At 41.9% G+C, this 72,089-nt stretch overlaps 2 protein-coding genes across 4 annotated transcripts in view; both read right to left on the bottom strand.

Annotated features, from left to right (window-relative positions):
• Positions 1-7,454, bottom strand: part of IRF4 (interferon regulatory factor 4) — a 14,585-nt gene extending 7,131 nt beyond the window's left edge. Inside the window, exons 1-6 of the mRNA XM_062568081.1 lie at positions 7,387-7,454; positions 5,507-5,802; positions 4,851-5,037; positions 3,909-3,997; positions 3,165-3,306; positions 1,136-1,243 (exon numbers count right to left, since the gene is read on the bottom strand). Coding sequence (XP_062424065.1) covers positions 1,136-1,243; positions 3,165-3,306; positions 3,909-3,997; positions 4,851-5,037; positions 5,507-5,710 — 730 coding nt within the window. The 5' untranslated portion in view covers positions 5,711-5,802; positions 7,387-7,454. The remainder of the gene's footprint in view (positions 1-1,135; positions 1,244-3,164; positions 3,307-3,908; positions 3,998-4,850; positions 5,038-5,506; positions 5,803-7,386) is intronic.
• Positions 7,455-28,571: 21,117 nt separating this feature from the next.
• On the bottom strand, positions 28,572-71,635 carry DUSP22 (dual specificity phosphatase 22). Of its 3 annotated transcripts, none has more exons than XM_062570038.1 (7): positions 71,300-71,635; positions 67,972-68,061; positions 64,895-64,928; positions 57,326-57,408; positions 36,690-36,764; positions 35,316-35,487; positions 28,572-32,504 (listed from the first exon to the last, which is right to left on the bottom strand). In XM_062570038.1, exons 4-7 carry the CDS (start codon positions 57,349-57,351, stop codon positions 32,319-32,321), a joined length of 459 nt encoding a protein of 152 aa, XP_062426022.1. In that variant the 5' UTR covers positions 57,352-57,408; positions 64,895-64,928; positions 67,972-68,061; positions 71,300-71,635; the 3' UTR covers positions 28,572-32,318. The 3 variants fall into 3 exon arrangements, with proteins under 3 accessions (XP_062426022.1, XP_062426020.1, XP_062426021.1); XM_062570036.1 differs by lacking the exon at positions 67,972-68,061 and adding an exon at positions 42,708-42,757; XM_062570037.1 differs by lacking the exon at positions 67,972-68,061 and adding an exon at positions 42,708-42,757 and having other exon boundaries at positions 28,572-32,499.
• Between the last annotated feature and the right edge of the window lie 454 nt (positions 71,636-72,089).

Raw genomic sequence — 72,089 nt, 5'->3', positions numbered from 1 at the left:
TACAGTACAAATACATATTAAAACCAAGAGACAAATTTGTGTGAGATTTTTGAGCCTCTATAACTATTAGCAGTCACCACCACTCAAGAGACAGGCTCACATTAGTAAAAATCATATAATGAATCTAAATACTAAAATATTTGGAGCACAGTAATGTGAACTATGATATGAGCTCTTAAACATTCACTCAAATTTTTTTATGAGGGCTCATAAAAAAGTCAGTCTGACAAAATTCAGATTTATATTTAATAAGAAAAATAAATTCAAGGAAAGTCATTTGTCACATTTTCTGAGCTTACATCACAATTAAACCCACTGGCTAAGTACACTTCCTCAGATTTAATCAGGAAGTAGCTGTGTCTCTCCCCAGTTTTTGCATAAAAGAGGCTTCTGCACAGGCCGTTTGCAAACTTGCACTTGGTTGCCCTTAGAGGAGCTACTGCTGGTTCCAGCTCAAGCATCACTGTAACCCAAATCCCAAGATTTACTTTCAAATGACCATTCAGTCAACACAGCTTGCTGCCAAGAGCTCACACAGCGCTATGTGTATGGACCCTGATTAAGGAGAATAACCCCGCTCAAGAAACCTGCCTAGTGCCATGTTGCAGACTTATCCATTAGTAGTTTAAAAAACACATTCCCACACCATTTCCTGGAATTATTCACAAAATCTCCCAGTATCTGGATTTCTGCAAACCTGGCTGAGATTATTTAGTTTTTTTTTCCTAAATGTCTTTTTATTTTTTTAAACCCAGATAAGACCAGTCTTTGTGGGGGCTCCTCCCAATTAAAAATCTGAGCTAAAATTTTCTGACCCCTAAAACTTCCAAGTTCTCCCAGGGAGGCCTTCTCTGATGACTCACTGAAGCAACTCAGTACTAATGCCTTGATCCAGCAAAGCATTTTCATTAACTTTAAGCACAGAACAAATCCCTTGGAGCTCAGGCTACAAGTGCTTGAACATCCTGATGAACAGAGGCTCAAGTCCATACACCAAATTGATTCATTAGAGAGGTTTCTTTCTTTCTTTCTTTCTTTTCCCCCCCATAAGAAAGGAGAAAGAGTGACAGGGTAAGTCAGAAATGGGAGTCTCTTTGAAAGCTCCTTGGGAATACCAGAGGGTTATAGTCCTTACCTGACAGTGCAAGGGCTTCACCAGACCTTATACTTGGCTCAATCGGGATGCCAGGAGTCTGGGACTCAGGAGGGGCACAAGCATAAAAAGTTCCTGTCACCTGACAACCTGTTTTCACAAACAAAAGGCAGTGACAACTGCAAAGATCACAGCTATGCAAAAGTGAGGCTTTTTTGACCCCACCAGAAACCCTCCCTCTTCCCCCTCTTCCTCCTAAAAAGGTCTTACTTCCCATTTTTTCAAATGTGCCAATACTACAAATCTCTCTAGATGTTATCTGGATTTTTTATTTGGGTCTGCACGAAATGCTCGCTTAGCATTTCAGTACTCCCTCTAGTACTGTTTCCTTGACTAACAAGAATGTGCTTTTCTATTACAGAAATAACCTACATTTTAACTAGACTGTAGTGCTCTTAAATTTGCTGGCATAAAATGAGCCATTTAGTCAAAGGAAATCTATTAAAGACAGGTAAAACAGTAAAGCTGGAATTAATATTGGTAAAAACAAAAAAAAAGAAAAAAAAGATAAAGAAAATCGTCTAACAAGGGATTATTAGGCTTTTAATACCAGGACTAGTATTAGACAGATCACGGTGATGCCTACCAGTGAATGGATTATAATATGGGCAATTTAAATTTTTCTCTGCTTCTTAATGTCAACACAAGTCTCTAGAGGAAGGTGCAAGTGACTTGCAGACAAGCGCGCACAGCCTTTCCCGGTGACAGAACACAAGGGTTGGACCTATGCGGATCCAAAGCCTCAGCAACTCTTGACAAGCCTGAGAGCCCCACGAGAAACCCAATACTAGCCACTAACAACTGCCTCCAAACTCAGCAAAGCACCCAAACCTGTGTTTAACTGCTGCTGCAGAGGATGTACTTCAGGGCAGAGTTCATTCAGCTTAACAGCTCAATTATTGGCAATGACTCAGCCCAATAGTTTCAATAGACTACCAGCAAATGTTGCAGAGTATTTGCTTTTTAGCAGATCCAAAGAAACAGAAGTTTATTTCTCTGCACAAAAAAACACTAGAGAATTGTCCTCTGCAGACTTAGTATCTCCAGTGCTCTAGGAAGTCCCTCCTCACTTCACACCCTCTTCTGTCCTCCCGAACTAGCTTCTTCTGCTCCTCATGAAGCAAATACCTGCCTACTGAGGTGAGTTATCCTGCAAGTAAGTGTCTAAGACATACAGGAGATATATGCCTACGGCACTCAGCCTCACCTCAGAAGATCTGGATTCATCTTCTAGTTTTTCTTACAACTTGCCCTGTGTGAGACACTTAATCTTTGTGGCTCTATTCCCCATTAAGGCGCTGATCATGCTCCCCTTTCTTTCACCTTTTATCCCCTGCAGATTTTAGCATTGCCAGTTTTCACATGATTCAGGATTTTTCCTAAGGATGCAGAACTTGGAAAGCTATAATTACATTAGACTCTTACAGTGTAAGATCTGTAGGGAAGGGAGCGTCCCTTTATTCTGTTTGTTCTGTACCAGCACCAACAGAGACTCATTCCACAGCAAGTTGTCCTATCACCACAGTACTAAAAAAAAATGTAATAATCGCTGCTTTCCTCTGAGGAGAAGGCTACCATTCCAACCTACAAGGTGGAGTGAAAATCTTTACAAATGTGCACCTCAAAGCTCCTCAAAGGAATTGGAAAGCAAAGCTAAAGACCACATGTTTTCATGTTATTTTTTTAGGAGGTGGGTCCTTTCTTCTTGCTCAGGACATTTAAGATAGCTGAAGTTTTGGGGGAGCTGACTTGAGGTTTTAACTTGAGGGACTGTGTAACCCACACACTGCACCTATGGCAGCACTGTCAGTAAGATGACAGTAAGATGGGGTCCATGAGGGTAGCTGGACCCCACAGCTCTCTGTGAAGGAAGCCCAGCACTCCACCAAGCCACCTTTGTTAACCCCAATTAAAGCCATGAACAGAAACATGCCATCTGTGGTCCTTTCAGGGTGACCAAACATCTCTTTTAACCAAGGTCTGCAATTGACCCTAAAGAGGATCGTCTTACCATTTTCACAACCAGGTCCTTGCCAATGATGACTGCGAGCTGCAAAAGGGATGCTGGCACACTGGTAGGGAATATCGGGATGGGGCTGTTCCGGGGCAAATTCTCTCCAGTTCCGTTCATGGGGCCCCATGTAGTTTTGTACCTATTCAATTTAACAAGATGATCTTTTATTTGGCAGTCATCGAAACTGATGCCATGTGTTGCATCAGCTTTCACATTTCAGCTCTTTGGTATTACTTGCTCTGCCAAAGCTCACAGAGTCTAAGCATTGCACAGGCTACATGAATGGCACTTTGCCACCACCACCAATGAGACTTTCAAATGAACTTCTCACCACTGGTGTAAATAATAAGCAGGGTAGAATAACAAAAGGCAGTCAAAGCATTGCTGGTAAATGTCTGTTTGGAACAGCAATGCTTCACTGGATGCTTACATTCTGGCATCAACATGGTGGCAGTACACTAATTTCTACCACTGAACGGAAAGAGCTGTTACTCTTAAAGAGCTGTTACTCTTAAAGAGCTGTTACTTTGATTAAACAAAACCAAGGGAAATTAGCTGCCCTATGGTCTCATATGACATTAGAAAAATTGTTGCTCAGTTTCTCAGTTTTTGTAATAAAGTGCCTTCCCAGGCAGAACTAAAGAGGGCCAGACCAGCAAAGAAAGACATATCACAAAAGAATATAAAAATGCTGCTGCTCAATGTATAAGCATCAAGTAAAACACATAAGTAATGACATACCTGAGACGGTAGTGAAGTGTAAGGAGAAGTTATTGGAAAAGGGTGATTCATCATTAATGGCTGCTCCTCCATGCTGATTTGTTTTGCACCTATGGTCACCAGACAGATGAAAATAAATGATGTCAACTACATCTTAAAGAAATCTGAAACTGGCACACTGAATACAAATCCATACAGCCCATCCTTATCAAATACAGGACTCAAACACCTTCCACCAGCCCCTAAGGGGAAGGATATTCAGCCCTCCCATCCCAGGCAGCTCAGGGAAGCAGTCTGTCCCTCCAAGCCTCTAGCATGTGAAATGCCCTTCAGTCACAATCCAGAGTGACTCTGATGCCCTCCCCAAATCCTGTGAAGTCTTTGCCTCCTGCCAGCCCTTTCTGGTGCCAGAGCTTCCTTGGAGAGCAGGCAGTGAGCTTGTAGCAAAGCTACGCTACCACCATCCCCAGTCTTTGTGCAGGAGACCACAGGCGAAGTGTCTCTCGGCCTCAGCTCTTCCCCACAGCAGTTAAGTACTGCCTGGCTCAGAACACTTCTGCTCTTCCCCTTATTCAAAATCTGGATCCAGAAGGCATTTTTTTTTCTTTTCTTTTTTGCCTGTCCCTTGAGCTGCTTAATACGGGCCTCTCTCTACAGAGACCTGGAAGGGAGGTGCCAGGTAACAGAGCAATTCCTGCAGCAACATACATGAAGCATCTTTTACAAAGGGCTCCCCTTCAGTGCTCTGACTCCAATGCCAACAGTCCTCCTACAGATGGATTCGCTTATTTTAGTCATCAGAATAAGATGTACTTGAGCCCTACAATTTGGCTCCTTCACTGCAATACTACCTCACTTAAAAAGACAGCATGGTCATTCCAGAAAAGCACACTTCAGTCCTCATATGCTTAGAGTGAGACAGATACTCACATTCCATTACACTAGGAATTTGAGACATTTTACCTTTTTTAGCTCCTTCTGGCACTATTCTGTACACTTTATACGGATCTGAGATGTCCAGCTGGCTTCTCTCCACTAGTTCTTCAAAGTCATTGCTCTTGTTCAAAGCACACCTTAATCTTGTCTTCCAGGTAGGAGGATCTGGTTTATCAATGCCCTCTCTGAACTTTCCTTTAAAAAGAGCCCAAGCCTGGAAACATTTCAGATAATCAAAAGGGGAAAAAAGAAAGAATTAAACTACAAGGTACAAGATCACAACACTTGAAACAGCATATATATGTGTGCTTATATGCACATGAATTTACTCCCTGCAGGTTTAAGCTAAGAAAAAAGCAACATTAGGAACATAGTAAAGAAAAACCGTTTTGGAGGCATCAGAAAACGGAGAAAATGATCCAGAGTCAATACAGAAATAGATGTGCTGCAGTCCTATGAGCATGTGGCTCCACATGAGGGAATGGGGAAAGGAAGGGCAGTTTCACCCTGCACACCCAGGCTTTGGTGGGGCACAGGGACGCAGCCAGGGCCACCAGGCAGGCAGCTGGGGGCAGCGGGACACTGAGCAGAGCAAGTCTGATGGCGTGGAAGGGATGGCGAGGAGTCACCATGGTGGACAGCTGGCTGCGCCCCTGCAGCCCCGACACTGGGCTGAGCCCTACCTTGAAGAGGGCAGCATCCTCCTCGCGGTTGTAGTCCTGCTTGCCAGCGTGCTTCCAGGGGATGCGGAAGATGCTCTTCTCATCGTTTTCCCACACCAGCCCCGGGTACTTGCCGCTGTCAATTTGGTCGATCAGCCACTGGCGGAGTTTCCCGTTGCCACAGCTCACCGAGTTCATCCCGCACTCACCCGGCTCCAAGTTCATGCCACTCACGTTGAGGGGTGGGATGGGGGGTTTTGGAGTGCTTCACCGAGCCCGCCTCTTTGCACACACCCCCGAGCACCGGCTCTCTGGTGCTGCGGAGGAGCGGGGAGAGGGGTAGGACAGGGAGAGAGGAAAACCCACAGGTCAGGGGCCAGCCAGAGTCCCCGTGCGGAGCCCTGCCGGTGGTGCCAGTGCTCGGTGCCGCACACATGGCACCAGGAAGGGCTGCGGCGTGCAGGGGGTCCGGGAAGCACAGCAGCGCTGCAGTGCAGAGCCCCGAGAGGCTGCGCACGGCCCCTCACACCCTCCCCAGGCACCGCTCAGGCTGCAGACTTTGACAGACTTTCCTCCCCCTCTCAACGCTGTTTTGCATGCATACACGCCAGTTGTTGAAATTTTCAGCACACAGTGACTTAACACATAACCCCCCTGACCTGCTCTAAGTTCAGCTGGGATTTTATTCTTCTAACCAAAAAGAAAAAAAAATGCATAAAAATGAAGTTGCATATGACAGTGCACTTATATACTAGCAGACACATGCAGTTTGGAGAGCCTCACACACATTTACAATTTATATGGTATCTAACTATAATGTTGAAGTAGCTTTTTCAAGCTCATTTAAGCAAGACACATTTGAACACATGATGTCCTATACATATCTACCTCTCCAACTGTTCCCAAGACGCATGTATAATAACATTCAAATCTATACATTGCAAATACCTAAAAATGGAAATACACCAACCTATGGAGTCTGGCATAAGAACACTTTCCCTAGAGGCGGGCGAGTTTGCACCTAGCTACATGCAGAGCCCTTGCTACATGCACAGGTGTATGTACTCGCCCAGAGCAACAAGGCTTCACAGAGCGATGGACACCCACTGAAAAGGTCCTAAGGTGAGTGATGGGGAACCTGGAGTAAAGTCTGTCCCCCTCGACCTGAAAAAGTGCTTGTAGCCCCAAAAGCTGGCAGCGTGGGCGGTGAAGAGACCAAATATATCTAATAAAAAAGTGAGTCCTCACCTACAGTCCTTGCCTCTACACACAGCGAGACCTTCTGAGCCCTGGTTAGCCAGGAGAGCACCAGTGTGAGCACCTCTGCACCCCTCACTCCCCTGCTCAGGTGGCAGCTCCGGTCATCGCAGCAGACCTGCTTCGCTGAGTTTCCCCCCACAGGGCAAGACGTGCTGGGGAGGGCAGCTCGGGCTGCCCACAGCCCCACAAAGCCCATGCCAGGCCTCCACCAAATCCTCACCCACGGCAAGCACGGCCTGAAATGGAGCCCCATCCCCATCCCCTGAGCTGGGTCAAGCTTTCCGCGACCCTCTACAGGGCAGGGGCGGCGTGGCCCCTCGGGCACCGCTTCACCCCACCTCTGTCTGGCAATGGGCAAAGAAGGTGAAGATTTTTTTTTTATATATATATATGTATATATGTATGAAGATTTTATATATATATATATATATGTATATGTATATGTATATGTATATATAGAAAATTAGAAAAAAAAATCGATTGCCAGCTCCAGGAAAAGACCAGACCGACGGGAAGCGAGGCGACCCCCCCCCCCCTTGACCCCCCTAGCCCAAACCCCCGTTCGCCCCGGCCCCAGCCTGCCGGGCCCCGCCGCGGGGCTGCCCTCGGGGGAGCGGAGCGGTGCGGAGCGCCCGGCTTACCTCTGTGGCGGCGCTCGGAGCGGGCTGGGGCCGGCGGCTCCCGGGCGGGCAGCGGACACGGGCGCAGCGCGACTGGGCCGCCGGGCCCGGGGAAGTTTCTTTATATGACGGCGGGCTGCGAGCCCGGGCGAGGGGAGGCGGGCTCCCGCCCGGAGGTGGAGCCGGCGAAAGGGAGCGAGGTGGAAAACATCTGAGGCAGTGACACATGCCCATTACTGGTAAACACACGCCGTGGGGAGGGAGAGCTCGGAGCCCGCCGCCCTCTCTGTGTCCGCGGGTTTTTTTTAACTTTATACAGACACACACGTATATAAATAGCACGGGGAAACTCCTACCTATGATAGCCAGACGGCTTTTACTGTAAGAGACCCAGCTAGCTACACCCACCAGAAACGCTCCAGACGGCGGCGGCAGGGCCCGCGGGCAGCACCCACCCGCCCGGCGAGCGCGGCCCCGGCGCCCCGACGCCCCCTCGCCGGGGCGGCCCGGGCCGCCGGGCAGCCCGCCCCGTCGGGGCCCCCGCCGGGCAGCCCGCAGCCCCTCCGGCGAGCCCGCCCCGTCGTCTGTAGCCCCCGAAATGTCAGAGCGGGGAGCGGAAACCCTGCGGGAGGCGCGGACGGGCACCGCGGGGCCCCCTCCCGCGGCGAGCCCGGCCCGGCCCGCGGGCAGAGGCGCCTCTGCCCGGAGAAAGCCCGTGTTAAAAAGCAGCGCAGCAGCTGGACGTGGGGCAGGGAGCGCAAGGGAGCGCGGGGGGCGTCAGTAACTTGCTCCCTTGCTCGGCGGCAGAGCCTCCTGCTTTCACGAAGCGGGAGCTGGGGAAGGAAGGGCAAGGTGCGGACTTGCACGAAAATCTTTCTTACCGCCTTTCAGGTTTCAAACACGTGTTTCATGCCACGGCACTTTCTTGTTGTTGTTCTGTTCTAACGTTTCCAACACACATCCACATCCTTTCTGCTGTAACGTATCAGATCAAAACCCAGTCATTATGCGCTGCTCTGGCAAGCCGCCGGAGCAGAGGGTACATGCAGAGTTTAGACTATTAATTGCAAATCTTCAACGCCATCTTCTGAAATTTAAATGTAATTATCACCACATTTTGAGGGGGAAGTGAGAGGGAGAGGCATTTTTAGATATTTAGCTTATAACAGACACTGTCCTCCAGAAAAAGAATTGGCAGTGCCTGTCAGAATTTTTTTTCAGTCACAAGTTAAGGCACCTTTAAGACTAAAACACGTCATGGAGATTGGAGGTGACTGCCGTTGTAAATCAAGACAAGAGCAACCATAGCTTTAGCCATAGGCGTCTGAAATGTTTTCCAAAAATTCAAGGTATGACTCTTAGAAGCAAGACTGGGTGGTACTCAGCACTCCAACTGCAATCTCTTTAAATATAGAAATGTATCAAAATGTATTACTGTAAAATGAACACTTCTAATGCCTCCGTCTTTTGCAAATTTTAAGACAGGGAATTCTGCGCCGGTGTGAAACAAGCAGATTTGATCTGCATTAGATCAGGTCCTTCAGGAGAAAATTAACAGCTTTCTCAAATTCTGGAGAATATTTTGAAGAAAATAATTCTGCTTGTCCAACAAATTCTAGTTAGAGAGGTAGATGGGTTATAAATTCAGAAATCTTTAAGGGAAGACAAAGCCAGTCAGAACACTTAAAAAAAAAAAAAAAAAAAAAAAAAAAAAAAAAGTACATGTATTGGAATTTATTTAGTTGACTGATTTGTCACTGTCTCGGTGCCAAAAGAACTCAATAAAAAACAGTCTCCAATTGCCTAAATTTTTAGAGTGGATGCTTAAAGCTATGCTCCTAGATACATAATTAGTTTTTACAAATAAGTCTTTTCATGAGTAAGATGGGCTAAGTCTCGTTAGCTTTACTGGCTTCATTACTCAGGGTTTCAGGCACCAGTCATTTCCATTTAGATAGCAAAAAAATTTAGGACCACCATTTTCAGTGTGCAAAGTAGAAAGCTCTGATCAATAACGCAACTGTGTTATCTACATTAAATGTTGCAGTGTTGCACTGGTAAACTTTCATTGCATGCTTTTTGCATATGGTAAGAACCTGTTACTCGCTAAATGGTCCAGTTCATGATCTGAACACTTAGAGGACCTCCCAAACTGTTCTTTTCTAGTGATTTCCACGGTGTTTTAAGTGTCTAACTCAACCTGTAAAACCTTACCCAAAAGCCCCATTTGTCTTCATGCTCATGTTTTCTATGTCAATACTAGACTTAAGTCCTTTTGTGAAAATACTTGCTGCTGCTTAACCACTGTGTTCACCACTAGGCCCCTTGCTTTTCACACTCTTAAGGTCACACTGACTAAGGGCATGCCGGGAAAAATGACTGTTTCTTCTCAACAGTGGCTCACAAATGTTTAAGGCATAGAAAGTTGGGTTCTGCTTTTACCAAAAACCTCTGAAGTTCCAGCTGACTCGCATGGGAACTGCACCCAAGGCAGAAAAATAACAAAGATGAAAGCTCAGACTAGCTACCAGAAGATATGTGGAGTGAGTCCCTTAGGAAGAGAGCAATGATGATTCAAAAGGCACATGTGTTAGCGAGTCTTGCACTCAGGAGTTTATTCCTTGTGGTTAATAAATAATCCTTCTGAAAGGATTATTTCAGAAGCGTCCTATGCTTTCGCTGGGTGCAGGAGCAAAGCTACCCGCTGTAGTGGCAAGGCTTGCCTGCCTCCCAGGAGAGGCGCAGGGCAAATCCAGTCTCAAATTCAGAAGCTAGTGGAAACATGTGAGAAGTGAGATGCAGCATAACAGAGGCCCTTCAAGGGCTGCCGTGTGCCCAGGGCTTCACCTCACGCTGGAGACCGTGAAATCCCCACAGCACCGCTGCAGGGGGAGTTCCTCACGCAGAAGAGGAACCTGCCCGGGATGACTGCAGGGTGTGGGCTGAGCTCACCTGCTCGCTGCTCCCATCTTCATTGACAGCTTTACTGGTTGCGTGGGATGTCCACCTGCAGCTCTGGTGGGAAGATGCATGGTACAGCAGGTCCTGGAGGTTGGTAGAGGGCGAGCCTCCCTTGGACTAGACGCAGTCTAAGCAGCAAGCGAAGCACTGCACACCTGCAGAGCTTGCGGCCAGAGCAAACTCTCAGGTAACAAGGTGTGCAGCAGTGAGCAAGCATCTGCATCGGCGGCCATGTTCTAGTCTTGGATGAAGACAGCAGGGGCCTGACCATGGCTTTCAGCCTGAAAGGTCAAACTTCTGTTTTCCTTACCTGGATGCTCAAGTCCCTGAACATACTCTGACCAACCTGGTACATTTTTCCCTTCACCCCTGAAAGCAGAAGGGGGCACAAAGCTCTCCCCTGCTTTAATGTCCAGTAGCCAGTTCACCCAACTGGGAATGCAGCACAGCTGTACAGAGACTGGGTTTCAGGGGTCTGCAGGAGTGCAGTGGAGGCTGTATTGAAGCTAGAAAAAAAAACAGTTTGGGCAAATGCATTTTCAGAATTGAGTTAAGCTCCTAATGAAGGTTTTGAAAAACCGGCAGCTGCCTGTCTGCATCTTCGGGGGCCCCAAACCTCCTTCCTGAGATGGAGATTTTTGAAAGGCTTAGTAACTTGTTACTGGCACCAGTTTCCATAAGGTTCCTTCTTCCCTTAGAAATCCTCAAAAATCCTTATTTGTGCATCTGTGAGAGGATGCTTTCAGCTACCCAAAGCAGCCACAAACTTTAGGCCAAAAGTAACAGCACTATTAAAATTTCACAACCCCACATTTGAAGCAGTAAAGTTGGGACACAGAGCTGAGGAAACAAATCAGTAGGCAGCCATCCTTACACTGCAGGAAGACCTCCAGGGTTTGTATCAACAGAATTCAAAGGCACACTGGAAATTTGAAAATAGATTACTGATTACTTTGGTTTACGCTAGAAAAGCACCTGCTTTTTAACCAGATCTAGCACTAGTCTTAACAGCCAGATTTTAATCATCCTGTGTTGTGGTGACTGCTTGTGTCATAGGCACTCCCCTCGCATTTTGGAAGGATACTTGCAGTTCCTCCATCTGAAATAATGACTCATGAAACAGTATTATTCCACCATAGAGCTTCCATGTTACTAATTACACAATCGTTTTAAACCACTAGAAACAAGGTAAATCAGTGAAAAGCCTCATGGTTCACTTGTAATTATTTTTGGTGGATTCGGTGTATGTTTTGTTTCCTTTTCACACACCCTTCATCCATTTTATAACCAAAAATAGTTCAATCTGTCCTTCATAAGATATTTAACTCCATACATCAGTTCATGTCTAGGACTCAAATAGCCTTTCACTGTATGTAGTAATACCTGAGACACTCTGCAACTTTCTTCTGAAGAAAAAAGTGGACCTCCTGTCAGTGCCTGAACACCTGGTATCCAGACTTTCTCCTTCCCAACAGACTGATGCGCTCATCTACTGAAATGAGCTAGAAGTTGCAAGGTGAATTTCCCAGCTCTGTGCTGCTTCCTAGTGCTGCATGACCAGGCCAAGAGCGCACCTTAGAAAAATCTTGGGTTGAAACCTTCCCCTCCAAAGCCAACAGCAAAATTCTCATGGATTTTCTGCTCTTTGGAGCATCATGGTTGAGTCTCAGGCAGTTTGGGTAGTTGGTCTTGTTCTGATAATGTGTTTTTCATAAAACAGGCACTTACGTGCTAGTCTTGCTGTTGGCACTGGGAGATGAAAGGCTTCATCTCCATAAAGCATCGCTGTCCCTTCTCTGTGTGCCAGCCATGCCCAGGTTGCTCAGATCCTGTAAGGCACCTAAAAGAAAAGATCATATGATAAATATTATTCTTCAGTCATGAGAGCTCCACTGAGAGCAGCACTATTTGCCGGATGCTGAAGATGATAGTTTTGATAATAATAAAATCATTACATTCACATCTAATGACACTTCTTAGTATTAATTTGCTTCCATGTATTTCCGTGTTCTCTTTACTTTTTTTTCCTGCATACTTATCTTATTCTTTTCTGTGTTTTCAAGAATCCTCAGGTATTGGATCACTATTAAACCTCTTCCCACATCATTATTAAACCTCTTCCCACCAGTACCACAATAACATTCACATTTTCTCAAGTGCTACACTGAATTCCTGAACTAGGATACAAAGGGGTATGACTAAGCCTTTTGTTGGCTTAACAGCTCATTCATGAACTAGTTCTGATGCTTTCTGACACTTCCCACTTTAGCTGGGAAAGAAGATACAAGCACAGTTTGGCAGAGTATATCTTACAAATAGATTTTTGAAAAGAGGAATAGCTTAATGTTCAAATCTATGGAGTATTTTCACCAATATGCAGAAATATGTGAAAAGAAGTATGACCTTAAAACAACAATTTTTAGGTTGCATACTCTTGACAGCAAAAGTTGCTGGAGAGTTGCAAGTATGTATTATTTCTACTGTGGTGACAACAAATGATTAATAAATACTACTGTCATCTGAGGAAAATGACAAGTGCCCTGAGAAAATGCAAAGAAACAGAATGGTAAAAAAACAAAAGCAAAAACAGATGTTTCATTTTGGAAACCAAAAGAGTAAACAGAAGTACGAAGGATAGAATTTAGGCACCGCCCATCGTCTAACCTGCCTATCATAGCACTGCCATCTGGAACCGTAACACATTAACGTTTCCGGTATAAAACTAATGGGAGGAGTAGGCTTTATTCTTGATGTGCTCTAGATTTTACTAATTCCATAAGAGAGCAAAAAGCTTGGATTTTGTGCACACGCACGCGTGTGTGTGCATGCACGTGTGTGTGTGTGCACACGTGTGTGTACATGCATTTTGTGGGATATTAGTTACAATGTCATATTTGCTAAATGGCCTTTTTAAGGCTCACCCTGCACTTCTTGAAAAGTCACAAAGCATCTCTGAATCACTACCCATGTGTCAACAGCATGAACAAGAAACAGCAAAGCTTTCTGAAACTCCAAAAAATTTCAGTTGCATTTGTGCTGGATACCTGAATCTAACAATTTCACCAAATTAAGGAAATGAAAATATATGAATGAGTGGTGTAGCTAGTCAGATCATCCAACATTATAAGTAAAGACAATATTGAGGGAGATGATTGGTGAATGAGGAAGAAATTGAACTTACTTACTATAGGTCAGAGTAGAGTTTAAAATGCAGTGGTTTACTCTAGAATGACATCCTTTTCCCATTCTCTTTTTCTGCTTTAGCTTTATTTCCAAATACGATGCTGTTCTCGCTTCTCATCTCCCCAAAGCAGTTCAAGCTATGACAGTCCAGTCAGCAAACAGCACTTATTCATCTGATTATTTAGCTACTGGAAAATAGTAGGCTTTAGGATGTGCTTGAGCAAATAAAATAATGAGGAAAGTGTTGTTGTGTTCACTTAACAGTGTTTGTCCAGCTTTGTAAAATGCACACTAAGATAATTATAGAGGTCTTGTATGCTTTTAGCAGCAGTGGATTTTGAGATCATCAGACCTGCTAGAAATGAGGTGGTGACTACACAATAAAACCTTGACTTTGATTATCCAGATTTTTTTTATTATTTTATCTGGCTGAGGCAGCCAACTTAACTCTTGCCATTACCCTCCCAGCCATCAGAAACCCGTAATACACCTGTGTATGGCACCATCCCTGTGATCCAAGGGCCCTGGCTGGAAGTTTCCAAGCCACCAGCAGGGCACACCACAGCAGCCACAGGGAGACATTTCCGTAGTCTAACAGGGCCTTTTTTTTGGATTCAGGAGATGTGACAAAAAAACAGCCCCCTCTAGCTGCATTCAGTTGTCGGCATAACACACTGGTGATTCTTGTGTCTATCAACTCACACCATAATCCATCAAAATTATATGTTCAAGTCAACAATTTCTGAAAATTTCTAAGCAGAAATAGGGGCCTCTGAGACTCCCAAATAGCTGAGATTGGGTGGAACTGGCTTCTCAAATGTTTTTTTGTTAGCAATACCATCTGCAACTTTGATTTTACCAAGAGATATTCTGGGGGTTGGCTTTTTGCTTTCATTTTGCTTGTTGAAGAATAAACCCATTTTGTCTTGAAAGAATGCATTCAGTTCACTGGCAGTCATTGCATATGATACGATATTTACTATGAGCAGCTCATTTGCTGACGACCTTCACGGCTCCTCCAGCTTCCCGTGCTCAATTCCAGCGAATCTCAGAGCATCTCTTCAAGATGAGCATCGTATCGCCCGTTCAGTGGACAAGCCCACTCACCTATTACTGAAAGGAAATCTCTTTCCTGTCTGCTTTCTCTCTTTCTTGTTTCTTTGCTTGCCGGTATTGAGTTGAAGAAACCAACAGCTTCCAGTTTTGTGTAAAGTGGAAATGCTCAACTTTTTGAAACTTTCAAATTGTTACTAATCGCTGTTTCCATTCTAAAAACTGTATTCTATTAAATAATACTGAGTACCAGTATCAGTCCCTTGCTTCTGAGGGCTCACTCCCAAAACAAAGGCTTTGGCAGGGGGGTAACCTGTCCTGACGAAGCCTGGGAAGGCCTGATGGCCCTGAAATAAAATCAGAAAGCTGAATATAATGAATTTCCGCAAGATTTAAAGTTTACAACAAATAAAAAATACTGTAACAAGGAGAGCAGGTGGAGAAATAAGTCAAAGTTTTTCATAGCTAGTTTTTTTTAAAAAAAAAGAAATTTAGATTTTTTTAGAAAAAGACATTTTAAAAATTATTCACATTTCATATGAAAAATCAGAACCTTAAGTGTTTGATGAAACATACAAAAAGAAAAATCTGTTAAAATTCTCCTTTGAGGGGCTTTTTAAAATTATGCTTTTATATGTTTACCACAGACAGAAATATTTTATTAAATTTTATTTGGCGTTTTGTTTTTTTAAGTACCAAAAGGATTTATGTTCTAATGACTTGCAGGAAACAAATCAGCCAGCTCTACCTCATGTTATGGTGCTGACCACGAGGTGCTGAGAACAACTTCTCCGTAACTCAATTAATTTGTATTGAGTCTTTACAATCTGGCTATCAAGGACAGTGTGGGACTGCCTCCTTCAAGCTAAGGAAGTGCTATCCTTTGGCCAGTGCCCAGTGGGCACAACGCAGCCGTGTGTCCCCTGCTCCTGGAAGTAAATGTGTCCATCCTGCCCTTGCTGGCTTAGGGATTCAAGCTACACTTTACTGCAGCGGGTGGTTCTTCTCTAGATCCAAAACACAATAACGCTATTTTTTTTTCTCCAGAGTCAACATCCTTTGTTTGGAGGTAAAAGACAGGGTGGAGACAGTCACCGCTGTCCCCAGAGGACTGTCATCCTGCGCTGCCACTGCTGTCCGCACAGGCAGCCCCACCACCCTGCCGCTGCTGTCCCCAACAGGCTCCTCCGCGCAAGCGGGGGTGATACCCGTGCAGACCTGCAAGCCCTGCTCTCCCACAGGGTCGGAGAGAGAGCCAGGCTGGACAAACCTCACACTTGGGCCCAAAATGTGGCTGCCCCCAACTGCCGCCGCAGCACTGGCACCGGCTCCTGGGGAGCCCCAAGGGCCTGGCACTGTGGCCAGCCGCCCTGGGGCTGAGCTGAGAGCGGAGCCGGCTCCCATGCCTGGCTGAGGATTGCTGTCTCCAGCCCCTTCCTCCAGCGGCAGGCAGGCAAGGAGGCAGGAGCAAACGGCCGGGGATTTCTAGAGTACACGTGAAGCTTGTCTAGGGTCCAAGGTTGAAAAACACCCCAGCTAGTGGGCTTCAGGGCACATTGTGAGCACTCTGTGCTCTGGAAAAAAAAGGTTGCCTGTATGAACACTTCAAGTATTCTTGCTTTAACCAATCTTCACCTGCTTTCATACTAGCACAAGGTAAGAACTGTTCCTCTGTTCATTTGTATCTAACTTCAAACCCACATCATTTCCTGGGTTCGTTCAAAAGATCAACTTGGTTTTGTGCATTTCTGGGCTGAGGTTCCACTTCAAAGAGACTGAGTTGAAAGGAGTTAAATTAAATCAGAAAATGACTTGGAGAGGTAAAGGGTAAGGGTGGTGCAAGAAGAAAAAAGACATTAGGAGAAAGATAAAAGCTCAACATTTAAAAACAGTCCACGAGATCTGTACTGTGTGTATATTGCCCATTCTATTCCCACTGCTTACTACAATTTCTCATTAGTGAGGAAAAACGCCTGTCTGGGTTTTCCATCCTTTTGAATTAAAGCACCTTTGCAAAGAAGAATTTAAATGATAGGAAAAGCCTGAAACTTTAGGAAGGAAGTTTCACCAAAAAAAGAAAAAAAAAAAAAAGAAAGAAAAAAAAGTTCCTGCTGTCCTGCTGCCACTGAGGTTTCCTTGCTTTAAAGAAACTGGGAGGCTTTCCTCTTGTCCGTGACCATTCTGTGGTGGAGATCATTTATGGCACACTCTTCCCTTTGGCAGGACCTGTTTCAGAAATGATAGGTATAGCATGTCCTGTACAACTTAAAACATGATTTGATTTCATCCTGTCTTGATTAATGAGGGGTAAATCCTCAACCTGAACTTACTGAGCAGATGGTGATGAGAGGAGGATGTCTGTGAGAAGGTGATGGTGCTGATAGTCTAGTAGCTTGTGTTACCTTCTTCTTTTTGATAGGCAAAAGAGGAACTTGCAGCCCCAAAGAAAGAATATTCAGCCTGCAAGGAGGGATATAATCTAAATTATTTAAAGAAAAAAATCCAGTTATTATTAACTGCATTTCCTTAGGCAGCAGAATAAATATACTGCTTGTGTTTTTCTGTTGAGTAGAGATCTGACTCTCTTCATTAATACCAGCACAATGCAAGGGTTTATCTATATTCTAGAGGGAGTGCACGTGAGACCTAAATGAATGTACAGTGGTATTTCACTTTGAAAAGAAGTGATGCAACTGTTATATACACAGAAGAATGATTTAAAAAGAAACAAGTCTTTGTAAACAAGGATTTCAGTGGAGGACAAGAATGGGAGGTGGTAGGTACGTCCAGTCAGAATTTCTCCTACTCTCAAAGATCAGTCTGGCGAACACACAAATCAGTGAATGCTTTCTGAAAGTTCTCAATAACATGTAACACCTTCACTAGTTGCAACACACGATGCAATCAAACTTCAGTTTACAGCCTGATGAACCACCAAGATCCTCAGTGGTTTCACCTCCAGTGATCAGATCACAGGGCAGCGCAGACTGCTCTGGCAGGCCAGCTGCCCTGGTGGGGCTGAGGCACGAGCCCTGGCAGGAGGGAAACTGTCCTTCCTGAGCCAACAGTGACAGTTGTGCTCACAGCCACCCTTGCTGAGTGGCTTTCTAAACAACGGGGAGTAAGAGTATGGAGAGAATCAGACCATAAGGTTTTGCTAAGTTGCTTGAAATCCCCTTTCCCTCTGAGGACATCACTGACTTTGTCTCACGCAGTTTTAGCGCGGGTTGTCCCTATCACGGAGCAGGGTGGAAGAGGCAGTGTAACTGTAAGCTCCCTCAAGGCACTGGCCTTCTCCGCTCCCCCAAATGATATCCCCAGCACTATCTCACACCTGGGCATGGTGCTGGATGAAACAGTTAGGGGCTTCACCTTGCACGAGCGAGGCGAGAGCTAGAGGCACAAATGTGCTCCAAACAGCAGGCTACTGCCTGCAGGGGCCATTTCTCTCCCAAGTACAGTAAAGCCTGATGGAGGGAGCTTGGCTGCCTTTGGCAAGTCTAATGGCACAATGCTCACAGCGTCTTTTTTCTGAAGGTGCTTGGTCCCTTTGGAAATCAGGGTCAGAGCTCCCGAGCTGAACTCTTCAACAAGGCTGGTGCACAGGAGACGCTTTGATAAGGGAACGCACCAAAATAAATCTCATTGCCATCTATAAAGACCAAACACAAATGCCTAGCCAGTCTGGGATAAAACTGTGAAAAAGTGGTGAAAAGACCACCAACTAAAAGGAGTTAAGATGTCATCAGAAGTCAGTGGGAAACTTCACGATGTTGTGACCACTTTGATAAAGGAGACTTGGCTGCTTTTGGAAAAGAACCTGTAAACAGTAGACATGCTAGATGATAATAGCTGTATGCTGTTATTTCTTGTCCCGACTTTCGCCACTCCAGATTGCAGCAGCTTTCGATGTCTCTATGTAACATTGGGCCATGGCAGTTCTACAGCTGTGAGTCATGACAGCATTTCCACTAGACTAACACTCGGGACTTGGTGAAGAAACTAGACTAGAGCTAGAAGAAAATCTTAAATAGACAGCAGGTGTTAATCTGTATAACTGCTGCCAAAGAGAGCTGGAAAAGACTGTACAAGTGAGAGTGTGGTGCATGCATGCATATGGAAGATTTCACATGGCTACTATTTGTTTTTAAGTTTACTTACTTTGCAGTGGCTGAAATGTAGCACTCTGAATGCCAAGGGGAGATTTGCAAAGGTACGAGGGGAAATTTTCGGTGACAATGGAGCATTTCATTCCTTCTAGTGACATGGAAAAACTCCCTTTTTTAAATACATTGTCCACCTCACTTTGTTTCACTTTACCTCAGGAAAATTCTGAATATTCTCTAAATTTCGTCTGACAGTTGACGCTGGCCCACGATATTTTTTGATGAGCCAACAGCTGCAACGACTGTTGACAGCTGATAGTCTGGATGGCCTATTTCATTAACTTTAGTACCAAGTTGCTCTTTTCTAATGATGAAAAAAAAGAGATGTCTGCATGCATGACTACTCTTGGTTAACATGAACAGGAAGGGTACTCTGAAGGATGACTTACTAGCATGGGTGAATGCTTCTCTTTTAAAGCAAAATAAAGTTTTTGCATTGCCAGTGATGCAAACTTAGCTGTGCACACATCTACCAAAGGCAATGCATGCTAGAAAACACCAAGAATTTCCCTCGCCCACTTGGCATTACTCATTTCATTACATATTTTTTTTTCCTATGGATTGGGCTAAAAAATACAGTGCCTGCTAAAATAAAAATCCTGACTATTGTGTTTGTTTATAGTAAGTGCAATTCTGACAGAGACTGGGCAGGAAGGCCCCCACGGGCTAATCCTTAGAGCGAGAGGCTGGGCAGAAAAGCTGGTGACAAGTTGTCTGTGCCCGTCACAGGACCATGCATCCCTCCTCCTCATTATCATCTCTGGATATTCAGACCTAGCACATTTACAAAGGCCTCCGAACGCCTCTGGTAGTGCTCCATGGCTCTTACTGCTCGAGAAGCATAGAAATGGCTGTCAGTGTTTGCTCTAAAGAGCCTTACGTTGTCAAAACATTTTTTTTAAGAGCCACTCTAACCATTTGCTTTCATAGACCTTTTTTTTCTGTGCAGAGAGGAGAATTTCTTTGCGATTGGACAATTAGAAGTGATGTGATTTCATCTTATGCAAGGCAAAATCACATTAACTCGCTTTAATACTGAATATTAGCCCTTCCTGACATAGTGCTGCACTCTGCAGCATGGCTGTTGGACTGCCTTGAGAAAACACAAAAGAAATGGCCACTTGGTGGCCTTAACAAGCTGTTACTCAAATAACTAAAGATAGATCTTTCTTTCAGTGAACTCATGAGAAATTTTCCCACTAACTTCACTAAGAGCAAGGTATCTGGATTTTTGGTCTATAGGGACAGGGCAAACTGATGCACAGAAGCAAATGGTCCCAGTGCTTTCAAAATAACGTGCTGCCTACTGACATACTGCCCAAGACGCTATGCGTCAGTGTGGCTTCTCTCCCCAATTGCATGGCAATGATTTTTTAAAAAAACCTTTTGAAAAGGACAGACAGCAGTATTTAAAGAACAGAGAACAGAATTTTTCATTGGTGCAGCGGTTCTTAACGGTAAATGCTCTATGTAAATTTGCACATGTATTAGCACTTCCAAGGCATCTTTCAGGTAGGGACATTACTGGTATAGTTACTTCCTAGATCTAAAGACATCATATTGCTATAAATGCTATGTGGCTGACAGCAGTTACAGGATACAATTTCAGTGATGTTCTCTATCCCCCTAAACTTTAGCCTAAAGCCACAGGTAGTACCTGTTCAATGTGTAATATATCGGAGTATGTTATCATTAGGAGAGAGTTTGGAAACTCTAGTAATCTTACATTTGGGGAGGATCAGAAGTGCCCATTTCACACAGGAGAGTCAGACACAGTCCTTGCTACTAAGGATTGGGAGAGCTTCAAGGATAGGTGCTTACTTTTCACAGCAAGAACGAGTCAGTTTTTGGAGAAGCGGCAGTACTAGCTGTCTGCATTAGAAAAAAAAAGAAAAAAGAAAAAGAAACCTCCAAAACAGACAAGGAACCGAAATGGTTTGGTTAGTCATTGTATTTTCATCATCATCTTTCTTTGGCACATTAAGATACAACAGTCAATATAGTTCTTGAAGAAGAGCCCTTTTCCTTTCATCTTTCTGTTTACACGTAGCCTTAGCCACCTTTTCTGCTCTCAGAAAATCCAAAACAAAACCTGACTCTGCCTAGCCGCATCCTTCGCAAGAAGTTTATGTAGTTCCCTAAAGCTCCTCCAGACTTTCCTTGCGATTCCCACAGGGGCCGCTCTTCGGTTGCTGTGCTTTCCCCTAAAGCGAGGGCGGCAGGAAGCCAGCAGACCAAGCGCAAAGCCCTGGCTGCCTTCCCGCTGAAAGCCTCACCGTGTCCCCTTGCCTTCGGCGATCCTTCGCCGAGCCAGCCCCCCGCAAACCTCATTCACATCTCCACAGCTGTTGTGGCTGTTAATCTTCAAGGTCTTAACAGCCTGCGCCGCGACTGTCCAGTACTCCAGCAGTGGCAGAAACTGAGAGTCGTCGGTGTAAAGCTTTAGAACGACATAGGAAAAAAGAGAAATTTAATGGCAACCGTAAGTTAGATAATTACTGTGTGATCTCTTCTTTTCTATTACATTTTATATCTTATTTTCAAAGACAACCACAGTGGACATCTGCCTAGCTCAAGCAACTGCCTTGTTTACTGCTCAGGCCATCAGATGCGAGGAGGATTTTAAACATACCATCTTATGAGAAATTCTTTTGAAACCTTAGGATCTTCTCTTGTATAAATCACACCTCTCTAGGATGCAATCTTATGCAATCTTCTCACACCTAACTATTGCTGACATGTGGAAGGGAAGGCATACCGTAGTAGAGGTCTTCCTTCTGATTGCTACATCCTTCCCTCCAGGCATGACTTTCCATCTGCAGAGGCTGATAAAAATCATCCTTGAAATATGAAGCTCCTGTTTCCTAATGCTGGCCAGCATGGGACAGCATAAGAATATTGATCATCCTCCTTTAACGGGTAGCTAAAAACAAAACTGCCCAACGCATTAGTGACTTCAGAAAATATGCACTACACACTTATCTTAGGATTGCACCCAATGTCTAAAGCTTTCCCTTAAGGTCTTCAAGCTAATCATCTCCTCGACAGTGCACATTTAACACTACCAGTACACAGTCAGCTCCCATTTACCTAGGTATGGCTTATCCTGTTTGTCAGTGAACCATGCTGTTGGGCCATGCTCAAGTTCCTCTGAGCTAGGAAGGGTCATTAGCTTGGACCTGACCTGGTTCTGCGTGCATGTCCTTTGCTGCAGCAGAGCTAATGGGCCCTCTGGGAAGCTGGAGTGTGTCACGTGCACAGGGTCAGCTGGGACATACAAGCAGGGAATATTGGCTCTGCAGGTTTTATCCCAGATGATGGAGACATCACCATATTTATTGTGGTTTCCTAGAAGACAATGGCCATTACAGGCAAATTTATTGCCAAATATTTCCTTAAAGCATAATTTTCACAGCTTCAGTTGAAATGGCATTGCTACTGTGTCATCCAGTCCCTTCTCTAACACATGCACTCCTTAATGCAATGTGTAGCACTTATTATTGGAGCTCCTGCTTTTTTTTCAATTGCAACCCCTGGCTTAAAATATCAATTACCCATTCGTTCCCTCCTCTTACTCCTCCCCCAACACATTCGTGGAAATTCTGCGGCTCATGGGACTTCATAAAATGTGAAATTAGAATATAGCTTGTTTAACACAACTATTAATGCCTTTTTTCTCTTACCCACAAAGTGTTCTTGTAACCAAAGCCTCAAAAAAGGGGGTATTTTTAAATGAGCCCTGTGGATTGATTCACTGGTTACTGTCTCTTCTTCCCCATTATAGATTCCCATCAGAGCTAACAAATCACTATCAGAACGCTCACCAAACCTCGCTCTCCCCATGTTTGTCTCGACTATTTACAACCCAGACCTCACATGGGTTGCTTTTAGCTAGGTAAATCATCAGTTAGTTTCCAGTCATCCTCATATACAGACATCAAACAAATTAAAAATGGATAAAACCATGTTTGACCTAATTGAATGAATGAGCAGAACAGAGTTCAGCTACCATCTTCATTCAGGCCTGGAGGAAAAGAGGCTAGGGGGACTAAGTCCTAATCACCTAGCTTAGTGCTGAAGGTAACCGGAAAGAGACTGAGGAGACCTTGACCATGAATAGAAAGAGATAGGCTTCTCTGGAGTACAGGTTGGATCTGCTCTGATTCAAAGCTGGGGAGACTCCTTGTTAATTGAGGTGCCCACAGCAGGCACTGTAAGTGCCCCTGTCCCTCTCAAAGTTTATTGTGCTCCCAAATCACTTGAACTGAAGAACAGAGGGTCAGTCCCCATGCACTGACCTTCCCCCAGTAATGAACTGAGATGCAGTGCTGACTGCATTTCACACAAGTGCAATACATACAGAGAAAAATAGCTAAGTCCAGGGGGAGTCCCTTTTTTTTTTGCTGCCTGGAGTTTCCAAGTTGCCTTTGGAAATGAATCAAATTCATGCCTTCCATGAAACCATTCAAAAGCAGCAGCTGCACCTGGGCCAAGGAGGCACTATTTTTGTTCCTCTTCCAGTTCTCATCTGCCAGAATAGCTTTTATTAGATATATTCCCCATATGTACTTTCTTTCCAGAATAAGCCTAAGGGAAAATCTGCAGTCATACATCCAATGTATGGGAAATAGTGTAGATTTTTTCCGCTGCCAGCTTGCTCCTGGAGTATGCAGAACATAGCAAACACATCACAGGGTCCTCACCCTATTACCTTCAGCTCTACCAATGTTTTCACATTTTCCATATGCCATTTCAGCTCCACCTGCCCCATTATCATTCTTGACATCAGACACACAGTGTTATACATTCTTATCATTTTATGTTTACCTGCAATTTTATACTCAACAAAATCAGTTGTAGGATGAATTTTGCCCAGGGTAGTCACAATCATTACTGCTCTGGAACTCTTTCACTTTGGTCCCTCTTGTCCCACGCGGTAATTATGACATCTGCAGTTTTCATAATTCATGTTGAAATACAGAAACTGGTATTTGGGGAATCAGACCTTGATTTTTCCCGATTACAATCAATACTCAACAACCTGTCTGGGTAATGCATGTCCATGCGCATAGGAAGTGCTGATGTGCATACTCTGAGGTGCTGAGAATTGGCAAGAAACCATGATAGCTCCATGTCCTCCTTCAGAATCTCTTTCTTACCAAGATATGTGAGTACTCCTCAGATCTAGAGCAGATATTTGATTTAACAATAAACAGCCAACACTGTCACAGCACTTTTCAGCAGCGGGTTTCACAGAACTGTACCAGGGAAAGTCATAACACTTCTTTCTTCCCCACTCAATTGGGGAAATGAAGCAAAATAAAAATGAAGCTACTTGCCTAATCACACAACAGATCATGGGAGATGCAGAATCAGAATCTCAAATGCTTCTCAGTCCAATATCTGACAGTCTGAGCAAAGGTGATGGTCTCCCAGTGTGCCTTCTTGATGAGACAAAACCACAAGACTTCTGAGCCAAAGAGGACTACTGACCTTTTCAATCTATCTTATTGCTTTGCAGCCACTTATATAACCCTGTTCATGTCATTTTGGAAATTCTACATGCATTTTAGGGACACCTAATTTTAAGGGACAAAAGCCTAACTAGGGATACATGAGAGTTTATAAGATGAATGCTTGATCCAGTGCAATCAGCTTTTACGTAAGATGACCAACCCAGGAAAATTAAGGTCAGCTCCAAATTTGTAACAACCCCTCTTCTGACCGCGAAAGAAAAAAAACAATTAAAGGAGATAAGGTGTATTTAACAACCTTTCACAGACAGCAAAGTCCAGAGTACACTTGCAATGAACTAGCACATTACTAAAACATACCTTGATGTGTATTGTGACACACCTCTTCCCACGCCAAGGGTTACTTTTAGAGCCATAAAGCCTTATATAGCTGATGAAAGATTGGGAACTACTTGTGTAGCCCCCAAGATTTGCAAATTCAAAAGGTTTTCAGTAGTCTTGAACAGAAGAGTCATTTTCCTTCCAGGGTAAATGGCAGTGCTGGTCAGTAAAAGCCCAACAAGTTCACTTGTGTACAACACAGGCACCTTCAGCATCTTGTGAATAAACCCAGATTACGGACTTCTGCAAAAATGAAGCCTTACTTAGAGGCTGCAAGTTGTTGCATGACATACACATCTTCCAGATGAATGGAGATCCTTATCAACTTTAATAAGAATCCTACTGCAAGACAGACATTGTCAAGTAAATAAGCTACTTAAGAAAATAGAATCTCACTTTTAAAATCTGGGAATTTGACCAAAAATTGCACAGCACTCAGTGGAGTTCCCATTTTGGGGGGACATTCAGGGATTACATAAGCATTTTTGTTGGTAAGGCAACATGCTTTAGGCTTACTTGTGAAGACTTACAAAAGGCAACCCCTTGTGAAAATACACAAGGAGTATGCATAAACACAGACATATTTCTGACATCTTCAATATATACTTTCACCAAATACACAGTAGAGTTTTCTGTTACTTATAAGCTTTCAACAAAGCCCCACCACATCTTGACAAGGAGTGAGGAATACAAAGAATCCACCCAAACAAAACACTGTTCACCTTCAATAGCTTGTATGTGATGCTGATCCACCAGGGAACGTTGCTTTTTGACATAAGAATATAAATTAAATATCCCCTAAATACAGCTATGTCATTGTTACATTTCCGAAACATCCAGCCTGTGCAAGAGTCATTGCTGGATTGTCATAGAAGACAACAGCCTCGCAAAGAACCACAGAAATCATGGCAAGCTTGTAACCACCACCACCACACCAGACAGATGCAGATACAGCAGAACAGTATTTGTTAATAAGTAATCAATTAAATCAACCACCTTATAACATGAGCATATTCATTGATACACTTTTATTGGAAATGAAGAGTTTGCAAGCCACGTCTTGACAGTTGCACTTGTCCTGACTCAAGAATTCTGGGATAAATACCAAGTATGAAAGAAATTATCATCAAGATAAGGGAAAGGGGCAGAAAGAGATTCCTTAAGAAGCTAACAAAAAAATCCTTTTTCTTGTATCTGTCAAATTTAAATACAAGACAGAGGGACATCACTACTCAGGGCCAATTTTTAAATGCATCTGTACAAAACGAAATCTGTGCTTTGCTCAATTGGTCATTTATTCACACGGGCATTAGCAGGCAGCTTTAAAGCACCTTTTGCACTTCAAATCAGATAGCATGGTTGTCTTGGTCCTAATTGCTCTATTCATAGTTCAGTGAATAATGAAGAGTACAAAGCTGAACATTCATAACTGCATCAACTAAAATGGAAACTGGGTGTAAGTCTGGCTGAAAATCCCATCTTTTTGGACTGCTTGCAGATAAATTTTACCGACAATTTACTGTAGATGAGTTTGGTTCACACTTGAGCAGAATTTAACCTCCTACAAATATTAAGTTTTGCAGTAGTTCAGTGGCAACCAGGCACCTGCTCACACTTTTATTAGATGCCTGCTCCTTACAGCAACACTAAAAATTACATGGAAACTACAGGAGGTCATCTTGCTACTCACAAGCTACCTGCTTTTGGTAAACTACAGTTTGCATAATTCACTAGAGCAAAAGCAAACCTAAGCTTGCACACGTTCAGACATATATGAACAAGAATTTGTCCCCTGGGTGAAGGCAGAAGAAAAATACTGGACAGCTACTAAATGTAGCAATGAAATAGTTAAATAGGGGAGTTGAGTCACATGGTAAATGAGAGCCACATTTAAAGCTCTGCTGAGAAAGAAGTGTGAAAATAGCTAACTGCTTCTGTTGCATGCTTTATGTCTCCAGGGGTTTCTACAGAAACAAACGCTGTAAGATGCACGAACATCTTCCTCATGCTGTCTAATATTTTCTAGAGCACATCACCATAGGCCCACTTTTAGTGCAATCGTCTTAAGGAAGCATAAGGACTCCTTTGCATAATTTCCTGGTAAAGTCCAAACGCTTGATGAGCACATTTCAGGACAACTGGTTTTACGCTCTAGCTCCCTTACTTTGCTGTATGGTGGGACAGCAGTACAAGAAGCAAGTCAGAATTGCCACATCCTGGAGTTCATAGCAATTACAACACTGAACAAAATGTGATAGACAGTTGGGAACAATAATATGGCACCATGGTTGCAGCACATTTTTTACATCCAGTTTGGATAACAATTGCCCTTAAAAAAACGCTGTTTTGTTGGAAAGAAGATAAAGAAGCCAATGTATTATTCATTTGGAAACTGCTATTTTCCTTAAAGGTGTGTGTGAGGGGAGGAGGTAGGGGACCCAGCTCTGAAACTTGAGAACTTTTCATAACTCTGAAGCAATTGACAATATTTTAAATATGTTTTCTGTCTTGTCAGTGCTACAGTACACATCTAAGACATTGCTAGAGATAACAGGAAAAACAAGGCAATTATACCACTAACTCAAGCCTCACATATCAGTTGAAGTCTCTTCATAGAAGGAAATGCGGGGGACAGAAAAATACACCTTGATAAAATCAGGATCACTTCACTTATATAGAAGGAGATGAACTCACAAACATATTAGGGAAAGAGGTGCATCTGCTAGCCCAGTGAAAGCTATCCACACACCTTTTACCTTTTGTTCTTGTGGATTTTATTCCAGTAGAATTTTTAGCCTGGAGAAGATTGAGAGAGGATCTTATCAGTATCTACAAATACCTTAAAGGAGGGTGTTAAGAGGATGGGGCCAGACTCTTTCCAGTGGTGCTATGCAACAGGACAAGAGGCAATGGGCATAAACTGAAACTCAGGGAGTTCCACCTGAATATGAGGAATTTCTTCACTGTGAGAGTGACAGAGCACTGGACCAGGTTGCGCAGAGAGGTTGTGGAGTCTTCTTCTGGAGATCTTCAAGGCCTGCCTGGATGCAACCCTGTCTAACATGCTCTAGGTGACCCTGCTTGAGCAGAGGGGTTGGACTAGATGATCTCCAGAGGTCCCTTCCAACCTCAACCATTCTGTGATTCTGTAATTTTCCTCATAGTTAGTTCTCACAGATCCCTTAGAAAGCATCCACACATTCCCAGCAGCTTGTAAATCAACATCTGGGGTGAGAGAAGGGAGGAAGGAAAAAAGACCCAGAAGCCACTGCACATCTAACTTTGCCTTCATGATGAGGGAGTCCCACAGCAAGAACGTATCACAGCCTTCAGCAATGACTAAGGTGGCCATGAGTTTTGGCTACTTAAGCATGACTGATCATACTTTCAGTTTGGGGTTTTTTTTTGATTGTTCGAATGACACTACCTCTGCTAAGAGGGTAATTCTGGCAAACCAGAAATGTACTTTGTTATCTGTGGGAATTTAAACCGGGCTTTTCCCCCCCATTACACTAAAAGTTTACAAATTTTTAGCTCAGGAAGCATGTTCTGCCACTTGCATCAGCTTCTTCTGATAAGCCGCTACTGCAAGTCTAGAATTTTTGCAGTTCGTATCTCACTGTAAATCTCAGTTTAGGACCTAAAACAATGGCCTCCTAGGAAAAAAGGGTATTTCTGAAGAAAAAAAAAATCTGGAGGAAATAAAAACCCTCTAGTAATGATGGGCCAGCAACGAGTAAGAAAGAGCTACATGCAACATCCTCTTACAGGACTACCATCGGAAGATGCTTGCACTGAAGATTCTTGAACTTACCAGGAAGAACTGGGTGAAGAGGTGGGAAGTCTCAGACTTCTTTTAATCCTATATGTAGACATCTGAAACATCAAAATGATTCAGTGCTATGTTTTTATTCTATCTGCAGGATATAGACAGTGACCAGAAGCCTTTTAGGGACTATTATTTATTTCAAGAAAACACACAAGTAGATTAGACACTAACATTTATTTTTATTTATTAAAAAAAATGTAGAATGTATTAAATACAAACATTTGGAAAAAGCAATCAAGGCTTCACTAAGATGCCCAGGAAGAGGAAGACAGAATCCAGAAGCTTACCAGATTTAGTTTTTAAATTAGCTGAATTACTATAATTTTTCACTGACCTATTTATAGACAGTGACCATTATAGCTTTTTTTTTTTTTTTTTTTTTTTTTTTTTAATACAAAGAGATATGACTTGCCATATCTTCCCAATCAACCACAAAATGTAAGGAAGCAACTCTTTCCAGGTTAAAAATCAGAGTAATAAATACTAATGCATTTACCCATTACCTACATAGTATAACACTAAAGGATTTGCTTATAATCACACACGGATATCAAGTTTACAAAAAATTGATTATACATTTCAAATATGGATATCCAATAAGGTATTATAAACTTTATACATTTTCCAGTGGACATCAAAATAAGGACAGTGTTTTAAGGTACAGACACACAAAATAACTGAACACATCATCTATACTATATCGGCCTGTGGACTGGGGGTCTAGTCATATTCCAGATAGCTGAAAAGTCCTACAAACTGCCAATGAAAGGCTGGTTGGAAGACAGATCATGTCATGTTCTTCGGCAATGTTAGTTCCTCTCCTTTTCTAGGAGACTAAGGTGAGAACTGTGGCTGCTGTTTCTTCTGCAGCTTAAGGTGCTAAAGGAGCAAACTATTTTCCTGCTCCCTACAGGGCAGGACTACAGACAAACTAGGTCCGAGTTTTCTTAGACTGCTGTTGGTCTGTTACCACTCTCGAATGTGGTACATACTATATATAGCCCACTAAATAAGATCTAGGAGCAAGTGACTACAGCAAATACCTTCTCTTGTCTTTAAAAAGGGAAGCATTTCTACTTGCTGACAATATGGCACCTCTCTGTCTTCTCGGCTTACCCTGTATCTGCCCTAATTGCAGCGAAATGCACATTGTTGATGTGGCTGTATAGCCTTAAAGCCCATTTCTGGGAGCAACTCTTTGGGGATAATCTATCTATTAAAAAAGATCCAGTAGGGAACAATCTTAGACACATGAACAGTAACAGATGTCTCACATTCTGTCTTGTATTTGTCAGAATGGAAAAAAAGTAATTGATAACTTATCAGCACTCACAACATTAGTACTGCAAGGACAGAAGACGACCGACAAAAATGTTAGGGACTACCTATCAGCAGCAGCAGTCAGCAACAGGATGGCCTGACTGGATATCTACAAGGGCATTGGCAGAATACTTCTAGCAGCTACTTTTGGGGCACAGGCTGAAATTATACCATGTATCCTATCATGAGGACAGAGTTGAAAAGAGAGACCAACATCCTGAATTTGATGACACAGGATCGTGAATCCATGTGTCAGACCCTGTTACCGAAGAAAGTATTTTCTACTTGTGTCCACAAAAGCTAGTGACCTACCTTCTCCTCAAAACACAGAAGGCACTGCCAATCTGGGCACTGCTGTGCTGAAACTCCTAAAAAGTCAATTATTGGCAGACGAACATCTTCCAGAGGGGAAAGGAGGGGGGAAAAAAAAAAAAGAGAGAGAGAGAGAGAGAGAGAAGAAAAAAGCCAAATACTTCAAATTCTTCTCTTACCAAACAAACACAGAGCATGTTTGCTGGATATCCAAAATAGGCAGTGATTCATTTAGCTATAAGCTTGGAAACAAACACAATGCAACTTCCAGCACCTTTCTCAAGTCCAATAATATCCCTTCCCACAACACATACATAATTATTCTGCTCTCAACTGTGTTCAATACACTTAAAGCACTTACTGCACTGAGAATTATGATGGAGCTAGGACTTGGATAAAGTAGTAAGGCTAGTTCCACCCCATCACCCCCCCCCTTTTTTTTCGTTTTGGCAATAATAGATTTGTAAGATCTGTATTTCCTATGAAATAAAATATTTTTTAGAAGATTTTTAATAAGGCCAGGGCTTATTTGACCCCGAAAGCCTTACTCCCATTCAAAAAATTCACTGTCATTCAAAGCAAGCAGGAAAAAAAATCACATGAAGAGGAATTTGGTAAAAGGGTGGGAGGTCAGAGTACCAAAGATACTGAAAGAAATGACAACAGTCTGTTTAGTGTACTGACTGCCTCTCATTCTCAATACTCAGGTTTTAACACTATATATATATATATCATATATTTTTAAAAGTTAGATTTTTTTAAAAAAAAAAACTAACATGGCTGTTTGGGAGATAACTTTTTCAAACTTTGAGAAAAGCAAACCCTTTAACCTCTGAGTCAAAGACAATAAACCAACACCATGGCATCAATGCTACTCTCCATTACACCGTCAGAAATCAATACACTGCCCAGCATCTCTAGTTCGAAGTTAGTCTTAGAAACATTAAAGTCCCTCGATGGCTCCATTCCAGATATACATCATGTTACCAAGAGCAGAATATGGCCCCTAGTTTTACCTTAGTTTAAAATACATTTTACAAATGAATTCCTATAAATGTGACCACAGCAAAACATATAGTGGTTTTAAAATAGCAGAAAGTTAAATTCAAACACCTGAATTTTTAAACTAGTGAGAAATATGGACAGTTTTAAAAGAAAACAACAAACTTCTCAGATACAGATGTCTGTGAAATATACATGCACATACACACACATACCCTCTCACACAGACACTTACTTCACTCAGAGTGAAATTAAGATTATACAAGGCAATTTTCAAGGTTGCATTTAAAACCACAATGACAAGAACAGCATTTTTGAGGTAGCTAAAGTTAAAGAGCAAACCACAGGACAAGCAAAGAAACAGGTGCTCACACTCACACCCAGCCCACTCTTTGGAGACACGTTATCGTGTGCACACAGGTGTGTGTTGAAGAGGCACGCGTTCCACAGGGAATGCAGGTCAGTGGCACTGGAAACCTGAAAAACTTCTCTCCAGAGAAGTTTATGTTGGGAGACCAGATGCACAATCAAGTGGCCAGGGCTTAAATCAGTGCACATGAGCTGAGCTGTGCTAACAGTCTCGGTGCTCTCCGTCTGCGCCAGTTCTACCAACAGCTGTCTCACGTGCACTGAAGCAAGTACAACTGTGGCAGTTGAAGATATTATTACTCAGAGCTGTCTGTCCCACTTCTGCCCTAGATGCTACTGTTGGTAGAAAGGGACATGCACCCATATCTCACCTGCTGCAGTTTAGAGCATAGCATTTAGGTACAAGCCCATCTCCAGGATATTACTTGCCAATGGATGATGAATTGGAGCAGCAGAGGCACAGATTTAAGTTCCTTTCTTCAGGTACGATAACACCTTCATGAACTGAGCAGAAATGTCAAATAGCCACAGCTTTAATCACCAGAGTTCATCTCTCAGAGCCTTTTGGTAGCCTACAACAAAAGGAGCTGAGCTAACCTCATGGCAAATGCCAGGCTACATAGGCATATGGAGATAATAGCTGTGGCTGACAGACTGGCTCAGCCTCAGTAACTTGATCATGTTTCTGAGCACAGAGCTTGATGCTGCCCAAACTATACAATGGTATCAAATGCATTCACACACACACACACACACACACACTTAATGTAGTATTGTCATCAAGAAGCTTTCTACAAATCAACTGTTTGCATGATTACTGCTGGGAATCTCAAAGATGGGATGGAAGTTACAGTGAGATGTTTTTCAACAGGTAGAGGAAAAAAGAAATTCATCTTTTTATGGTTAGGTCTCTGTTGTGTAGTTGTTGTACGAGAGGGATGGCACAGACGAGAAGTTGTTATTCCACTGTCTTCCTCCAGTACTTTGCTGCAACTCTGCCTGCTCTCTGTATTTGCTCAGAAGATTTTTGGCTTCTTGTAGATCCTGAGAAGAATTTTCCCCATATTCTTCTTTCAACCATTGCCTGAACTGGAAAAATTGTATATAAATCACATGACGAAACAACACGACTTTGATGTAGAAATAATACCCCTTCCTGCCCTACAGAGACCCTATTCAAGATCCTATAAGAATAAAAACAAGCTGAAGAAAAGCACTCCAAGTTTCTCATGTCCTTTAATAGCAGCACAGAGTATGTCGGTACAGGTACACTGAGTCACTGAGATACCTTACTTCCCTAAAATGGCACACCAGCATAAGATTGTGGCTGGCTGGAGTAATATGCAGTAAAGAACACCCACTGCACAAGGACATCTTGGTCTTAAGAGTGCCCTCCTCCAGTTGCATCAACAAATGAGATGCATAATGCTGCAAGCTCCTGCAATCAGCCAACTCATCCAAGTCACAACAGGCTGCAAGAACTTCAGAAGGTTAAGGATCAGAAAGCGAACCACTCATATTGCCATTGCATCCTGAACCAATAAGCACCGTAGTAAAAAACTGCACTGCAGATATCAGGAAAGATATCTTTTGGAGGAAAAGGCTGTGAGCTTTATACGCTATAGGATAAGACCCTACATATTATTGACGTGAATGACTGGATATGGTATATGGTAACAGCTATACCAGGTCCATTTGAAATAAACACCTAGGAAGGAATGCAATGATAGAGCAAGCATACTGCGATGCTTTCCCTGGTCATGGTCCCAACTTCCAGTAATTCTCAGCTCGGGTACTTTTGGAGGCTGAAATAGTATCTTTGTGTTTCACAGCAATGAATAGATTTTGCTGCTACTAGATCACTTTCTGAATCCATAAATTTTTGCCATAAGATTACTGGATACCACCAACCTCCACAGCTGAACTAAATGTTGCATTAAATATGCACCTCCTTTTCTTTGGGACCCACCACTTGATAGCTCCATCTCACATTATGGGGAAGAGTAGAAACCACATGTGTTCACCTTCTTTATTCTACTCAGCTTTTTAGATCTTTATCACATTCTTCTCCATCATTTCTTTGCCAGCTGAAAAATTTTAGTCCATTTAGCCATTCCTGACAACCTTGTTGCTCTTTGTAAAAGCAACAAGTAGACACAGATCAACTGTTCTGTACCAGTGGAGATATCATTTTATGACATTTCTAGCCTCATCTTCTATAGCTTTATTCTGTTTGGGGCTTTTTATGAATAAATTAATCCATAAAGAGAATTTACAGGGACACTGGGAGACAACACCTCAGTACAGTTAACTTCCTCCCCTATCCATAAAAGATCATAAGGTCCTAAGTCAAATCTGAAGCCTCAGGCTACCACATGGAAATCTGGATCTGGTGCAAACCATGTTATAACCCTAGGGACTAAATCCCTCTCTGTAAGATCAAAATCTATGGGACCTCATTCTAGAAATCCCATAGGGTGCCACACTATATAGGCATAGCAAAACACCCATAGTGCTGCAACCAGAAAAGTTCATGCCCTTGGCAGGTGGCACGATTCCACTGAAATCAGGTGTGTAAATGGACACCTGCTAAGGATGTGGTTGTTATTAAGAGACAGTAGGAAACTACAGCCCAGCCAGTGACCACAGGTGGATATTTCTTTTCGCAACCTATTGCCTCCCCCTCAGTGAAAGAGGCAAAATGTCCCTCTATCTGGATGAAAAAAAGAAAGAGACGTTACTGTCTTTATCAAGCTATTTGCATACAGCCTTAATTGTCATTGCTGTTAGCCCAGACCAATTAGAGTAGAAATGACTGTAAGGGAGGAAGGAGACAAGTCTGGAAAGTCCCCCTCTGACTTCTGTCTCTTAAAATCAGTTACTCTCCCATTTACACCAGTTCCAAACGATCCAGGAAACATTCAGTTAAGTATTTAAATAAAAAAATTGCAAACTGCATCATGCAAAACAAATGGTAATTTCTAAACTTGGAGCTTTTTGCAGAAGGACCACAGGGAAGAAATATAAAAGCCAGTCTCCTTTGCTTCATTTATGTATTTTGCTTTCCAGATTTTGTTCATCTCTTTGTTTTTGTTGATTTCTTAATAAGTACAATCCAGGAAAGCCAAGAGAACAGCAACATGCTGAGCAATGGAAAAATTGAGAGGACAGAGTAGAAAGTTAAAATATAAATGAGTTTTCTCCCCCAGAGAAGAACCATCCTGCATAAAAACTCTGCTCCCAGGAGGTGCTCAGTTACTTCCATTTATGTTAGAAAACCACCTTATAGCCTTATCATTGTTCCCTCAATGTTCATAGTCCTACAAAGCTCTAAAAGACCAAGAGTCAGACCTGAGACTGTCTTATACATCAAAATGTTTAAAGTCTCAATCACAGAAGGTACCACTGAGGGGAATGTAAGTCATAATGAGAACTAGCTTAACTTCTAGACAGCAAGGGTTTCTATGATCCATAAATCATTTTCTTGCTTACTATTCCAACTGGATGTGGAAAAAATATATTTATGCAATTGGTACTTATAGGTTGGTCTTGCTGCTTCATTCTGCACTACTCATTCTTCAGTTTTTAGCCTTCTAAAGGTGTCAGTCTTTTATGCATTATGTCCTCAGCCCACGTGAGTGAGTCACTGGATTGAGGGCATAGATGAACAGAGGGAGGTGTGTTTAGGTGTCATACTTTGTCTCTTCTCCCATCCAGCGTTCCCCAGCATCTTCGGGTCCAGTTGCATCTCCTTATTGGAGCAGGCTTGTCCAAGAAACCACACACTCAGCATAAAGAAGGAGGGCCAGACTGACCACTCAGGCTTTAGAATAACGAAAAACAATACATGAACTGAAATGAGGTTGTATTTCTCAGTTCACTTGTTTGTGATTCATTTACCTGATCAACATCATGTTTTTCAAACTCCTGTAGCTGCCTCTGGAAGCCCATGTTAGGATTGGCGCAGGATCTCGCTGCTCGAACAACAGACAGTGCATCTTCCCAACCAAAGTCTGTGATGGTCATGATGTATGCAACAACCAACGTTACACTCCTGGAGACACCTGCAAGGCTGCATGACAAAGAAGGTGCAATAAATAAAGTATAGCACTACTTCAGTTAAAGTTAAAAGCATCACTTCCCAACATCACAGCAGGCTGCTGTGTGCTCACCATGATGAAGAGGTATTACTATATTTGAGTTGAACTGATTTTTGCCACTGTATTTTCAAATGCATCAGAATAAATGTACAAGATCAATTGGATTCTGAATGATAACTCCTAAGACTGGTAAAGAAGGAAAAGGGTATTAAGTCTTCATAAGAGGAGAGGACAGCATGTCTGTTCTAAGCTAGATTTGATTTTTTATTAAGCTAGAAAGAATTCACCTGCATTTTTTTCCCTATACACATCAGAGCAGTGAAGTAAGAATTTTTCAACACCATGAATTTCACCTACCCAATACAGAAACATAAATAGGCTTTTTAAAAATGCTTTCAAGACTCAGGCAAATTATCCGTTTTATACACACGGAGACTGGCTAAATGACTTGATCACAGCCCTGTCATGAGTCAGTAGCAAAATAAGGATTCATGCTAACGGCCTGCATACAAGGTGAGCGTTCAAATCATGAGATGACTCTGACTCCACATAGAAATTCAGATATGTCACTTGGACATACAGCAGAAGGACTACAAGCAATAGCAAAGAGCAAGAAAAAACCCAGGGCAGGATTTCCTTTTCTACTCTTTAAGATCCTAGGAGTATCTCTCCAGTCAGGGGGGCTTGCTATAAAAACTGCAACATTTGAATGCTTCATCGGTTTAAAGCACAAAAAAAAGTGTTCAGAAGAAAAATTTTAACAATTCTGAAGTCACTAAAATAGCTATTATATGAACTGATCTAAACTGATCGTTAGGATTATGGGAACTATCTTTGGAAATAAAGTGATTAACAATAACGAGAAATAAATAAGACCCCTCCAGTCAGAGCAATTCTTGAAAAGACCTATCAAAAGGTTTGACTGGGGAGAAGATCAAGAATTCCTTGGGTTCCTTATATCTTCAAGCTGCTGCCCACTCCAGCAACTCAAGAGTCCTAGGTCTGCGAGGCTTTAATAGCACTTGTAAATCTTTGGGATTCTTCAAATGAAGGGACCATTTCAGTCCAAGAGGATTTTGCTACAAAATGCAGATGAATGTTAACTTATTAAGATAGTGAACATCCAAATAAAGACAATCTCTTCCATAGGTTTTTTAGCAAGTGATATACATACCAATGAACTAGACAGCCTTCACCTGTAAGCCGGCATTCATGGATAAATTTGATGCTCTCTCTGAAATGCCTTGCCCTGAAAACAGAAACAGAAGGGGAATACAGAAAGTGCTCTATTTAGTAAAATCACTACTTAGAAAAAGAGAAATGTATCTGAAAGCTCACTTAATGCTGTTTCTAGAATTTAGAACTGAATATGGGGCTTAAAAGGCAAAAGTTAGTGGTCGCCAATATAAAAACAGAATTGACTTACTTATTCTCCAAGCTACCTCATGAAGAAACTGGTATCTTGGGCACAACAGTGTGACAAACGTTAGCAAATGCTTTATTCTGATGACTAACAAGTCTGTATTTTAGCCTGTGTCTCATTCCCCTTCAGACTAGTAACCTAGCCTGACATCTCCTTGAGTATCCTCAGACAACGGGTGAAACTCAGAATGGCTATGTGAACCATTCCCACAGTATATTGTCTCTCACAAAGACGTATCCATTACCTGATATCCAAACTTGGTCTGGAGGAGGTCAAAGGCAACTCATGTACTAGGATATGTGTATATGTTATGTCTTTCTTATCCGCAGCCTCAAATCTCTCTTTGTTATCTCTTCTATGAAAAATTCTTGACTCAAATTCTGGTTACTTCAGCTCATTCAGTCTCCTCTCCTCAGATCTCAGCACCTCCCAAACTTGCCTATACATCAACTATTTCTTGGCTTATTGCTTCAGCTCCCGCAAATTCACCTAGCATTAGCTGCAAGGTTCCTCTCCTAGATTTTTCAGATCGCAGTATAAGCTGTGCCCCTTCTGTCTTCCCTTATTTAGGGCATCAGCCAATCCCTACTACAGCCTACTTCTTGTTAAGCAGTGTAGAAGAATATATGGAGAAGATAAAGACTCAGTATACCAGCTGAACAGCCACTCATTATCCTTTACATATACCTCTTCATTTTAACTGGGGTAAACCTGAAGGAAAGGAACTGACAGCCTCCACCAGTAGCTAACTGCAAACATCTCTGCAAATCTGCAGCTTCACTTCTTTGCACCCCTGTGCCAAGTCACTCACCCTGCCTTTGTCTTTTTTGGCTGCAAAGCCTTTGGGGCTACCTGCAATTCAATTACAGGTGCAAACAGCACCTCACAGTCCAGTGGAACTGAAGTTCAACTGTGGCCTTCGAGTACTCTTGCAATTCAATCAGTAGTAATACGTGCAGCACGTAGGCAGAAAAGAGAGCTAGCTCCTTATGAGGCACTCAGTTCTAAGCTTAGTGGCAAAGATAAACCTGAAAGCCTTCTGCACTCAACACCCATGAAATGCAACGTCCTGCATTCAAGATGTTTCCCCTCTGAGTGAATATTATACCACAAGGGTAAAAAAAAAACAACCAAGCAAACAAACAAACAAAAAAAACCCTCAGCCCCAACATGAGGAGCCACACACATACACACACACACACAAAAAAAAAAAAAAAAAAAAAAAAAAGAAAAGAAAAGGAATGCCCACAGAAAAGGAAGTTTCCCTTCCTGCCTGACAGGGCAGCTGTTGATACTATAAACTCTCAGAGCTGGAGGAGGACATAGGCAATGCAATGGAGTGATGGAGCTTGTGGAACCTGCAAAGCAATGGTGTCTAGGCTGATATATCCAAACAGAGAGAGTCCAAAGCCCAGGACTCTCTCTCCATGGCATTCCTTTCATCACTGAATAAAGGTAGACAGAACCTCTGGAGAAGGCTTGAGCGACTTATTTGGAAAACGATCTCCTGAGGAATGATGCAGTCTCAAGCTTTCAGATAGCATGTCAGCTCAGGATTTTGTTTCTCAAGAAACTGATCAAATTTGTGGGATGAGCCAAGAAGAGGAAGGAAGCCTTACAAATGCATTTCTGTTCAGCTATGAAACAGACTGCTACTCCAAAATGTTTTCATTGGCTGATTTCTAATAAATTGTGGCATGCTGGTCTGTCTGTGGGATATAAGCAGCATGAGTGAACTCAGGACAAATCAGACTTCAGGTTGCATGTGCAAGACCTGTTGCTATTGCACAATGAAGCAGTATTTGTCCAAGATTAAAGGGATTCAACCAAATGAAACTTGGTTAGGGCTGGCCCAACCACACCCCAGTCTTCTCATGCACCCATCATCTTTTCTCTTTTTCTCTAGAAAATCTTGCCAATAGGGCAGCTCCAAACACCAGTACATTCATTTCAATGGTCTAGCACTTCAATGTTTTGGATTAAAAAGAGTCAGTGAATGAGCATAGTGCCCTTGCAAGGTGTTAAACATAACTAGCCATGAGCTCCATACATTGTTTTATTCTCCCTTCCTTATTGCTGATACACTGTGAAGTGTAAATGTCTAAAGGCATTTATGAAAATTACAAGAAATAGCCATGCAAGTTAGTGCTACTTTGCAGAACCATGACCCCTCCTCCTCACTTACAGTGAGGGGGAAGGAAAGATGTGCTCTTCCCCAAACTATTACATAAGGGTCTCTGTTGGCTCCAGCAGACAGTTGCCTAAACTCATTTTCAGGGCTATGGTGCAAATTTATTTATAAGAAAACAGAGATTCTGAGGGCCAGTTAAGAGTGCGGCAAGTGGCACAGACACAAAAGAACAGCATATCTTATGTTAACCAGAAAATAGCTGATCAACATCTGTAACACGAAAGCATTTGACAAATGTGTCAATTTATCTGTGGGCTTATACAATTACTTCAAGACAATCTATTACAAGGTATATGGCCTTTTGTATCACAGCTTAAACTTGAGGATCTTCTGAACCATCTTCTTCACAGTGGTAAATGTCACAGGAAGAAGAATCAGTACAGTGCCCCTACCAGCCTGTGGAAAGTCAACTACATTTACCATTAACAAATAACCCCTAACAAGTCAAATGGCAGATCCCAAATCTATGTATCACAGCTGCTGGTCAGATTTCTAAGAGTGTTTTAAAGGCTGAAAACAAAGCATGCAAAAACAAATAAGAACCACCATCTTGGGGTTTATTTCCTTTAGCAATCTAAATGCAGCTAAGATTCACCTGAATTTCTTTTCTTAATAGGTTCTTTAGCTTCTCTATTGTCCCCTCTAACAGCCTGAGCAGAATGTTAATTTTAACCCCATTAGGTTAACAAGCTGGATGTTAGTTCCTTAGAAAAACATAGCCTAAGACAATTAGCAAGAAGGACAGGAAGGGAAGATATGATTTCTACAGAATTAACTTAGTGTAGTGGGTTCTGTGGGAGATGCCATTTCTGGGGAAGTTAATCATTCAAAGGTAAAATTCTCACAGTCCAGGGAAAACAAAAAACAAAAAAATGTACTGAAGTTTTAGGAAACACCTCAGATCTCAAAAGCAACTGCTTCATTCACATACTAGGGAGGGGCAAAAAACAGGAATAGAGGCAAACACCTGAAGTTTAACAAGGGAAACCCTGCTTATTTCACTACAACACATTCCCCTGAGGAAAGGAACTCCACTAAATAAGCTTACTACAAGTACATGGGTATTACACACATAAGAAACCAAAAGTTCCCCTCAGAAAAACCTAGCTGAAGTGAGTTAAGAGCTCAGTCCCAAATTCAGTGAGCAACAGACTTCAGCCAGACCCTTTCAGGCTGCCAGCAGTTAAAAAGGAGCCACAGAGCTTCAGAAACTTCTCCTGACAAACGTGGTGTTGGGTCAGACAGATAAGACTCCAATATGCATCCTATCAGTTATGCCTATTGGCCACTGCTAATTAAACACAAGGACCTAGAACAAAAGATGATACTATTCTTTATTCCCTAAGACCACCAGAATCTCTCTTTGAAAGAAGATATGTAGACAAAGATTTTGCTCAGGAATAGATTCCCTTTCCTGTTCTCCAATTATCACTCTCTCCTAAGAGGGCACACAGTACCGTAAAACATTGTTAGATAAGATTTTATCAAGTTCTCACAGACTGAATAAAAACAGCTTCTTCTGGCTTCCAGAGGATAGTATGTGAAAGGCAAGCAACATCACTACTTGCAGACATCATGATTTGATTTTTACTTGAAGTTCTGGATTGTATAAAGCAAAAAGAAAAATCAGTTACTCATCAAGTTTTATTTTAAGTGATCAAGGGTATCAGTATTAGAAGTAATGACGTTTGTTTGCAACCATCTGATACCAAAGTATGCATTGTGGATGCCTGCAGTATAACAGAAACAATACTCATGCAAATTTGTATCTTCTTACTGAAGCTTTAAGAGCTTTGGTACAGTGCCAGACAGTTCAAGTGCAGGAGGTGACTTTTCAATATAATTCTGTGATATGTAACAGTGAGGGAGGGGCTAAACTGCACATTAACTTTCATCATGCTGATTAACGTTCATCAGAAATGTTTTCCTTTCTATTTCCGTTCCTGAATTGATCGAGATCTCTACTAACATGGGAGATGGATTTGCAAAACATTTTCACAAATACTACACAAATCTCAGAACACCAAAAAACAATTAAGATGACTCCATGTGAATATCTCCCTCTGATCTTAGATTTTTTCCTTCACAAAAGGATTGAAAAACTCTGCCTCTTTTGAAGTATAAAGCCACAAATGCAGTTTGTTTGCCTATGCTTCTGGTCCCCCATAAAGCAGCACACACAATTGCTGCAAAATCAGAAGGTCTGAGAAGTCATAGCCTATCATCTAACTGAAATCCTAGTCTAAAAGAAGAGTAACTTTGATACTACTGATGATCCCCTACCTATTGTTTTTAAGAAACAGGTCTCTTGAATTGTTTACTGACCAGTTTCCTCTGCTGGTACTTCACACTTCTATGCTAAGGAAGGAGGAAGAAGGTACAAGTAAAATGGTCTGCCTTCTTATTACAGACCTGTCTCGAAAATTAAGGGTTTTCAGAAAGGGAGGGGAAGTGTTTTTTGTTGTGTGTGCGTGTGAGGATTTGTTATTTCTGTTTTGGGTTTTGTTTTTTTTTGATTTTTTTTTTAATCATGACAGAAATTCATCAGAAAAGGCAAATCAATACACATTAAATGCCCCACTGGAATCTTTCTAGGGTATGAAAAAGAAATGCTCTAAAAATATCCACTGAAAGCATCAGCCGGAATATTGCTATGATGTGAGAGAAAAGCAGTGCTGCTTCCTTCCGTACATACCAGGCCTCTTTCAAGTACTTCTGTTTCTCTACAAAACTTGTAGCAGGATGTGGCTGAAACCCCCCTCAACTCTCCCCAACATAAACAGTGAGCTCTAGAAGAAAGAGTTGGTTGCTATCCAAGTTCTCTTGCAAAACATGTTTTGATTACTCTTTGGAATCGAGATTTCCCATGTATTCTGCTCAATCATTCAAAGTATTAAAGCCAAGGGCATGTCAATTGGTATTTCAGGGCACTTATTCACCCAATGAACATTAACAGAAATGTGAAGGAGGGATGTTGGGCCATGGCAGTTTCAACAGATATATCTTCAAAGTAAGAATCACTGTAGTGCAGACAAACTCCCTGCCATACCAGCCTAATACTGAAGAGCACTGGGGTTTTGAAAGGAAGGGGCAAAAAATCCAGAGCAGATAGTTGTAGGGCTAGTTTGCACACAAGGAGTCTACCTTGAAGGCCCCCTGTGAATAATTTATCTCAACCTTTGAAGCACAAGACTTTGTATCTCTTTCAAACTTTCTTCTTCTTAATGGCTGAAGATAGTGCTAACAAAAAAGAACAGCCAAGCAGAAAGAGATTTACAAAAACAATGGCTGGAGTAAGCTGGGAATAATTAGGAGCAGACTCACTAAGGAATCCCTAAAGTTTAAGACTACACATGCAGAAGAGTGTTCATACACTTCCCCTCCCACAGACTCTTTACACACAAAAAGGAGGGTCAGAACCAAAGCAGCTGCAAGAAAACCTTGCTGTTTTCTTAACAGATTAAAAACACATTAGTGCGATAGTTAAATCAGAAAGATCCTTTAGCTCATTATAGAACAGGCATCATAGTACTGAGAGTCTTCTAGGTTTTTGGTTTTTATTATTAAAGAAAACTTACAAGTTCTGCGAGGGTGAGTCAGCAGCAGGAATGCACAGATACTTCACTCCCTGTGTAAAGAAGCAGAAAGGAATGAGAAGAAAACATCAAGACAAATATATTTGTCAGCTACTAGTGTACGAGTTCTATTTCAGACTGGTGCAGTTTTATTGACTTTGAGGAAGGTGTACCATTATTCAGATAAGTAGAGATCATCTCTATGCAGCCACATTTTAAAACTGTTTTTGCTTCTCCTTTGTTGTTAAAACACTATCATATAGCTTAGTCATGCTTGCCCCAAAGTCCACGAACAAGCTTTTAAAAACAAAAGCATCTTTACTAAGAGCGTAAACCTCTTATTCAAAATCTAATATTTTTCACATTTCTAGTACCACTAAGTTGCACCTTCTGCTGTCTTTTGCTTTCTCAGAACAGATGCTAAAACTGAAAACTGTGAAAAGTGACTTCTTTTAATTCTATGCAATCATTTTTCCTTACCTAGTTTACAAATCAAAATGAAAAGCAACAGGAGTTTATCTTTTTGAGGAGAGGGTGGGTTGGGGGGAGGACTTTAAGAAGAACAACTAAAACTCAGGCTTTTCTTGCATAGTCAGCCTCACTTTCTTAGTCACCTATCATAATGAGTTACATGATCAATTACAGAAGTTAGATAATCAGTTCTGATATGTTAAAAGTGTAACAGGGTATATTTAAAACAACACTATGATCATATACTACTTCTTTCCATTGTCAATGTTCATTTTAGTTTTCCTTTTTCCCCCTCCAAAGCTTATTTTGCTCCTATGACTGTTCAGAAAAAATGCTTCTGAAAAAAGCATATTCAGCTGACAGCCCAACATAAAAAGCACCTTAGTTTATCTCTCTGTAACAATGCAAATCTCCTTCATAAGCAATCATGTTCAAACACTGACACACATGGCAAATCACACATCCTGCCTACAAGCTACTCCTCAAGTAATGTTTGCCAACAAGCCAAAATGTAACACGCCTCTATAAGGCATTTCATTTGCCATTTAGGGGAGGAGGAAGGTGAATAAACTCACCGTTCAACTACGATGGCTACCAGAGGCAGCATCTTCTCAAATACTACCTTTGGTTGGTTGGGTCAGAATGCCCTCTTTACTCTCTCTCTCTCTATACATGCTTCATTACTTCACTTGCCATCTACAAGGAGTAATAACTCCTTTCATAAAAGGCCCTGATCTCTGGTACCACGACAAACCATCCTTCTAACCCTCTGTAAGAGGCATGAACTTCATCACTGTGCCTGAAGGGATATCTCTTCTCTCACCTCTTTACCAGCACTTAATGGACCAACCATTTTCTCAGCTTGCCAGAATGAGAGCCTGCCCTGTTTCCTTCATCCTTTGCCAGACCATCTCTAGCATATTACAATCAGAGCAAAGACACTTGCTGTCTACGACTGTCTGGTTCAGGGAATGCACAGCCACAGCATGGAAGGTTTTGCAGACAGACACTGAGTGTGGAGATGGGGACATGGCTGTCCCTGACAAGAGAGAAGGCACCACCAGGCTGATGCCAAACCAGCATACAGAGCATGGGGCAAATGCAGCAGAGGGGAAAGAGATAGGAAGGAAGTCAGCTAACAAACTGAAGCAGCTTGCTGCCGGAGGGAACCACATCAGCAGGTGACAGTCCCTCTGGTCCCACACCAGGATAAAGGTAGTCTGCTGTGGCACACCAGGATAGCTCCACAGCACAGCACTAAACCCATTTGTTTAGAAATAGGATGTAGCAATAGTCTATAAACTGACAGACTGCTGAGCCAATGATAATTATGTTATGATAATTACAATAATTATCTTCTTGCATGATGCATCTGAGAGGTTTATCTTTGACATTAGTATCACTTCAAGTGAGTCACTCCAGTAGAATTGGGGCCTGTGACCTGAAAGTAGATTTACATGCTCTTCTTTCCCCCACCCCTCTGGACAACTCCATGCCATTAATTTTGCACCACCAAGAGAAAACATAGGTAGAAGACAAGTTAACTCCAGTGTCTACTACAGGGCAAAATGTTCACTCTTGCAATCTATGCTAATTCAAGTTGTTTCACAGATTTCAGAAGCTATGGAACGTGTTGAGTGCTTTTCACAGAGCAAGTGCAGAGGGGCTTTCAGATCATGTTCACTTTAAAAGCAGAAGTAGCACCAGCACAACTTTAAGACCTAAAAGGTTCTTTTTTTGTCATGGTTGGCTAGTTCCCACTACCACAAAGCAAGCATGAAACTAGCATATGAGAGACCACATACGGTACTGAATGGCTCATCCAGAGCCTGATCCTGGAGGTCTTCAGCACCTACAACTTCCAGCAAAGCCCACAGCATGCCTTTTATTACTGTGCTCACAAATGCTCAGCATCAGACTGTTAGCCCAATTAATAAAGATTCTCAAACAGGAATTGATTAAAGTTATTGGAATTTGGTACTTCAACCAATCTATGTCACCTGAATGGTGTTTTTGGAAAGCTGTGGTGATGGACTCCTCCCTGTGAGGAAATAATCACACACTCAACTCAGAAATAGTTAGAGGTGGGATCTCAAAAGTACTGTGCAATGACCTAACCCTACCCCCACAAAAATCAACAGTGAAACTCTCAGTGACTTTGACCCGAACAGTTTGGCCAGACTTCGTAACTCCTGAGGATCCCACCCTATCAAGTTTTGCTTCTCTCTCTCTCTTAAGTCAACTCTCATTCATCATAATTGGATAATTAAAATACAGTAACTGGACAGAATTGTATGGGACAGGTATTTTGAAGTGAGATCCCAGGGATATATTCTATGTAGAGATTCATATTTTGCTTGCTAGAATTAGCTTTTCCTCATACATATTGGATACTTTTTCTTTCTTTCAAGATACTGGCAATAGAAGCTGCTTAATTACTGAACTCTGTTGTCTGTGACCATTTCTGTAAAATCTACCCAAGATCATAATGTTCTTTGTATATTTCTGCCCCAAGACACTGTTGTCCTTCCTGTACACATACCCTGCAGAGAACATCTAAGAATTGTCCCAAAGGGACCTCTCATCAGAGCAGAACAGTTTATGTCAACGGAAGAAGTAAATACTGTCAGATCTGCAAGATTTTAAATGGGCTGCTAGCATGCAAGAATGATACAGGCATCACTGTTTTAGTATCTAGCAGAGTTCGCTTGCCATTCTAAAACTGCACAGAATGAGATACATGCAGGCAACTGAAACACAGTCACCAAGACAGAATAAAAAAAATGTTGAATAAGCCAAAACAAAAGAATGTTGAAAAGTTGAGTAGATAAGCTCCCTGTGAAATTTTCAACAGGCTCTCAATTGGTATCTAATCTGTACTTTGATTCAAGAAGCTTTACTGCTCGTAAATGGAACGCCCAAGGTTGAATTAAAATGCCACGTTAATTAACATGGGAAGACAAAATACAAAATTGATGTCAACTGCATGGGTGTCTTTTCATTTTATTTAATAAAAAGGAATACAGTTGTACCCCTTAGGAACAAAACAATTCCCTAAAAGTTATTCAGGGGAGAGGAGAAGGGGACAAAAGAAAACAGGTATTGTACTACTTCAACTTACACACTCCTAGTTCAAATCAAAGCTCCTAGATCAATGAGAGACGGTGAACATGGCTTGCTTCATCTCTCAATTCGTTACTACTCTCCACTTGTTACTTTTAAATCATTGCTCACACTCCTTTCTGCAATCATCTTGTTCTAGAAACATCTACTCTCCATGCATACGCTTTCTAAACTTTCTCCTTATTATTCATTCAATGATCCTAATTGATGCCCTAATCAATTAGCAATTCTGTTTGTTTTGGTGCATATAAAGCATTAAGAGTACAAAATCAATATAATAAAACATCATTTACTTTTCAGTTTTCTGTTTCAACAAAGTAACCACCAAAACTAGATTTCTGTCTCTCTTAGGCCCTGAAACTAAATGCTACAGTTAAATCGATACAGTGAGAGCTAACAAAACTAGAGCAAGTATTCTGATTTCAAGATTGTCAATGTTGAAACAAGCGAGAGTTTAGTAAAATTTCTAAAATTCACTGTTATTTAAGAAACAATGACTACACACTTGCACAATTTCATCACAGATTCTAGAACCAAGCCAGTACTGCTACAATGAAAGTTGAGGTACTGAGGAAAAAGTTTAGGTACACATACATATATGCAGAGGTTTTATGCTAAAGTTTAAAAGCTATTAACAGAATTGGAAGCATTTTCAAGTTCCTAATTACAGATGCCTATCTACTAGGATTGGAAACTGAACAGTTATTTCATTCATTTGGAAAAGTCATTAAGATTATAAAAGATCCTTCTAATCTCATTAGTTTCAAAAAAACCAATCATACTTTGGTTATTAAATTCAGTAATTCACATGAACTCAAAGAGTAACAATCCAATCCAAACAGTCCATTTCTATTTCACTCACTTAGAGCTTACAGAAACAGACTCCAGCTACATTTTAACTAAACGTGTAAAAATTGGCATTTAGGTTTTCATAGTTGAACACAAAGCATTTTGTAGTAGCAGAATGACACAGCTACATGAACTACACGTTGTATAACGGGTCAATGACTGAGAACGGGATCTCTAAAGAGCACACAGAAATTTGATCTCACAATACCAAGAATAATTTCAACTCCAAAGAGGATGAGGTTCAAAGAACAGTGCTGTGAAAGAAATGCAGCAGCTATATGGACATACTGTTCCATTACTATGATCAACAACATGCTGGAGTCATTAAGAATGATGCTCAATTTAACTGCACTCTAAATCATACTATCATTCAGTTTATGTTATATAAAAAACATTGGACAGGTTTTTAAACTTTGACTACTATAGCAAAACTAATTTCAGGAAAATATGAGGAGGGGCTATAAACCGTACTCATTATTTCATATTTAGTGGGGTTTTAAAGTAGTGTTTTCACAGACGTACTTCAGAACGTTGTCCCCTTCACTGTTGCATATTTATCATTCCAGTCACTAATGAGCACAGGAAACCTTATCTAGAGGTTAGGATGTTGGGGCAGGCGAGGGGAGAGAGAACCTCAAATTACAAAATTTGTACTCTCCTAGGGGGATTAAAAAAAATCAAAAATACTTTAAAAAGAGCAGGATTATATTTTTGGCATTAAGCCTCTCTATTTAAATATATGTAAAGATACTATCAACGACTTCCAAGAATTTTTTTTTTAAACCTAAAACCTTAAACTTAAATTTGTGAACCCAGATGCAAATAGAAAACCTCCAGCACCTGGCAAGTTCTTTCAGGTTAGTCAAAAACCATGTGTTAATTTGAGTCGTCACATCAACAGATGAGGACAAGAGGACTTATTTTCGTTTAGGGGCATTTCAGCAAAAAAGCTAAAGTGGGAAACAGCCAGCACAAAGCTTCCTCAAGCCAAACCAACAAGAGTTTACCAAGAGTTCTGTCCAGTAATGCACTAAACTGAACTTGCTAAACTGAAAACCATTCAACCGTTTGTTTGTCCTTTCAGTTACTTTCTGTAACAATCATTGGTGTTGATTTAATGACTCACAGAAAACACATTTGTGTTTCAGAAAAAAAAACACAACCACTAATTGACTTTAGTGAAGAACACTCAGGTTTGGTTTTGAAAAAAATATTATAAATGAATGAAATTGAAATTGCATGAAGAATGTGAACGATTGAAAGTGGAAAGCCCCTGTAATAAAATTCATGAATTTAGTTTGTGTTATCTGTTATCTTGAATAATACAATAGCTTTTACAAGACATGTTATTTGCAAGGTATTTGTTCATGGTATTCTTTAGTAGTCTCAATTACACTTTTGAAAGTCCATGTCATTAAGGCTGGAAAGTGCCAAACACAAACAAACAGTATCCTATTAAAGCCCTGCACCTCTTCTTCCCCATTCTCCAAATCCCCCTTTCTAAAACCCTAACATGAGGGAATGTTTAAAAGTTAAGCCTTTTTACTTACACGAAGAACTGCATATATTACTTTTAATTCTAACCTTGAATTCTAACTTAGCTCATCTAGGGGAATGGGAAGCAGGAGAAAACATTAATAAGTTTACAATAAAATGGATTTTGTCTCCTTCAGGACACACTAAAAGCATTCACAGGGCTACATACTGCAATTAGGAGGAAGGATCTTGTTAATCTGCCTCGACTAGACAGTGTATCCAATCCTTCAGGCATGTCAGGATGAATTTATCTAACGTGAGCAGCACCTATCACATTTGGTCACTAACCCTAAAAAGGATCTCCGAGTACTACAATAAATTAATGTACCCAAGTTGTCCCTGTCTTTCAGGGATTACTGGTACTCCATCATTACATCTCTGCAATATGTTCACATTACAGACACAGTAATACCCTATATCTACTGTTTGCAAAATGGATCAGAAGGTTTGTCCTGTTCTGGTCAATGCGGTAGCCAACTAATTAGTAATATCAGTTCAGGCTTTTGCTGGTCTAAAAATCCCTCGTACAAGCAACTCACCATTGAAAGCTTCAAGTGTTCCTTGTCCTCTCTTCCCACCCATCCCCCACTGAAGGAATGTGCTTCCCTCAAAACAACTAGCATTAGCTGAGCAAACTGAACAAACTAATAGAGCGCATCATCATAGCAGCTTCTGCCAAGAATAACTCATAGTGAAGGCCTGGTCTGACACAGCTTTAAAAGCGACTTTGTGGAAGTCTCTTGAAGGCTTCTTAGAGGGCCACCAAAGTTACTTTTGAAAAATTAGTCAGAGCTCCCAATTTCACTAGCAGAGCCAAAGCCAGACAGGACAATACTACACAGAATCCTCTGGCACTGCCGTACCTGAAAGAAAAATGGTAGCCATTTTGCTCAGCATGGGCTTCTGAAACATCTCATCAGGGGAAACTCTTACCATGAAAAGGCAATGAAACATGCAAGAAAGTGAAGTTTTTGATTAAAAGGGGTACTCTTGTATGTGTCCTCTTGACTGTAGCCTAATGGCTGAAAACTGACAATTTCCAATACTGGTGATATAAGAACATAGTGCAAGTGTGCCTTGACTTGAACTAACAGTTTGCAGAGCTGATCTATATATATAATAGTATTGACTTTGTGAAGTGATATTTGCATCTCTGATTTTGAATGCTGCCTTGCCATTTTGGTCTTTAATAGTTCCTGTAAGTATCTGGCCTAGATACAAAAGCCAGCAGAACCTGTGCAGAGAATATGCTGTCCAGACATACCCAAAACAGATGACTTTCTCATCATGTCATCAAGATGCAATTTGTTTATATGAATGTCCTCCTACAGCTCAAGGCTTCTGTATGCTATCCTGCATAGAAACAGTTTTAACAGACTGGATGGAGGTTCTCACTGAGCAGCATCGGTCCACAATTAGTGTACTCTCACAAAAAAAAGGGGGGGGGGGAAGAGAAAAGCACGTCTGATTGGTTTCCTAGTATTTCCCTATTTAGCTACATCTGGTCAAGCAGTGGTATGCTTTTGAGTCCAGGAAAATGCTTTCTGGGTTGGTTTCTGTGTGGTGATATTCATTTGGATTTTAGAACCAAAGATGTAGGCACTAAGAAAGCCTTCAGCACTTCCAGTTATACCAGTTAGGGGTGACAGGAATTTCTTCTTTCACTTGAGCCCAGGGTTTTCCCCCCGACTCCTCACCACCACCAAAAAAAATAAAGAATGGAACCATCCAGAATGTGCAGCCATGATAGAGAAAGAAACTACAACAAACTGGTGATGGACGGATAGAAGTAGAGGACTGAAAAGTTTTCACTTCAGAGTTTCAGTAAAAGTCCTTCAGAAGTAAACCTCATCAGGTTTTTAAGTGTTAACAGCAGAAAGCCTTGCATGCAAAAGCAATCATGTCCAGCTAAAACTGAACTTAGATTTGCAATATCCCGCCATGCTTCAAAAGTGAGAATTCAGATCTTCATGGAAGCTGATATGAATACATTATCCATAGGAGGTCTGTAGGCCTTGACCACTTGATTTGGAAACATTTCTTGGCTTTTGATAAATGTTTAGCCACTTAGCTCTCCCATTTCCTCCTAAGGTCTGTTAAAAAAAAAAAAAATGGTTTGTAATTCTGAGACTTGATTCAACACCTTCCCTATTGATTTCCCCAGCTGTAACTGTCTCATCCTTAATACTTAGTAAAATAGACATATTACAGCATTCAGCATAAAAAACTGATACAAAGAAGTTATACAGCTTCTCTGTAACATTCTTATTTTTCTACAACTCCTATTCTTCACACTTACTTACTGGTTCTGTTCCAATTGCAGCATATTTTTGTTGGTTCTATTCTTCTCTATTAACACATTTAGCTTTTGATTGGAGGAACATGAAAGATTGTTCTTAAAGATTCAACAGAAAGATTTTTTAGCTTTGCTCTTCCCTTTCCCGTGAGGTCAGTTTCTCAGAGACTGAGTATTTGAAACCATACTTCTGCTCTGATTGAAATTTTAAAATGTGCAAGGAAAAATTAATTTGGGATCCAACTTCCTTATAAGATGACCTGGCCTATTAAGTTTTTTTAATTTCAAAGATATAGTTAAATTAAGTTATTCTGACTGCACAAGCTAACAAATTAGTCAAGAAAGACACCTAGTTCAGTTAGCAATGAGGTCTTCCCTACCTCCGCCATCATCCACCTACCTCAAATCTCCAGGTAGTTATCAATTCAGATGAAGGGAGAAGGAAACCACTATTCTGGAGACAATGTGTACCAAATTAAGACACTGTTAAGTGTATCACAACACTTAAGGAAATAAAAGAATAACTGTCCTTTGCAGGTGCTCTGCTAACTAAAAAATGAAGAAAACAGCCATATAACCTAAAAAATGAATACAAATAGCTAGAGGAAAAGAAGAGTATCACAAATTATTTTCTCAGCAAAGAGAAGACATTAGTGAAACTTTCAAACAATTCTGTGCAGTGCTTTTAGGTTACCCTTTTTGTTGAAGAAGAAATCCAGCAAACCACAGGACTTGGAAGAGAAACATCTGCATAAATCAGTATCACTTGCTGGTATAGCAAGGCTTGCACAGGGAAACAGACTAAACTGGCTATACACATGAAATGGAGATATCTAAAACTTAAGACAGGTTTGGTGCTAGGTAGAGAGCAAGAGGACCATACCCCATCCTCCTCCAATTCAAAAAAGCATGTGCTTTGGTGGGATTTCAAAACAACCCACTTACACTTTATCTGAATGACTTTAATTGAAACTGCTATGGTATATCCTTTCCTCATCAAAAAACACACAAAAAAAAAACAAAACAAATATTCTCTAGCAACAGAAAGCACAGAAACAAACTTCACATGCATATAGGAGCTGAATACACGCAAAAGCCTACTCTTAACGAAGTTTGTTGCAAACAGAGTGAACACGAGAAAACATTTGTAGCAGCACAGGAAGGTTCAGGTGAACTCTTGCTGATTTAAGACCCAAATCACTGCGATTGTTATGGTGTCTCCAAGATGAGCGCAGCATACAAAGCCTCCTGTGATGCAGCAGTGGTCAGTCTGACAGTGCTATAAACAAATGTCACAGGACTCTATAGCACAGAGAGCTGGTAAAATTCATATATCAGGTTAAACCTCTGGTGCCAGTCCAGAGCAACAAAACTACTAACAACTGACAAATGTGTGGTGGCCCATGTGAAAGAAGCTGGTAGTTTTAGCTTACTTCCTGATGGACAGCTGTCTACAATACACACAGTCACCACAACTGGCAGCTTAATTGAAAAGCCTCAGATAGACCAAGGACCAAAAGCTCTGAATGTAGAACACAAGGCTCTGAGATCACTATCTGCAGCCTTACTTGAATTAACTCCCTACACAAAAAGAGAGAGAGGTTAGGGGCAGGGGGCACGGATATGACAGGGAGAATTAAGGATGCTGCAAGCCCAGCTGCTGCACACTGCTGTCCAGCAGAGCGTATGCTACCAAGGAAGGGACGCACCTGTGCTTAAGTAGTTGCACAATCCATACCAAAATCTTACCTGGTTTGGGCTAACATCCACCTCTGAGTATCATACCCTGGGACAGGGTTAAGTGCCAGGAAAGCCTACAGAGAAACAGCCTTAATTTCAATGGACCTTTAATCAAACACCTTGTAAACAAGATTTGCCTTTATCTCCTTCACTCAGATCAAGTGGCACAAAATTTCATAGACTCAGACTTAATAGTGCAGAATAACTTAATACGCATAAAGGCTCATGTGGTATTATTTTGCTCTGTGTGTTGCAGGACAGTAGCAAGCTGGGTTTGTTGTATTTTGTATCCTCTGATATCTTTTCAAAAGATATGCCAGGTAGAGAACACTAAGCTTGTCAGGAATGTCTCTATAGACTTTTTTCCCAGCTTTTATGAGATATCCCTAAGAGCAATAGCTGCACAGGCAATCAAAACAAAAGCTTTAATTGGCCTAGCTGTTTTTCCTTGAAGCAATAGTTTGTCTGTAGACAGGGGGAAGAATTGCTCAGGATTAGTTTAGCACTTCCCACATCGTCTGTGGGTTCTGACTGACTGCACCTGACTGGCTCTGCTGACTGTGCCAGCTTCATTAGGATATCAGAATACCACAACAGTCAGACCTATCTTTGGGCCTCCATTCCCAATAGCTGTTCATTCTGATTTTAAAGAGAGTTTTACCAAGAGATCCAACAGGTCACTGCTAGTTATATAATTATTTAAAGCACACTCTCAGATATCTGTTTTCCCATCTACCCTCCACTGTTTCTCACATTCTGAATAGAGATTTCAAGATCTGAACTAGCTGAGACAGATTAGAAAGCAGGTGGCAAGACACCTGATTTTTCTCTTGTATATGGCTTTTGTGTGGATTTATAAAACATCTGGGACCATTCCATGAGCAGCTGTCCAAAGCACTCTGGAAAAGCCAACTTGATCCAACAAAGCCATTACCTCCATGCCTGTATAACAACAGGCATAATGCTGTTGAACATCACTTTACTCAGGGGATGGCTTCTGTGCATTTGAAGTAACAAATGCTCCATACTGCATGCAGTTCTTTTTCTTGGACACGCTACTAGTTGTGTACAGTTCTTCTGATGGAGTTATACACATAGATCTTTAAACTACAGAATGCTTACGTAAGTGGTTAAGATACTGTATAGTAGTGCAGTACTCAACTGGAATTAGAATCATAGAATGATAAGGTTGGAAAGGACCTCTGGAGATCATCTAGTCCAACCCTCAGCGTAGCCTAAACGGTGATTGAACCCACGACTTTGGCATTAGTAGCACCACGCTCTAACCAACTGAGCTAAACCTGCCCCCACTGACAGCCTTAGGATTCTTTTTGAATATAAATTACTATCAGGTTTGCTATTATTAAAGGACAAGTTTCCCTGAAACAATTTATACAAAAAGAACTAAGGGGCAATTTTGCGAGACAGTTAGTCCAGATTTTGGCAAATTCCTTCTAGTCTAAATAAGTCTTATAAAACAATTCTTTCCCTTGTACTTAATGAAGACTGCCAATGCCTAAACGTATAAAGTCTTATACCCAGCTTGAAAGTTAGCAATAGCTTCCCAAGCCCAGCCTTTGCTTACAAGCAACCTATAAATCACAAGTCCATAAGGACTTGTAAGTGATCACTATGATCATCTTTTGAAATAAATTTCCAGTGAAAATATTCTTATTCAATTATTTTTTCCTCAACACACGCACACACACACTTTGAAAATCAAACCAATGTAACAACTATTTTTTGCAGAACTCTTCAATCATTTTCTTGTAAGTTGATAAGCTATGAGGAATAAAAACAACATATTTTCAAATACTGCAGCATACAAAACAGAGGAAAGGATACATTTTAAAAGGTACTGTGAATATCATAAATGCAATCAGGGAAAAACAGTAGCACCACACAAGCAGAGAGAGGCAATACCATAAGTGATAAAAATGGATGATATTTTTTACAGCCTGTAGCAAGTTAGTGTTCACCACAAGCAATGAAAGCAAATTTCAGTATACGAGTATTGTTCCTACACAATATGGACAATGAAACTAGATTGGTCAGCCTCATTTTCTACCCAATGTTATCAGAAGTAATGACGTGCTGCATCAGAAGTATTATTGCAGCAAAACAAAGAATCAGATTTTGAAGTTTCAATATCAACAAAGAAGATGTGGCTAATTTGTAACCTCTTTGACAACCATATTCCTTTGTTTCCTCACACCGTCAAAAAATGCCAAATTCACTCCAACAATGTATTATTTAAACTGTTGAGATTCTGAATCTAAAAATGCTTACTTGTCATGTGTTAAAGAAAAAGCTTTGTTTAATGAAATATTTGCAGCATTTTTTACAGGTTATCTAGGAAATACTTAAGATAAAATATTGTTATCAAAAGACAAACATAACTACTGCAATTCAAGAAAATATAGCTTTTTAGAGGTGATCAATGTTCATGTAAATGTGTGTATTTAAATATATATACACACATACATATACATCCACAAACAGGGAACTTCTGACAAAATGGTCTCACGTCACAGCAGTTCCATGATTAAAGGTCAGAATAATAAACACCTGAACAAAAATGTAAGCCCCTAATTTCTACTACAGAAATCTGGTGGAAAGATGAAGACTGAGATCCAGAGAAGCATTCCCATGTGACTTTAATGGACTTGAGAACAGACCCCAAGCATACACAGGGTGTAAACAAACCTAACTACAAACTGGAAAAGATGTAAATAACAAAGGAATTAACACAACATAATAGATGCTTTCTAAGTCCATGTTCCTCAACAGAAGCGTTTAGTTGCAAGTAAACACTGCAGTAAGACCACAAATAATAAGGCAATTAATAATAATTAATTCAGCTTCCAGACAAATGGAACTTGCAATCTCTCCTCAGCTTAAAAAAAAAAGGGGGGGGGGGAGAAAGTATTAACACTTGTTTTCTACATCACTGGCACATAAAGGAGTATGTTCCATGCATAGCTGGAGAAATATTCTTTTTATTAGTAGGGGGTGAACTGAGCAATCCCATCCTCACACCAGCCACTACTGTTCCCACGCCACAGTAACTTTTGAGAGACTGCATCATAAACCAGACTGGGAAACTGATCTAAGCAAATATAATCTTTTATGCTTTTTGCAGGGGGTGGCTAGAGGAAGAAATAGTGACTTAGTTATATTTAACCCAGACCAACTCTGTCCACCATGCAACCCCACAAACAGATGCACCGCCACAAGTGAGGGGGTGGTGTGTGGGCTGCCAAAACTACCACCACTACCAAAAGAAACTCTGATCTGAAGCTGCAGCTGAACTAGGCCATAACTAGTCTTCCTTCCTTTCTAATCATAATAATAAAATAAAGCAAGTATCTATTTTAAAGAACAATACTCCAGAGAAAACATACGCAGAAGACACCCAAATTACATTTCCCTTAGTCAATGCAACTGTATACTACTTCAACTAAGAGTAGACTTTAAATTCAGTATGTTTCAGAATTAACAGACATCAGGCACAAGTGGACACTAGAATAAAGTCAATAGCCTAAGCTCTGCTTCACAGTTCTAAGTTCAAAGTCAACCCTGAATTCACTGTTGATTTGACTTTTGGTTTTGACTGAGACAAGTTAGGGGAACCTTTTGTTCAACCTACCTACTGATCTGCTTAGAGGCAAGAGGAAATTTTGCAGTTTTAAGGACTGAATCCACTGTAGACTTTGCACATGAAGAGAGTGAAAAGCAAACATTCCCAGCAGGTCCTAAGGAGCAGCACTAGCAATCGTCTTCACCAAATATGGCAAATTGGTGGATAAAAGTAGAATACAAGGAAGGAAGAAATAAATTTTCAGGGGGACAAGTAGTTCCCAATATATGTATCAAAAGAACAAGATTTTTAAGGTACAGCATAGCCCAGCCACACTCCCCTCCTCCAAAGGCAAACTGACATAAAGAAGAAAGCACAACAGTGAAACACAGAAGACCTTCAGCCTGATCTCAGCTTTGTCACTGCTCAAAATGACACAGCAAGTCAAGTCATTTCATCTTTTCAGGTCAGTTTCCCTTCTCTGAAATGCAGAGTAATACTTCATATTCAAGTGCTTGAGATCTGAAGAAGCTGTGCTCTACTAGATGTAGTACATCAGGGAGCACTGGTTTCTCCCTCACACCAATCCTCGGTAATCCTATTTTACATAGAAAGGAACTGCAGACATTTTGTACAACAACCTACTGTAGAGACTCAAGAAAGGAGTCTAGTATGAAGAAGGGTTGGTAGTGGGAAGAGGGAGAAGGAATATTATTTATGTGATGCTTGAATTTCATATAGAAAGAAACTTACCTTTACTATTAAATTAATAACACAATCTCATTATTGTGTTATATTGATTGACACTGCAATTGTCTCTTCCTTTGTCAGCTAGGTTTCTCTGTTGTTGTAACAGCAGCAATAATGAAATCTGTGCCTGAATTCCAAAACTACCACTGTTAAATATTTCCAAAAGAAAATCAGTTTCAAAACACTAATTGTACAGAATATGAAATTAACACCAGGGTGACTGGAACAGTCAACTGCAAAGTAAGAGTTTGCCATGGAGTCCCCCATCCTTCTTACCTCAAGCATAGGGCGGGCACTGTCATGGATTGAAAGAATGTGCGTAATGTTATTCTTACTCAATTGCTCTACATCTCGGGCATCTGTGATAAAGGAAAAAAGGAAGAGAATTTTTTTGTAATCTCTTGAAATAGCCCACTCCCCATTCCCTTGTGTATGTTGAAAATCATTGTCACTGGTACATTTCTTCATAAAGCAAAGCAAAACCCCAAATGCAGCTGTTCTAGAACACCATGATCACAGGGGGGAGGGGAAAGAAACATTTCTAACTCCAAAACAAATGATCTACTATATAAAGAAACAGCTTAAGTGACTAAGGAATGTTTTCTTAAGTCAAGTTTCATGTATTTTGCATCTGAAATGTAAGTCTGTGTGTATTTGTGTGCAGGTGATGGCCATCTGAACAAGTAGTCAGAGCTGTACCAGAAACGGCTTACCCGCTCTGTGCCCACAAATCCCTTTTCAGGAGATACATTCTTACATGGCGGACTGACCTTGTGATATCCAAGTCTAAGGGGTGAAGCCAACCATATCACTTCAATTAAAAACTAAATGGGTCAATCAGCACCAGAACTGGATACTTACTTCTTGTGAACTAGCAGGCAAAGAGGCGCACTTAGCCATCACACAGCATAGTTTGAAGAGAGAGACTGAGAGGACAAAGATATCAAATGTATATATATATATATATATATATATAAATGCTCCAAAAAGGAAGTGCAGTTGTAAAAAGGTGGCTCCTAAACCTTTAACCAAGGCGTTTCAAACATTCAAAACCGGGAAGCAAACTGAGGTGATTTTAAAATTTTATACTAGATATTGTGAAAATACAGTTGTTTCTATAAAAAAAGAAGGTAAAATAGTTTATCTGTAATCATTGAGCAGCTTTCCCTATGCTTAGCCATTAGCATTGGCCATTACCTCAAAATGACCTCTAAGAACCACTAATATAGATAAAAGCTAGTTTGTGTCCATTTACTTTTGACCTTTTCACTTGAGAATGACACAACATATCATGGCAATTACAGCAGTGGTTTTGTGATGTGAACACCTGCCTTCCAAATCAGCCCATATGATCTGTTCACTTTAGCCTGGTTGCACACACACACACACAAAAAAAAAAGAGTACTGACCACAAAGGTTTCAAACCGGCTCTCTCTAGGTACAAAAATAACAATAGCATCACCTGTACATTCTTTATGTATGTGCAAGAGTTCAATCAGTATCTCTTGCTTCATCTTATTCCACTGCACTATAAAGTTTCAAAGCCCTTTTTACCTCAAAAAGAGAAACTGGATATTTAATTATATTGTCCCATTGATGAAATCAACATGAGCACAATATTAAGCAATAAAACATAAACCTAATCAAATTAAAAGGCTTCTCTAAGGCTAATAAAATGAAGAGTCAAAACTGCATGGACTTCACATGCAGTCAGGCTTGAATGACTAGGGCATAGGTGCCTCTGTTCAGGTCAAAAATAACACAAATTCCATCTGAAACAATTAAATTCTAGCTTCACAGAACAATTCCAAATTCCTAAGAATTTCAGAGCAACCATTTCAAAGAAGAAATGCTGACATTTGCTGTATTAATTTTTTAATTAATGGTGTAGAGCACAATCTTGATTTCTCAGAGAGCTGCTAAGCAGGCAAGGATTTAGAAACCCTAGAAAACATCCTAAATATGCTATCAGTGCTTCTTGTTCTCCAAGGGCTAGGGGCAGATCTCAAAAGAATTCATGGTGTTAATGCATATCTAGCACAACCAGACTCCGACCTCTGACTATATGTATGGACCAAATGGTAAGAAAGCAGCTTGCCACACAAGGCAAACAGTTTTAAAAGGTGATACAACTCAAATTAGAAGTTAACTGCTTTGATCCACACTGGTGGGCCTAATGGACCCAGCACAACTCAAATGGACTGAAAGATTTTAATTTTTTAGTTAATTAAAGACACTCAGGCTACATTAATTTCAACAAATCAAAACTGTACAATAAGACAGTGAGATTTCAGAAACCGGCAGGGAATGGCTATCCTAGGGCTACATCCCAGGATAACCAGCAGGTCCTAATATATTTAGGAAACAATCACTCAAATCACAGAATATACAGGAGAGAGCTTCCCAGCCAGTGACTGAATTATCTGGATAATACCTTAAATAGTTTAAGAAGGGGGAAATTCCCCATGTTCCTCCCGGTCCCCGTCATAAATCACTGCAGATAGCACAGACAAAGCTGATTTAAATAGCAGCGCAAATGAAACTTCTTATCGTTCATGGTCTTGTACTATAACTTTAAGAAATTTAAGGTGCTTTGCAGAGGACCACCAAAAGCCAGAAGAGTCACAGTTAACATGGTAATTCTGAATTCTTTACTGTAGCATAGAGCTGTACAGCCACATGCAGTACATTTCAAAATCACAGCGTGAAACATCCTATCTCAGAATTTAAAGACACTTAGAGTCCATCTAGTGCATCCATAAGGGTCCTTGCATGTGGGATTATTCTTCACAGTAGGTTACCTAATATTTTGTTTCATGTAGTGAAAAACTTCCCAGTTGATGGGAACTTTTTAGTATAGCCTTCAGAAAACTCTCCTAGAACAAAAGGATGCAATTCACACATGGGAAGTCTTCCTACTTCCTTCACATGCTCATATTTAGCTTTTACTCTTTCACTTAATTTCATCTTATTACTGCTAGCTGTAATCTCTACTCATATGCTGAGAGCTACAGACACTTAATCATAAGAGCAGAGTCATTGAAATGGGACTGGTGGAATCTGAACTCATTTCCCAGTAGCTCTGAAGTCTTCCTGTGTGACTGAGGAAGCAAATCACTTAATATATTGTACTTCAGTCTCCTGCACGCCAAAGGGAGACAATACCTCTCCAATGGTACCGTTCCCCTGATAAGACACGTTAATAACTGCAGGACCTTAATACTATAGTGACAAAGTCTCATATTTACATATAGTCATCCTTTATTATCTTTTCCAATTCCATAGAGACACATGGTGATAAATAAAGATTTCTCCCTTCTCGAAATAGGAAGGCTGTGGTCTGGCTTTTGGTATCAGTAGATAGCTCTGCTGAAAACAGCAAAATAACAAACCATTCTGCAAGGAAAGGAAAAAAACATTAGAGTGATACGGGTCTCTATCTGCAACATTTAACTGCAACTCATCTGTGAACTTAGAAGATGAAAGAATCTCCACAAAATATAAATGAAACCAGATTGTTCATTTTTGTCACCTTTTCTCCCATGAGCTAGCTATCTCAAACTAAAGTCATCCTTGCTTCTTTCTCCTTCAAAGACATAACTTTGACTTTGTTGTTTGTGCAAAAAGCAGATGCACTCTTATAACACAGTAAGCTAATAAGTATTACATTTTTGGTATTAAATTTTAGGTTATACATGTAAAAAAAAGTAAAAATTGCTTGGAGAAAACAAGTTGGCCTAGGAAGTAAAACAGGATTAAGTTTCAACTTGCAGATGTATAGAGATTACAGACAGTTTCATCATCACTACATTTTTAAATAGAATGTCTTTTCTTCTATACTTTGTTTTCTGCTCTGGAGACAGCGAGAGATAGACATTTAAAGGAGAACCTCATCTTCAGTGGTGCAAAGCACTAGGAGCTACTACCAAGCTATTACCAAGCTTCCCAGCTGGAAAGCTGTGTTCATTCAGAGTTGAGTGGTTCCACATATGCACCTGAATAAAAACTCTCTCTCCTGCCCCACTTCACACTACATTCTCATAAATATTTTGTCCCAGCCTCTCAGAAGGGTCTTTTCAGGGAGAAAGCTGGGCAGAAGGGTCCAGTGCTCTTTTTAATACGAGTACCTAAAAGATGTCAGTCTTTAAAAGATGAACCTGAAAAGGGGAGTGATCTTTTCACCCTCTCGTTTTCAATACCTGAAACAAAACCTTAGAAAAGGGAACTTTTCCTAAAAGAACAAAGAAGCTGATAACAGAAATTAAATGAATCTAGGACACAGCAGAATCATTTGGTGGAAACTATCTTTTTATACTCAGTAACAGGAAGAGTAGAAACTTTCCCAAGTCTCTCCAGCTCATCCACAATACCACTGGACTCTTTGGGGGAATTAAACCTCACATTGTGGCTTTCCCCTTCAAATCAAAAAGCCCCCAAATATTCCATTGGAAAAAACTGAATCTTCCAAATACAACTACAAGCAAGGAGGGACACAAGCTCTTCAATAAGCAAGGTAGAAACTTCTTTGGGTCTCTAGCACTGACTTCTATGAAACTTTATCTTTGGGGAAAAAAAAAAAAAAAAAAAAAAAAAAAGATGGTGCCCTGCCATGTCAGTCTATTACGGAATAAATCAATTTTTCCCATGAGCACAGATGCCTTTCAAGGGACATCAGGTTCTCAGTGCAGAAGAGATGCCTACAGGCATGCAATCCCACAAAAAAAAAATGTCTTCTGAGGGGGCTGCAGGATTGAATTTCATCTGAAACAAACAACTGCAAGAAACCCAAATCGCCCTGAACTGGAACAGGGAAAAAGAGTCTGGGTAGTATTCTCTCTTTGTCTCCCCTCACTTTTCTCCACTAGTGCTGCTCCTGCCTTCCCCCACCCCTATTCCTGAGAAATAGCTCCTCAGGAACTTTTGCTGCAGAAGCCCAAGAGATCCATTTCCTCTTGGGTTCTCAAACTAAACACATTCTTGGTATTTTGTATGGGCAGCAGTGGTTCTTCTTGAATTTTTCTGCCCTCTAGCTGTGTAATATCAGACTCACCTCAGGAACATAGCACAATTTTAATGTGCCACTGATGGATAGCATCATATTTACAAATCTTATAATAAACACTTAAGCATAAGCCTAGATCTGTCCTTTCTCAGTAAAGTTTTGTAAAGACATACTTAAGTATGTCCATAATCACAATTACATGTAATTTTCAATCCTAAAAACCCTAAGGTGTTTATGAAAACCTCGCACTTTTTATGTGCCTAAGGCTTGTGCAGCAGCCTACAAACCAACTCTTATCTCGGCCACAGATTTGTTCTGCAACGGTTTTCGTACCTCAGTTTACCCATAATGAGGAGAGGTTTGCATGCCCTCTCCCACAGATTGCCTGTGTGTTAATTAGGCCTAAATAGACACTCAGAAGTCCTATAAGTACAATAAAAACATGACTGAATATTGGATAATAATGTCACAATCAGCTGTGGAATGTCTCCTTGAGGCACTGCCCCTCTAGGATTATAGTATTTAACATCCTTTAACATCCTACTTTCATTTAGAAGGAAGAGGGCACCCATCTGAAACAACCATGCCTTTTTCCCCAGAGGTTTCCCATAAAATGGAGAGAAATCAGTATGCAAAGCATGGTATTTCAATAACCCAGCTGTGAAGAAACTGCCTGCCTGGGCTCACTATATAGTCAACGGAGAAAGGAGGACAGACTGTCCTCCAGAGGGCAGATCAGAGCACTGCAGAGAGATTCCCTTCTGGAGGCAGCTCTCCTCTCTGGCAGCTGCACAGACATGCAGAGGGTGAATGGATGCCTCAGTATGTCTCTGGGTGAGATGTATAATGTCAGGGATTCACTGTTACTCTTCTTACAGACCAGATGCAACTCTATTCAGTTATAGCTATCAGTCACAAGAAGAAATAGCCAGACTGCTCAACAAGGGTGCATCACAGAAATTCATTCTCTAAACCCATATCTTAAAAAGTAGGTAGACATTTCAGCTACTCAAACTGGGATACTCCAAGCCCAATTGCAAATGATACTGTGTATTTCTCAGCAATGATTCCCCTTATGGGACACTCAAAATTAATTAGTCACTTTTTGAAAGAGTGCCACAAATCAGAACATGCTCCAAGAACATGGTAATCAAATTCCTCCAGAAAAAGATATTAGTGGTAAACCATCAGTCTGCTCCAGCATGGGATGACTTCACTGCACAGACAGCTCACTGCACTTGTTCTTAGGGAGGTGGGGGCAGAAAAAGTCAAAATTATTTAAAAAAATGCTTTTATATTAGTGAATTGCTGCAACAGCAATCTTCTCTCTTCCTTCTCAGATACAGTTGGTAATTGGATATATAAAGACAGATAGTTACAATGATAGAACATAATGATTAAACGCAATGCAAGCAAAGGTCTAAGAATAAATAAATGAACATTTTTTTATTAATGTAAGAACAGATGCCATAACAGACATTTAGATCAAAACTAACCCGTCCTCTCTTTTAAGGAGGTAGCTGAAGTAGTTCAGTCTCTACTTACTTTCAGTGAGACTTCCAAAAATACTGCCTGCTAACCCCACCTTCACGAACACACCATCACTTTGTGCGTAGAAGTGGCCTGACACACCATTTATGGACCATTTGCAATGCACACAGCTGAATGGCCAGAGCAGCCAAGTGAGAGGGTCGCAGGCACTGGGGTTGGCAGAGATGCTGACTCACTCTGCAACCTTGGCCAACTCCCCCCAGCTGGTCAAATTGTTCATCAGCTGAAAACAGAACCGCACTAAGAAACAGATGCTCTGGCTGAGTTTCACTCCCTTGGGCAGACTATCAAAGGCTGACTGGCAGGGCTGCCACAGCAAGAGGGACAGATTCAGAGCCATGCTCCTCAGGTCTGTTCTGCCAACTCCACCAGGCAGTCTGAAACCTGAAGGCATCTACCATCAAACACCCTCTCATCCTTCCTCTCTCCCATTTTACTTGATTAAATAAATCAAAACGAAAAATAGGCTTGGTCCAAGAATCTGCACTGACTGACCTTGTCCAGTCATAACGGACCATGGAATGGCACGATACTGCAGTAGTACCTATAAGTCCTGCCTCACTATCGCACCCAAGCACAGTAAATACTGAGTCTATACATATCGAAATTACTATAAAGGCACAATCCATTTCCTTATGAGTAGGCATAGTGGGAGCTGCTGCTAACAGTGTTTTGAAAACAGGTCATTTATTTGGCTGTCTATAAAAAAAATTCTATTTTTTCTAAATATGGTTCTGTCATTCTCTAAATAAAAAAGTAGATGTCACACAAAAGGGAAAAAAATGGAGAGATGAGAGTCTCACATCTGCAGCATGGCATATCAGTGGTCAGAAAGCAATCTGCAGATCTATCAGTCTCACAAGTAGGGATAACAGAACTCCTTAGCAGTTGTTATAAATAACCATAATAATGAAAGCAATGAGCAGGAGGCACACTACGCCTTTACTTATAAGGAGGGCTTGAAATAAGCCTTATGAGGAATCTGTCTGGCTCACATGCTCATCTGCTAAGCACAGCACTGATTTAAGAGAGGCCAGTGTTTAGGAATTCTAGCTGAAGCACGCTCTACAGAGACGGTGTTCATTTTTCTTTTCTTAAAGTACTTGCAGCACAGCACAGCCCATGGATGAGAAAGCAAACAAGTTCTTCTTTAGGTGGTACCAGGTGAATCCAAAAACGAAACAAGATGGGGTTAAAGCTGCACAGACGTTAAAGAATTCTGTAGGCCTGTGAAACAACACCTTAAGACCCCTGCTAAGTAATCCTAGAGATAATGATAAAACTAATCTTACCTTTAAAGTTGCCAATGAACAAGCCAGGCAGAATCTGTGAGAAAGAAATATAGTATCAAATATAGATATCTTGTGGTAACACAATTTGACAAAGTTCAATTTGCATACAGGATGGAACATACTACTTTAACTGCAGACTATTGTCAAATGCAATCTAAAAAGTGCTGACAACATTTTGTGCATCTTTGCGGCCTTCTCAAACTCCATTACTCTAAGTATGTTGCACTCTGAAAGCCTTCGCTACGATTAATTGGCTCTCAACAGACTCCCACATAACGATATCTCTCCAAGGGTATCAAAAATGTTTTACAAATACGAAGTGGGCTGCACAACTTGTCCCTCCCCCATCCCCTGCTGTACGATAAGAATTACCCTTATTTAACTAGTAATGAAACTTCACACAGAAAAAGTAAGTGATTTGCCTAAAGTTGCTAAGCAAGCTGGACAAAGGATTGCAAAATACAAAATCCAGTAAATTGCAAAGCCATGCAAGTCAAGGCCACGGCACTGTCACACTCTTACATAGAGGAAATCACTGCAAACAGCTACTTGTGTATTCACATAGAATGAGAACTGATGAAAGTCTGCAAGTTGCATTTTCCTCTCCCAGATCTACCCACTCACATCAACACTCCTAGAACCCTGCACTGTTCTCAGTTACACGACTTTCTTTAATCAGAGTTTCAAGGTCAGCCTGAGAACCAGCTCTGGGCAGCCTGAGGACACGTGCGTGCGCATAGAGGCGGTAAACACTGCTACCCTCCCACCCTTTCAAATCCCTCCTAAAAAGGAAACAGCAGCAGGGATGCACTCAAAAAGGAGGAAAAAAGAAAAAGGAAAGAAAAGAAAAAAGCACACACTTTCTGGCCAAAAACTGTGCTCTCTGCCACCTGGAAATCCCTGACCCACACCCACATCCTATGAAGAGACTAAAATTGTGGCAGAGAGATCATATGATTCATTTTTCTTCAGCGCATGCAGAGCATACCACCAATAGGGATATGTCAGCACTAACTTCCTAAAGCCTTAGCAACACCCAAATGTCATCACAAGAGCAGCAGCAATCTCTCAAGCACAGCTATTTGAAGGGAAAACTCCACCCATTTTGCTCAGTCCAGCAGCCTAGAAGTTTCAAAAGTCACAAAGGACTTTTCATCAAGGATTATGAGTCAAGCCTCTGCCTTGCAGCAACCTGCCTCTTGAAAGGCAACCCAGCTTACCACACTAGGGTCAGCAAACCAACAGAAGGGCCTGAAAAATAGCTTCAGATCTGCTCTGAGTTGCATCTGCCAATAACACAGCATTTACTATTACCTTAGGTAGCCTTATAGAAAAAAGAAGCTCCAGCAATTCACTCACTGCCAGCAGCTTTGGCTTGTGCAAACCTTCCTCATTCAGCTTTGTTGAATGATCTATGACCATGTGCCATGTCACATCAGCTCTGACCATGAGGCTCAATTCTGCAAAGATTGTTAAAAGATGACTTCTCTGTGGCCCCCCCTATACCCTATATCATTTACAAAGCCAAATGGTATTCATGCATACTTTTCTTGGTTTTGCCATCTCAGTCTTAGAAGGAAATCCAGAAAACTCATAACTAAGAGCTAGAAGACAATACAAACTACATATAAAAAAAAGTTTCTTTAATTCTGTACAAACAGGAACCTGTAAGTTTTGCACAGACAAGCCCATACAATTTTCCCCATTTTCCATTTCGTCTTCATTTTCCATTTGTAAAAATTCAACTTTCCTATAAAAGTAGGAGGAAGGAAGGAAAAAAAAAAAGATAATTTCAGGATAATTTCCAGTGATGGGGTATCAAGCAGGGAAAGGCATTCTAGCAACCTTCCGTTGTCCCTTTCCACATGGACAAGAGTCATAGTTCTATGGACTGATTTATTATTTTAAGCATACTTGCAGCTCTGACTCTGCTAGACTCTCAAAGGCCACCAGGTCAGGTGAGGAATCAGTAGCCAGAAGCTGCTCTAAAGAGCAGAGTACCTGACAGCCATCACTAAGAGCCAAAATCTGTGCACAAAACATGCTCTAAAGCAAAAATCAGTCTAACTGGCAAACAATTTCACCAACAAGCTCACAAGCTCACTCCAGGCAGTTCCCTCAACTTAAGCTTAAAAAAAATGGGGGAGAAGCCTTTTTGATATTTTTAAATAGCAGTCTGGTATTTCCTATCCGTAGCATGAATCTCAAATCAAAACAGCCTACTGTGGGCTACAGCATTTCAGACTCCAAGACATTATTTCCACATCAAGTATGTGCTCTCAAGAGAGGATGAAAGCTTAAATTCCAGTCAAAGTCATTAAGGTTAGACATCTTAAACTTAAAGAGATACCAAGAAACACTAGGGGACGAAGGGGCTTAAAAGAGAGACTTTTTTCACTGTTGTTGGAGGAGGAAAAATCCAGAAGTTTGTACATAATGAAGCAACATTGTATGCTAGATAGAAAATTAGGACACTGTGCAACCACGGACAGATGCTACCCCTGTTGCCCTATTCATTCTAGAAGCAAGAAACATTACTACGGGTGAAAGCTACCTGGAAAGAAGTGAATTTTCATACAGTGCTGACTAATACTTCAGATCTAGACTGTGGCTGGGAACTTTCAGCTGTGTCATCTCACACTGCCATCGCTAACTGCAACTCAAACCTACAAAAAATGAAGTCTGATGGCTTCTAGGGGCGTGTGAGAGGGAAGGGCTGGGAGGCAGAAGAGAAAAAATAAGGTGGTTGTTTTTGTGAACTTTTCAACCACTGCTTTATGAATAAAAACAGTAGCCTCTTTATATCATCCGAAACATTGAGAAAATGACCACGGACTGAATAACAGATGTATGAGACTGCACAATCAAGCAACAAGGACAGCAACGCCTGTCTTGGTTCTCATCTCTTTCGTGAGAACAGCTAATGGATACCTCGCACAAAGGTAGAGCCCTGCAATGGACAGCTAATACTTCCTGTTAGTCCTCTTGGAAGATACGCTTCTCAAAAATGGTTAATGGCTACTTTGTCACTATTTCTTATATAGACACACACTTAGTATAAAGCAGCAAACTCCTACCCCAACGTTACATCTAGCTGCCGTAGTATCAATTGGTGCTCTGGACTCATGACTTCCTCAGGACAAGGTCATTGTAGTTGATTGGGTTTTCTGTGGAGATGGCAAGAAATTGCAGAACACACTCAGGATCCGGTCAGCCCACCTTATCAGGCAGCACAGTAGAATCACATAGATCAGTGAGATGGATTCGCTGCTGGCATAAAATGGCACAGCTTCACTGACTTCCATAAAACTATTTGAATCAGCTATAGCTCTCCACACTGATTTACATTTTTTATGAATCAGCCTCTACAACAAAAACAGCTTATCCGCTGTTTTTGTAGAGATAACACTCAACTCACTCCTTCAAAAAATGGTCTGTATGAATAACAGGCATTTAACTGTATCAGGACAAGCAAGGATCCCAGGAAAACCTCTTCACTAAGCAGATTTGATTATCTGTGAACAGGGTAAGTACTACAATCTCTAGTATCATCCCAGCTGCTAGTCCACAGCTCCATGAAAATGCCTTTGTAATTTTTAACCAGACTTCAACTTGAACTTTGAACACAAGTTAAGGTTAGACATTAAATGTGAAGACAAATCAGGCCACCAGAACAATTTCCCAACAGTCAGATTCTATTATTCATTCTGTACTTTAAGTTTTTTTTTAAAAAAAAAAAAAAATAGGGCACTGAACATTAATTGTAGTTGACTAGTAAGTTTGAGGTCAAAGCATGTTCACTAGCCAATTCACATTTTCTGAGTAGAACGAGAACAGTATTATGAACTTCAGTTTAATCTGGAAAAAAAACAGGAGGCCTGGATGAGCTTCAGAAAAACAAACAAACAAAAAGCTCAAAAAAAAAAGTACAGCTTATTTTACAAATAAGAAAATTAACAACAAAAGAAAATCCCCCTCACAGAGTATGCCAGGCCTCTAGCCCTCCTATCAGCACTAACGGCCACATAAGGTCAGGTGCATTTACTATTTGCTATGAAACACATCAGTCTCACATTACAGAAAAATAGGAGGGAAACATGCCTCTGAGAAAGGCTCAGCATCCAAGAGCAGCAACAGCAGCTGCAGCAGTCTCTGGAGCTTTTCCTTACCATACCCATTACAGGTCACAACTAATCCTCTTCCCCTGGCTTCAGTACAGAGATTCTCTTAAACAAAATAATCTACCATTGGTTAAGCTGTTTATTTTCTTCTATAATCTGCATATAGCGCTACAACAAGAAGCACTGCATTTGGTAACTAAGGTAATTTGTATTGATAAGACTACACTGAGTCAAGGAAATATCTCTAAACAGCAATGCTCATGCTTCCTCGTCTCTCTCTGCCCCTCCAGTTATTGCTGACTCACAACATCAAAGGGAACGGATGATCCAGGGGCATGTTCTGAAGGGAGCAAGTACAAGACCTACACTAAGGACACCTACAGAAATAAATCCTGATGGCCAGTACCCAACATCATTGTAGCCTCATTAGAGGAGCCAACTCTTCCAGAACTGCAGAACATTTCAGCACCTTGGTGAAAGTAATAAGAAGGCAGGAGAAAAAAAAATCAAGGTAGTACTATGCTTGTCCTGAAAGCTCCAGCTGACAGATGTCAAGGTACAACATAACATAATTAAATTGAACAAACTTACAAGTCACTGATCATCAATTCCTGCTCACATGGTACTACAGCAAGATGCGCTGCAGAGAAAGAGTGCTAAGTTTCAAAAAACGGAAAATTCTGAATTGCAACTTTAGCACACCCGGCAAAGCATCTAGAGTGATGAGATGATTTTTAACTTTCCAAAAGACAAACAAAAAACACAAACATCTGAAAGAAGTCTCTGCAGTTCTGTTTCTTCCTTAACAGCCACTCCTGGAAGAAATACCTCCAGACAGTGACTACATATCATGACATCGACCTCAGCCTTTCAGAGAGAAAATGGAAAGAAGGACCAAGGGAAGTTCTACTCCTATCCACTAACTCAGATTAACCAACTAGATCTTTCCTTCACCTAAAGTTTCTATTTCAATGTATCTATCCACTGGACAAATAGATACACCTCACTTCTTGGATAGCTCACTAAGTACTCTGGATGTTCAGCAAACTGACTTCCAGGGAACAAGGATGCTACGCATACAGCACTTGTGAGCACCTAGCTCTAGTTCTTCTGTTCCTTGTAGGATGCCACACTCATGGTAAAGCTGTCCCCAAAGTACTCAAAGTGAGATGTTAGATAGAAGAGATGAATCAACTTCTGTTCTCCATTGTAAGTTATATAAAAGGCTAGCTATCACCATGCTTTCAAACCTGGGTTTAAAACACAAGTGGAGATGCTGAGAGAAATCATAGCTGTCCCTTAATAACCACCACAACATACCAAGGGAGTCAGACCTTACAATAAGCCTCTTTTGCCAAAAGGCCAACACCCTTCACAGAGCAGATCCACCTTCCTTCCTCACTGCTACCTCCGCTGGGCCAAGCGCTTTCCAAGCTGCCCCCTCGGAGCAAGAGAGGCGTGTGCCCGACACTGACGCCGGCCGGGGCTGGTGCTGCCTGGGGCTTTGCACCTTCAGAGCCCTTACTGCCATTCACCAGGCAGCAGGGGCCGGCTGCAGAGGAGGCGCAGGCTGCTGCCTGTAACCCCAGCTCGGGCACGGGGAGGCGAGCGACTGCCAGGCCGAAGGCGTCATCGCGCCCTCGCTGCCTCCTCCCCGGGGGCTCGGGCCGCCGGGCGCCCGCTCCCCGCCGCACTCCCGGCCACCCGGGGCGGGCAGGCAGGCGGCCCTGCGCCGCCGCCCGGGGCCACAGCCCCCGGAGAGCGCCGCCCGAGAACCCCAAAACCCGGGGGGTGTTTGGGAAAAGGGGGGCACGGAGGAGGGCAGAGCCGCGGCGCCGTCGCCATTAACCGCCGCGGCGGCGGCTCGCGGAGCGGCCGTTGGGGCCGGCGGTTAGCGCCGGGCGCGCGGCGCCGCCCCCTCCCCCCCCCGGGGGGCCCGGGCGGAGGGCAGAGCCCCGGCGGCGGCGGCAGCGCGCCCCCAAGGAGGCGTGCAGCCCTGGTCGCCTTCCCTTCCCCCTCGCCTCCGGGAGGAAAAAAATATCTCAAAGTTAAAGGGGGGGGGGGGGGAGGAACTCTTCTGTGTGTTTTTTTTAACCAGATGCCTAGGAACAGCTTCAGCATCTGCCGTCTTCTGCATCGACGCAGAAGGCTGATTAGCACGAAACAAAGGAGGGGGAGACGCGGCATCCAGCGGGAAAGGACCGCGATCCTCGGAGAGCTGCAACCGCTCAGCCTTGCCCGCGCACATGCACGCACACACAGAAACAACGACAAGCAGCGTTACCTTGTTCATCCCATTCCCCATGGCTTAAGCGACCTGCACTCTAGCACCGCAGGAGAAACTGTCGGCTGCAGCCTAATTAGCTGCCAGCGCCAGGTCAGCGTGCATGGGAAAGTGCTTGCCGGGGGTGACTGGGTATGAGCTTATTGTTAATTAGGATGCCTGGTGCTGCTGCTGCGGCGGCGGCGGCTGCTATTTGGAAGGGTTACGCGCATCTCCCCCCGCACGGGCTGGGGTTTCTCCCGGCTGCCGGGCGATCAGAGGCGGGTTTCCGCTCGGCCGCCTCCGGGACGAGCGAGCTGCCGCGGGGCTGCGCCGCCAGGACCTGCCTCCCTCGGTCCCTCCCTGCCGCGGCCGCCGCCCCCACGTGCGATCAAAGCCCCGGCGCGCCAGGCGCAGCGCGCCCTGGGGCTTGTAGTCCGCTCCGCCGCGCGCCGCCGCCGCCGCCCGCGCGCCGCCACTACATGTCCCAGCGGCCCCCGCGCCGCGGACCTGCCCCACCTGCAGCGCCCGCCGCGGCCGCGCCTCATTCCTCAGGGGATGAGTAAGCGGCGGCGGCGGCGAACGGGAGGGCGCAGCCCGGGCTGGCGATGGCCGTGGGCGCCCCTGTGCCCCCGTGCGTGCGGACGCGGGCCGGGCCGAAGCGCTCCGCGGCGCCGCGCCGGGGCGTGACACGGTCACGCAGAGGCGGCTGCGCGTGGAAGTCGTGCGGCGCCGCGGCGCGGGCAGGGCCGCGGTGTCGCGGCCGGCGCGTCGTGCCCAGCTGGCCCTCCCGCGGCCTTCCTCTGTCCCG

The sequence above is a fragment of the Rhea pennata genome, chromosome 2 (assembly GCF_028389875.1).
Source record: "Rhea pennata isolate bPtePen1 chromosome 2, bPtePen1.pri, whole genome shotgun sequence".
Lineage (NCBI taxonomy): Eukaryota > Metazoa > Chordata > Aves > Rheiformes > Rheidae > Rhea > Rhea pennata.
This window is presented reverse-complemented; position numbering and strand designations above follow the sequence as displayed.

Coding starts and splice junctions, on each gene's coding strand:
- DUSP22 (XM_062570036.1), bottom strand. CDS start 71,320: ATGGGGAATGGGATGAACAAG. Junction 42,758..57,325: donor GTGCCCGCCCTATGCTTGAG/GTAAGAAGGATG, acceptor TTCTTTACACAG/GGAGTGAAGTATCTGTGCAT. Junction 36,765..42,707: donor GACTCACCCTCGCAGAACTT/GTAAGTTTTCTT, acceptor TTCTGTTTTCAG/GGCAAGGCATTTCAGAGAGA.